The 70,826-nt window shown below is 43.9% G+C and overlaps 4 protein-coding genes across 20 annotated transcripts in view; 2 read left to right on the forward strand and 2 right to left on the reverse strand.

Annotated features, from left to right (window-relative positions):
* The first annotated feature begins 9,881 nt into the window (after positions 1–9,881).
* Positions 9,882–20,063, forward strand: fbxo11a (F-box protein 11a). Of its 4 annotated transcripts, XM_037465309.2 has the most exons (23): positions 9,882–10,124; positions 11,693–11,717; positions 12,080–12,204; positions 12,308–12,389; positions 13,114–13,258; positions 13,551–13,680; positions 14,416–14,499; positions 14,577–14,709; positions 14,802–14,908; positions 15,102–15,213; positions 15,577–15,683; positions 16,183–16,320; positions 16,554–16,771; positions 17,162–17,342; positions 17,475–17,597; positions 17,749–17,834; positions 18,008–18,084; positions 18,263–18,406; positions 18,646–18,756; positions 18,852–18,959; positions 19,044–19,152; positions 19,249–19,347; positions 19,459–20,063. In XM_037465309.2, exons 3-23 carry the CDS (start codon positions 12,100–12,102, stop codon positions 19,586–19,588), a joined length of 2,529 nt encoding a protein of 842 aa, XP_037321206.1. In that variant the 5' UTR covers positions 9,882–10,124; positions 11,693–11,717; positions 12,080–12,099; the 3' UTR covers positions 19,589–20,063. The 4 variants fall into 4 exon arrangements, 3 of the variants coding, with proteins under 3 accessions (XP_037321206.1, XP_037321204.1, XP_037321205.1); XR_005119927.2 differs by lacking the exon at positions 11,693–11,717 and having other exon boundaries at positions 19,044–19,094; XM_037465307.2 differs by lacking the exon at positions 11,693–11,717.
* Positions 20,064–20,721: 658 nt separating this feature from the next.
* On the reverse strand, positions 20,722–27,255 carry msh6 (mutS homolog 6 (E. coli)). Of its 5 annotated transcripts, none has more exons than XM_037465306.2 (10): positions 26,786–27,255; positions 25,925–26,127; positions 25,621–25,817; positions 22,914–25,476; positions 22,295–22,578; positions 22,097–22,214; positions 21,914–22,003; positions 21,676–21,830; positions 21,279–21,478; positions 20,722–21,201 (listed from the first exon to the last, which is right to left on the reverse strand). In XM_037465306.2, the coding sequence occupies exons 1-10, from the start codon at positions 27,055–27,057 to the stop codon at positions 21,120–21,122; spliced, it is 4,164 nt and encodes a 1,387-aa protein (XP_037321203.2). In that variant the 5' UTR covers positions 27,058–27,255; the 3' UTR covers positions 20,722–21,119. The 5 variants fall into 5 exon arrangements, with proteins under 5 accessions (XP_037321203.2, XP_037321202.2, XP_062422420.1 ...); XM_037465305.2 differs by having other exon boundaries at positions 25,925–26,130; XM_062566436.1 differs by having other exon boundaries at positions 25,925–26,133.
* A 10,835-nt stretch (positions 27,256–38,090) lies between these two features.
* On the reverse strand, positions 38,091–54,187 carry kcnk12 (potassium channel, subfamily K, member 12). Its single transcript, XM_037466404.2, has 2 exons — positions 53,124–54,187; positions 38,091–41,564 (listed from the first exon to the last, which is right to left on the reverse strand). Exons 1-2 carry the CDS (start codon positions 53,461–53,463, stop codon positions 40,681–40,683), a joined length of 1,224 nt encoding a protein of 407 aa, XP_037322301.1. The 5' UTR covers positions 53,464–54,187; the 3' UTR covers positions 38,091–40,680.
* Positions 54,188–64,567: 10,380 nt separating this feature from the next.
* The window catches only part of golga4 (golgin A4), a 20,777-nt gene continuing 14,518 nt past the window's right edge, over positions 64,568–70,826 (forward strand). For 3 of the 10 annotated variants that reach the window (XM_037464894.2, XM_037464897.2, XM_037464898.2), the window contains exons 1-8: positions 64,568–64,787; positions 65,944–66,021; positions 67,368–67,469; positions 69,764–69,832; positions 69,926–70,255; positions 70,385–70,432; positions 70,550–70,606; positions 70,699–70,797. In XM_037464894.2, the coding sequence (XP_037320791.2) occupies positions 64,710–64,787; positions 65,944–66,021; positions 67,368–67,469; positions 69,764–69,832; positions 69,926–70,255; positions 70,385–70,432; positions 70,550–70,606; positions 70,699–70,797 (861 nt within the window). In that variant the 5' untranslated portion in view covers positions 64,568–64,709. Of the gene's footprint in view, positions 64,788–65,943; positions 66,022–66,603; positions 67,470–69,763; positions 69,833–69,925; positions 70,256–70,384; positions 70,433–70,549; positions 70,607–70,698; positions 70,798–70,826 lie in introns of those variants that run through there. The other 7 variants (XM_037464896.2, XM_037464899.2, XM_037464900.2 and 4 more) reach the window with 7 other exon arrangements.

The raw sequence follows: 70,826 nt of genomic DNA on the forward strand, positions 1-70,826 counted from the left end.
GGCTCTTCATTCAATGTGTCCTCTTGTCTTTGTTGTTCGCGCTCCCTTTTTGTCTTTTTTCTCATTACAGCTCACTTTGGTATCGGGAGTGGGAACACAGATGTTGATACTTTGGTACACAACATGCAAAAAGGGGAAAACTGTGAAGATCAATCACATTTCGGAAGAAATTCTCTTTGGATCCAAAATAATCGCTTTTTTTTGTCACTCCATCACACACAAACACGTAAAATGAATTATACAATATGGCAGGTATCTCTGCTGCTATTCTTACTACTGCTTACTCTCTCACTCACATTTGCAAAAATGGATACGGCTGTGCAACGACATGCATTTCGGTCCTATGATGTCACACAAAATATTTAAAAATATGCACAACTGGCCATGCAGACTGAATCAAGTATTTTCTATGGATATTTCCAGGTGAGGACATGGAGTGTACCAAGTCGCTGACCCGATTGGACATACGAGAATAATCTCCTGCAGTTGATAAGGGACTGAGACCAGCAGACAACCAGCACTCTGAGCTAATTAGTTTGAACCCCCTTTGAAATGCAAAGTGAAACAGTCCTTGAGAGAATTGTGACGTAGATTACAGAGTGCTAACTCACATGTACAGAAATGCAAGCGGTGCACATGCATGCCAGTCAGTGGGGTTACTGGTTATAAAGCACAGCAGACATCTTATTTTTATCTATAAGTATTCCTAAAAGCTGTACATTCATTGTAACTTTCACACATCTCAAACTATGAGCAGATCAACCAGGCGTGGTCAACATGTTTCAGATTCAACACTTTCTTTGTTCTCCCGGTATGTTTTCCCCAGAGGTTCTGCCAGCTTTTGCCTCCAGTTATCCTCAACTGAAGAGCGTGTTTGCCTACAGAAGCCTTTGTTTGACAATCCTTTCTGCTAACCGGGTCTCATGAATTGTGTCAGCAGTGCGCTGATTACCTGTTATCTGTCAGCTGATAAGTGCCTCCTTTAATGCACATGCAATAAAATGCTCTACCTGTAGGGCAAAAGAATGATCCTTTCAACAGTCAAACAAATAACCTGTAATTCTGTATTGATTCAGTATATTTGTCCAGGTTGGCTTGGGCATACGCTTGTACAAACAGGCCCAAGTGTCAATTTGTTCCAGCGGAGGATTAAGCATGTCAGCATGAACCGAGGATAGTAAGTTAAATTGTACTAGGGCTTAATGAAAAAGTAAATAAGTGTTTAACGAGACAGAACGATTCAACTAGCTGCTTAGCAATGATATCTCTACCCGTTTTGACATGTTTATGTTTGTAAGCAGGGCTCAATACACAAAGAGGTTAACAGTGATCTACTTGTTATGAAGACTCACAATTCACAGAGCAACACAGACATAACCCCAAATCAAGTTCCCCATTACACCGTTACTGGTTATACTTTTAATCACACATTCATTCATTTATAAGGCATTTTACTTTTTATATGGCAGCAATTAAACAACTATGACTGTACTTAAGAAACCTGTGGGTGTGGAGAAGCAGACCATACGGAGCACTGACTCGTCTGCCCTCCACTATCCAACCCTTGCAAATCAAAAGACCTTGCATTTTTCAACAAGAATGCCAAGGACTTTGTAAAGAAATGGCAAACTGTCATATAACCATCACGCTTCAGTGAAAAAAGAAGAAGAAGAATGTATCAAGTGAAGGAAGCATTTCCCTCTCAACGGTCTGTGTTTACTCGACTCGTTGCCACCAAACACAAAGCACTGAACTTTGGTCCTATTTATGTTGTTCCCTTCAGGGCTGTGCTTTTCTCTCTTTATTGACCAATATCCATGCTATCTCTTTGCACTTTTAAGCACACTAAAGTTGCATGACTCCCTTATAAACTAACTTTAAATGGCCCTGCTATACAATACGCCACATGCAAAGTCAATTGAATTAACCCATTTATCCTCGCTGTTGTTCTATTGCCGAGCCGATTTTTGTTATTCACCCTTAACGACTGTTCCTTGCAGGCAAATGAACACTTGTAGTCAATTAATTGAGAAGCAGGAGAAGGGTACAAGGAAGACTACCCGAAATGCACCTTTAAACCTTGAAATCAGCAACTTGCAGTAACATTACACTGATTCTTCAACGTAAACAACAACACAACTACAAAAGCTTTCTTCGTTCCCCTATCATTTCACAGCATCTGGTCCTACGCGCATTGCCTCTGTGACAAACGCACTTTATCTTGTGAGACAATAGTGGTCTTGTGCCCCGGCAGTGTTGTCTGGCACTACCAGCTCCTTAGTGGGCTATGACACGTGTGAGAGATTCCTGATGCTCTTCAAGCAGTTTGAACAACACACATGTGCATACGCTCCAGTAATAAGTCTGCACGCTGTTTTGTACAATTGAACACAGATAAACGGTTACATCAACTGTCATCTATAGGTTTAGATGATAATCTGCCAGTACAGCTGTGAACTTCCATCAAACCGAGGACTCAAGGAATCACTGATTCTACTTGAACTGTTAGCTAACAGTTTATTGATGTTTGTTTGAAATTAAACAAAAATTCTGCTAAAAGTAATGGATTCAATAATAAAATGATGGATATAGAGCTCAACTTAAAGTGATCGAGGGATGAATAGCTGAAATACATACAATAAATGGTTGAAAGATTTAAGTAGCTTTTGCCGCTCTTGCTTCTAGTATGAATGCAAAAGCGCACAAACTGACCTAAACTTTGAGAACTGAATTGTATAAAACACGTATTTGCACATTCGCTGTCATGCCTACTTTAATGCCTACTTTTGTCTGGCAAATAAAGGTTTGTGTATGACACCAGTTTAGACCCCCCCCCCCCCCCCCCAATGTTGTCCCTGCAAGATGCATTTAAAATGAGTGTGACCCGAAGCCCGAGGGCCAGTTTATACCCGGCCTGTGTCTACGGGGAGCCTGGATGCGAGGCAGAGAGCGCGCACACGGCTGTAGTGTGGAGAAAGTGGTGCAGTGCCTCTCTGTGCCTGGCTGAACACTGTGTAATGAAGCGTGGCGGAGGAGAGAGGAAAGGAGCGTGTCTGCAGGGTAGGCATGGCCCCCGTGTTCCTATGCAACCAGGGCGCATGGCTAGGTGATGCAGGACCGCCTCTGTTCTGCTTACTTGTCATGCTGCTGCCACGCTTTCCTTCGCTTGTTCTGGTGAGTTGTCCTTTTCTCCCATCCCTCCTCCCTCCCAACACATACATGTGATGCCGTCAAGCAGCCTCCCCAACTCCCAACGGACAATATGCAAAATGTCCTCAACCTAATCTACCAACATTAATTATCACGGCAAATGACAAGGAATTAGCCTGATTTGTGTGTGTAATCTCCAATAAAACTATGGCAAAACAACCACTCGATGCCTCTTTGGTATTTCTATGAATATCTTACTTAGAATACTCCCTTGTTTTATCAATTGATTTAGCTCCTTCCTGTCCATGAAACAGTTGGCTGCTCTTGCCCTTTAAGCCAGAAGTCTGTTGAGAGCAGATGTGCTATCTGTCACGATCGGCTGGTGCAGGTTGAAGGCAGGCAGGCAGGCAGGACTCAGACGCAGGGTCTTCCGACAAAGTGCTATTTATTCAACAAAAACTCAAGCAGAACGTGCACCAACGAGGACTGACATGGACAATGACGCGACAAAGGACAACTGGCACACAGGGCTTAAATACACAAGGGAGGTGCAGGTGATTGGACACAGGTGGAATCAATCACGCAATCACAAGACAAGGCAGGAAGTGAAGTTAACCCAGGACCACAAGAGACATGAAACTTCAAACTAAAACCGGAAGCGAAGCCAAACCGTGACAGAACCCCCCCCTCAAGGACCGAATTCCAGACGGTCCTAAAGGGGAGCAGAACCGGAAAAAATCAGACAAGGGGAGGGAGGGTGGGGACCCGACAGCTAAGGTCCGGCGGCCTGCCGGGGCGGCGGCCAGGCGTGGGGTGCTCAGGGGGTCTGCCGGGTCGGCGACCGGGCCTCGGGGTCTCGGGGGGTCTGCCGGGTCGGCGACCGGGCCTCGGGGTCTCGGGGGTTCTGCCGGGTCGGCGGCCGGGCCTCAGGGTCTCGGGGGGTCTGCCGGGTTGGCGGCCGGGCCTCCGGGTCTCGGGGGGTCTGCCGGGTCGGCGGCCGGGCCTCAGGGTCTCGGGGGGTCTGCCGGGCCGGCGGCCGTGCGTCGTGGCGGGGGGCGCCGAGCAGTGCGGCTCCGGCGTCGTCGTGGCTTGGGGCGCCGAGCTGTGCGGCTCCGGCGTCGTCGTGGCGTGGGGCGCCGAGCTGTGCGGCTCCGGCGTCGTCGTGGCGGGGGGCGCCGAGCAGTGCGGCTCCGGCGTCGTCGTGGCGGGGGGCGCCGAGCAGTGCGGCTGCGGCGTCGTCGTGGAGGGGGGCGCCGAGCAGTGCGGCTCCGGCGTCGTCGTGGCGGGGGGCGCCGAGCAGTGCGGCTCCGGCGTCGTCGTGGCGGGGGGCGCCGAGCTGTGCGGCTGCGGCGTCGTCGTGGAGGGGGGCGCCGAGCAGTGCGGCTCCGGCGTCGTCGTGGCGGGGGGCGCCGAGCAGTGCGGCTCCGGCGTCGTCGTGGCGGGGGGCGCCGAGCAGTGCGGCTGCGGCGTCGTCGTGGCGGGGGGCGCCGAGCTGTGCGGCTGCGGCGTCGTCGTGGAGGGGGGCGCCGAGCAGTGCGGCTCCGGCGTCGTCGTGGCGGGGGGCGCCGAGCAGTGCGGCTCCGGCGTCGTCGTGGCGGGGGGCGCCGAGCAGTGCGGCGGCCCAACCCCTGACCCCACCCCCCCCTCAAGGGCCGGATCCCAGACGGCCCCCAGGGGTGGGGGGGAGAGGACCAAGGGATGGGAGGGAGGGGGCACGATCAGGGGCCGGGGGGACGGGCCAGGAGACTGGACTCTGGGGGCCGGAACGGGCGGAGACTGGACTCTGGGGGCCGGAACGGGCGGAGACTGGACTCTGGGGGCCGGAACGGGCGGAGACTGGACTCTGGGGGCCGGAACGGGCGGAGACTGGACTCTGGGGGCCGGAACGGGCGGAGACTGGACTCTGGGGGCCGGAACGGGCGGAGACTGGACTCTGGGGGCCGGAACGGGCGGAGACTGGACTCTGGGGGCCGGAACGGGCGGAGACTGGACTCTGGGGGCCGGAACGGGCGGAGACTGGACTCTGGGGGCCGGAACGGGCGGAGACTGGACTCTGGGGGCCGGAACGGGCGGAGACTGGACTCTGGGGGCCGGAACGGGCGCTGACGGGCGTCTCGGCGCAGGAAAGGGCGCTGACGGGCGTCTCGGCGCCCCCTCGGGCGGAGACGGGCGTCTTGGGGCCCACTCGGGCGGAGACGGGCGTCTTGGGGCCCACTCGGGCGGAGACGGGCGTCTTGGGGCCCACTCGGGCGGAGACGGGCGTCTTGGGGCCCACTCGGGCGGAGACGGGCGTCTTGGGGCACACTCGGGCTGAAACGGGCCTCTTGGGGCCCACTCGGGCTGAAACGGGGGTCTTGGAACCAGGACGGGCGGAGACGGACGGTTTGGACGGCGCCGCCGCTGTCGGGTCTCAAGGTCCGGGAACCAGGGCTCGTGAGTGGCTGGGGGGCAAGCGCCCCGCCGAACCACCCTTGGATTCCTGCGGGAACCCGCAAAGGTGACTCGGGCTCCCAATATTGGGTGTACCCAATCGAACCCTGCTGAGTCCTTCCATGGTCGCGTCATTCTGTCACGATCGGCTGGTGCAGGTTGAAGGCAGGCAGGCAGGCAGGACTCAGACGCAGGGTCTTCCGACAAAGTGCTATTTATTCAACAAAAACTCAAGCAGAACGTGCACCAACGAGGACTGACATGGACAATGACGCGACAAAGGACAACTGGCACACAGGGCTTAAATACACAAGGGAGGTGCAGGTGATTGGACACAGGTGGAATCAATCACGCAATCACAAGACAAGGCAGGAAGTGAAGTTAACCCAGGACCACAAGAGACATGAAACTTCAAACTAAAACCGGAAGCGAAGCCAAACCGTGACACTATCGTTTCAGAGTTGGTGTCTTGACTGATATACTTTCCCAGTGCCTCACCTCATCTATACTCTACTCTATGTTGTTGCCCTTATCAAATTTCCCTACGGATGGATATATTTAAAACCTGGGCAATGACTCGATGAAGGGAGATTAAGAATAACAGAGGCGTGGTTGTGTGCGTATCATTTTAGAACTTTCCTATCTGAGGATTGGCCAAATCGGTTCCATTAATTGCTGAGAAGTTCAAACAATCAGCAGAGAAGCAAGATAAAACCCTTGGTTACACTTGGTGAATTATTTTTATCTTGGGCAGAGCATTACACTACTACAAAGACAAATTTCCTCACACATTAAAATCTTTTGTGCAGCCGCACATTTCCTGTGGGCAACAAGTGTGGATCTATTCTTAGCCGATGGCCAGGGCTTCAGCAATTTCTGCTCCGGCTCCTTATAGGTTGGACAGGATAAGGTGTGATTCAGTCCTGCCAGGCCTGACTGTGTTGTAGCTTGTGTCCAGCTGTAGAGACGGTGGGGCCCATCGACCATCTGTCCCCCACCAGCAGATTCAAGGCTCGGTCCCCAGAGCGGGGGGACGAGGGGAGGGGAGGGGGGGGGGGCGAGATGAAGTCGGATGGGGGAATCAGCTTTGTGTTACCATAAAGCTGTCTTTCCTCTCTCCTAGCAACGGCCTCCCATTTCCTTGGTTTTGGGCGGCATCGTCCTGTTGGTCGGTGTGCACGGCCCCCTCACTCACTCTCTCTCTGTGTCCTATTTATGGTAATGAGCCATCTGCCCTCTCTGTAACAGCCGCCCGAATGGAGGAGAGGTTGGGAGGGGGGGGGGGGGGGGTCTCTGACAGACAGGAGTCTCTGAGACAAAGACGCTTGTCCTGTTGTGTCTGCCTCTGCCCTAGTGGATGCCTTCAGATGTGCATTAAACTCAATGATGGCAAAGAACGGAGACAAACCTGAAACATGTTCTCATGTTCGTTAGAGGGGATTAAGTAAAGGGGAGGTGTTATTCGGAATTAGGACTTTAACATAAATTGTGTTTTTGTATTTGAATGCATCTGATAGAAAGACAGACAACAGAAACAGAGTGCTACCGCCTGCAGGTCAGTTGGCCTACATTAAGTGGTTGAGCACAAAGAGCATTTGTAACATCATTGCTTGTATGACCCCTTTACGATCACACACACACACACACACAGACACACACACACACACACACACACACACACACATATTATTGACTCCTTATCTGAATATTACACAACTCTACTATTATTCAGAACTGCTACATGTATGTGCCTCTGTCACTTGGTGACACAGGAGAGTGGTGGGCATACCAGCCAATACAGAGCCACCCGGCATTCAATAGACCTCTGTTGCCACTGGATACTAGATTGGTTACCAAGCCAACACATGTGCATCACTGTCATATCTCCACTAGATTAGTGTCGAAAACAACGGATATCTTGACAGTTAAGCTCCCCATGCACCAGGTTTAGGGCGAGTCTTAAGTAAAATAGAAGTAAAAAGATTTACCTGAATGAAGATTACATAAAACAGGGCAAAAATGGTTCCTTCTGGCCAAGGCAAAATTGAGTCAATCCATTTTATCATCAGAGAACAACAGCTAGTGTATTACAAACACAGAGGCTGTTGATTACTCACATTCACCCCCGACAACAAGTCTGTTTAGAAAAAGAGATCCACTGGATTAAGTATTGAAAAACCAAATTACTTCAGATATACAACTTAAAGACACAAGACTAAAGCCAGAACAAGAACTCCTTCAGTTGGTGAAAAAAGCGTGACTGGTGTTGGCTACAGATACTAAGGGTTTTGTTGATTTTAATATCTGACACAAGACTCTCAGCTGACTCCTTTCATGAGGTCAATCAACATTAACCTCATCAGGCAGACAGACGGGCAAAGTCACAGATGGGTCATTGACCACTGTGCAACAAATCACAGATGGTCCTGCTGATAGGCCTGGAGTGGATTGCCGGCATAAAACAAACCAATATGACAGCGAACAGATGCATGAACAGTTATTTATAAAAACTACAAATGTATATGAACAATGATTTGCATCAGTTGTGAGGATGCTGCCACCTAAAGGCAGCTTAGTGTGACTCATTTATTCTAGGATGATAATTAGTCAGTGGATCAGTATTCATTAAGATCGGCCCAAACATATGCAACTCAATGACCTTCAATGAAGTTGTGATCACAGGCAAATATTGGTATACTACGAGCAACTATTTACACAATCACAAGGTTCAGCAGTGCGAGACTGGATTACCAGAGTGGAGATTATCCCACTGTGCATTTGGCAGTTTGAAACTTTTAAGATATGACAACCAACATTTGTGTCATGGCAGCATCCTGGAGCAAGGATTGTGGGAAGGATTAATGTGAAGAAAAAGTAATATTTTAGCATAAAAACCTGGGAAAGGGGAAGCAATGTTCAGACAAGAGAGAAAAAAAGACCATTGAGGTAAAGCATCATGGGAAGCTCATATTCACACAGCATGCGGTGATAGTAGGTAGAGATGAGGAGACATCTAGTGGTCAACCAGGCTACCGTGTAAGAGTATGTTCATTTTGTGTAGACTTAGACCCACGATAAACCCAAATGTGTGATCAAAAATAGTAAAGGTGCCAAAATACTCTTACATACATACACATCGTATTTTCCCTTTTTCCTTATTAACCTTAGAGAAACAATTTCCACATAAGGCATTTGGATATGTCACAGCAGAAAAGGCACCAGTGGAAATTATAAATAGTAATTTCCACATTTCACCAATTTGCACACTGTGTATGGTGTTGTTTGTTGAAAAGTGCAGCCAAGGAGTCTGATAAGGTGTCAGTAGTAAATGAGGTGTAATGAGACTGTGTTGGTGAGGCTTTCTGACTTGTGAGGCCATGTGAGGTTTATTCCTCCGCACAAACTGAGTGAGGATTTTGTAAAAACTAAAAGACGAAGTATGTGACTCTTTACTCCATACTTAGATTAGAGAAGCATCCAGCTGTTAATTCCGATAAAATGTAAGCATCACTAGTGTATTCTTCTTTGCACTAAAGTAACCCCAAAACACAGAGTTTCTCATTTTGGCCAGTCCATTCTACAATCTCATTTCAGACATGATGCAATGTTAGATTACGTGATTGGCAGCTCTGCTTTCTAACTAAGCCCCCATTCTTATCACTTCAAACAAAGAATGCATGAATATAATCATGAGACACTTTATTGATCCCTTTTGAGAACTTATCTACTTAATTGCCTCTTCTCTGAGCTCAAGCAACTTTCAGTGGCCTAGATGTTTTTTAATTGCCAGTGACAGCTTTTTATCTCTGAGAAACCAATCTGTTCTCACAGATCAATCTTTGTATTTTAGCATATTATTCTGAACTGTATAATGGATAAAATGTGAATTTAGGTCAAGCATCACGTATATTCTTTAATAAAGTATACATTTTGTCAGATGTCTACTCCTTTATAGCATGAGGAAATGTGACTTACAGCAGTTATAAATAGATGGCAATTTGTTGAATAAAACAATACGAAAAAGATCTGCTGGAGATGAATTGGATACATTTTTCTCAAGACACCTAAATGCAGGGATTATTATAAGAATGATTCTGCTCAAACATGAAGGCCTAGATGTTAAGCGCCGCTGAGACAGACAGCTGCCGTGAAGGTCTCGACGGCGAGAGGTCCTCGCATGAGATGTGACCGAGAGGTCTGTGTTAAATGGCTCCTCCTGCTTCAGCAGAACGGGGCTCAACGTAACACCAGTGCAGAGGAACGGGAATACACACACAGCGATACGCCCCCCCCCACCCCCTCCTGCCCCTACCCCACCACCCATCCAGGTGCCACGGCATAAGATGGCAGATCGTGCAATGCTGAAGAAAAACACATAGACGATGTGCTCTGAGTCGCTGCTTCTGCTGTTGACGGCTTCGACGTCCCTTTAGGATTAACAACACCGCAAATGAACTCCGTCAGAGCAAGTAACGTTAGCAAAAGACCTAGGCGAGTGTCGAGGCCGCGCCCGGTACAGCCGGAGAGGAACCACCAGGAAAGAGGTGATGTTAGCTACGTTTGGCTAGCGTTAGCATTGCTTAACGGCTTGCCAAACTGCGAGCTTTTGGGTGAAAGCCATACTGCATATGCTTGAACGGTTTTACGTAATGGTATTCTTTATGTTTTATGTTGCGTGTGAACAAGGAAACCTTTATTTTTATTAATGAAATAATATGGAGCTGCCGTGAACAGGAGTCTGGACGGGTCTCTTTGCTGTCAGGAAACTCCGAGGCTTCTGTGTTGGTCCATAGCACTGAGGCCGCGCTTTGTTTTGCTTGTTTTTTGCCCCGAGACGGCTTTTGTTTCACTTGTCTGACCTCATATCTTTGATGCATTTTGTTATTGGCAGCTAATGTAACACTAGAGTTGACATTTGCATGATATATGAAAACGGTTAACTGGCTTCATGGGTGTCAAACGCGAGGAAGTGTACATAAAGTGGTTTCGCCAGTTGTCGTAGCATGCTAACTCGACCTAGCCTGTGCTAACATAGCTGTTATGATTAGCATGTTTGGCTAACTTTCAGCCGTCTGGCGTGTTTTCATGAAAAGCACCAGCCCCCAAGGTTTACTCTGGCACTGTTAACATGTAAATGCTTAACGGTAAATGTAACACTTGTTATTATTAATGTAACCACGTCAGTGTTCATTACGTTATGTAGCTCCCCCGTCCGCCAAGCAGACTGCAATGAAAGCCATTATTGACTGCAATTTTTCAAAGTAAACATTGGCTCAGGATGCTTTGCGAGCATTCTGAAGCACGTTAACGTGATTGGTAGCATTACTAGTTAGTTGCTGAATCCGATCAGTGTACATCTAACCTGTTGTGATGTTGGATATTACGTTTTGAATGACAATTGGCAGCAGAGGGTTGAGTATTGCTTTACCTTAAAAGGGATTGTCTACAAAACTAGGTAATTCGATTATGTTGTAAGAACAATATTGGAGAGTGAGCTGTCAGTTGTTGTTTGGGGCTTCTCTGTGCCTCATTTCATTTATCAGTCAAGAAATGCCATGGGACCTTCTCTTCTCCCCAGAAGTCCACAGTATAGCTGAGATGTTATTTTAAGGGGACATGAATAAATAATAAATAACCGATAGTGAGGATCAAAACACAATATATCTATTTTATTTATATTATCATATGTTGTAGATTAGCTGAGACTTTAATATACACATCTGTTATTAAATGAACAGGAGAACCAATTAAATATTTCAATTCACAGCAAAAGAGAAGTTGTTTAATGGTTTGTTAAACAGACAGTGTTTATAGTGGTTACTGACCTGATCAGCAGCGTGATTACTTGCAACTCGCGAGAGGATGGATTTTGCGTCTCCTATATGTGGTACCTATCAACTCTGTAATCCATGGCAAATAAGCTCAGAAATAGATGTATCCTGTAGTTCAGGGTTTATGTCATGGTTGTTTCTGCTGAGTGAATATCCTCTTGATTTGACCTGGCAATTTGTAGTATAAAGAGCAGTTAATAAAACTTAAAAATATAATTTAGGCATCTGGTAATGTGGTGTTATAATGTATTGCCTATTACTGACAAATTTGTCTTTGACAGATCTCTTCTTCACTTCTAATCAATGGTAAACACAATTGATGCTTTACAATGTCTGTCTTTTGTTCACTCAAAACCTACACATAAGTAAATTTACATTATTGCAAATCCAGTTATGCATAATGGACTCCACAGGAGTGATACTGTACACAGCACAGCAAGTGAAGGCACACAGTGTATTTAGCCATAATGCTTTCTTCTGATTGTTCGGGAATATCCTTTTGCTGTCAATATCCAAGTATATAGAAAATTCTACATCATGAACTTGTTGACACCACCTGAAAATCATATTTCTCTTCTTTCCTACTGTGGACTGGGATACAATATTTTAGATTGATTTAATTAAAAGAACCGGGAGTAATCTTTATAACCTTTTTACGTTATTTGCAGATGAGGACGTTCCTGCAGATATGGTCGCAGAAGAATCCGGTCCAGGAGCTCAGAACAGTCCCTACCAACTTAGAAGAAAGTCTCTACCCAAGAGAACAGTGTGTCCGACAAAGACTAACATGGAGGTACATACACCAGGATTCCTTAAAATATAGTGAAAAGTCTTCATACAATACAACTTAAAACAATAGTTCATGTTTAAATGTCTCCACTTTTTTTAATCTACAGGGTGCTTCCACTTCAACCACAGAAAACTTTGGACATCGACCTAAGCGCCCAAGAGTTTCCGGAAAGTGTCAAGACTTACCGGGTAATTAGGAACTCGTTATGTACGAGGTGTCTCTTCCTCAAAGCTGCATTCATTGTTGGGTTTTCCACAGGGTGTGAGGAGTAGGTTATGGATGAATTACCTTTCCTTTGTATAATAGTAGCAATATGGTGACCCATCAAATCAGTGAAAATGTTATTTAGTATTGGGTAGTGATGTATTATATTATACAAGTGTCTGTAAACATTTAGTGGTTAATTATTTTTTTTTTATAGCGCGATCGCTGTGTATAGCACCTACCTAGGAAAAGTAGATGTGTAAAGGTATCAACTTCTTGAGATGTGGAGATCTTCTCTTTGAAAAACTTTGGTAAAGACATAAAGTAGCACTATGCATTTAACAAAGTTTACTTATGGAGTAAATGCAAGAATTGTTGTAATTAAGCTTTGATTGACAGTTCAATTTTTGACTGTTCAATTTTAGCTTTTAGGCTGTTTTGAGGGTGTAATAGTGGATAAACTGGGAGATTGTACTTGTAGCCTTATTTATGAATCTTTTTCAAAAAATTGATTTAACAATGTATAAGGACATAGTTGATTCAATTGCGACTTTTGTGGGCAAACATAATTTGGATGGTTGGTTTTAGTTCCACACATGACCTTTCTAAAAACAGACTCCTATGGTTGTAGTCATCTAACCTCACCCAAAACCCTGTTTTTTCTTTTTTATATATTTTGTTGTAATTCGACGGTCCTTCTCTTCCCAGCAGCTCCAGCAGAGCAGTATTTGCAGGAAAAGCTTCCAGACGAGGTGGTGCTTAAGATCTTCTCGTACCTGTTGGAGCAGGACTTGTGCCGTGCAGCGTGTGTATGCAAGCGCTTCAGTGAGCTGGCCAATGACCCCATCCTCTGGTTAGTGTTTGGTGCCACATCTTTTACTGATGCCACTTATTTCTCATGCTGCTTTATGTTTTTGATACATAGTGTAGCAGAAGCTCCACAGTTTACATCTTTATATATATAATTCACTTGGTTCACATGTTCTGAGGAAACATATAATAACAACCCCATAGCCACAAGTTATTATTGATTTGATAGTGCCTTCTTTAAAATTTAAGTATAACTTTGTACTGTCATGCTTTTCTTAACGTAAACTGGGACCAGATGGTGTTAATTTTGTTTTGTCTTCCCTTCCATATATCAGGAAGAGGCTGTACATGGAAGTGTTTGAATACACACGCCCCATGATGCACCCCGAGGCGGGGAAGTTCTACCAGATAAACCCAGAAGAGTATGAGCAGCCAAACCCGTGGAAGGAAAGCTTTCAGCAGCTGGTATGAATCCTCCTGTGGACTCAATGATCCAACTGAAAGTTCAATATCTTACCTGTTGTTATGTTTGACAAACACCTCTGAACCATGTGATACTGGCTGCACAGTGCTGTCGTTGTGGCCTTTTTAAGTCAGATAGATGTAGTAATGCTAATTAAATACTAAAAGAGGCAAATGCTTCCCTGAATAAATGGTTCCATGAAAACAATATCTTAAATTGTAATTGGTTAAAACTAACTAAGCTTTCTAAAGTGCTTTAAATCCTAGTGATTAAAAAAAATCCCGAAGGTGAGATATGTGGAGTGCCATTAAGCAACGTTGCTTCTACACACAGCAAATTCCAAAAATGAGCAACTTTAATTGGCAGTATTTAGAAGACAAGCTCCACTTGTTTTCTTTTGATCTTTACATCTTTTTTTCTTTTTTTTTGTCCCAATAGTTCCCCCAGTTTGACGTTAAATCTTCCTGTGTACAGAGAGCTAATGTCATGTGAAAGGGCAACACCACAGGCCATAATAGTGACATTCAATAAGCAGGGGACAAAGGGGTACGATGTTTTTAAATTGTATTCCTTTGCGATATATTTGACCTTTTTTTGTATTGTTGCAAGCATTTCTCTAGTGGTGATTTTCCCATCTTGTCCAAAATTCCATGTCAGGGAAATGTCTTGGTCTTTGTCTCTCCAAAAGTTCATGATTTCAGTGTGTGAGTTATTGTGGCTATGTTTTTTTTTTATAGTATAAAGGTGCACATGTGAAGCCGGGCTTTGCAGAACACTTCTACAGTAATCCTGCCAGGTACAAGGGGAGAGACAATATGTTTGTAAGTAAACTCTTTCAATCATCCTTTTGTCATTTTGAATGATCCGGTCATTGACTTGCCTTTATGATTTACTCCAGTACTACGATACCATTGAGGATGCTCTCGGAGGGGGCCAGGAGCCTCACTTCGATGGCCTGATATTCGTCCACTCTGGTATTTACACGGACGAATGGATCTACATTGAGTCGCCTATAACGATGATTGGAGCCGGTATGTATTTTGTCTGTGTGGAGAGCAGTAAAGTCACAGAGCCACCGTGCATTTGTTTGGTCTCTCATTGAACCTTTCTGATTATTTTGCAGCTCCTGGTAAAGTAGCAGAGAAGGTCATCATTGAGAATACCAGAGACTCTACATTTGTATTCATGGAGGGCTCAGAAGATGCTTATGTTGGATACATGACAATCAGGGTGAGAGGACTTTTTTCTTTCTCTCTCGCTCTTTTTGTTCTTTCTTTCTTTCTGGGTTATACAGCTAACATGTCCGGCACTGTACAGCCACCCTTTTCTCCTCGCTCAGTATGGTTGAAAGGAATTGCCGTTCATCTTTGAGTTCTACTGACTATTGTCACTGTTGTTGAGACCTTCTTTTTTTCTACTGCAGTTCAACCCTGACGATAAATCGGCCCAGCATCACAACGCCCACCACTGCTTGGAGATCACAGTCAACTGCAGTCCCATCATTGACCACTGCATCATACGCAGCACATGCACCGGTAAGTCAGCGGCTCCTTTTGGCCCACTTGAGTTGTTCCCAACCTTCAAAGGGGTCGCAAGATAAATATGAGATGGAGCAAACAACAAAGTTTTGCTCCATACATTTCTAACATTTCCTCTCTTGGAACGTGTGACAATTAGTTTGTCACTAGACGCTCCTTCAATGTCCATGACTAGAAGGATTGGAATCGCTGGTACACTTAATGTTGGTAAAGATAGACTCCACCACTAAACCCTGAATATGTTTGAGCTGACATTGAGTTTTTGCTTGTGTGGATAAGATTGTGTTCTTTTTTTTTTTTTTGGATTGTTGTATATTTTGTGGTAGATATTGGTGCACCAACATGTCCTTCTTACTTCAGTGGGGTCAGCTGTCTGTGTCAGCGGCCAGGGGGCTTGTCCAACGATCAAGCACTGCAACATTAGTGACTGTGAAAACGTCGGTCTTTACATCACTGACCATGCGCAGGTAACGCACACATTCTTTACAAAGTATTGCACTAAGCATCCTTGTTATTAACCAGTAGGTCCTCATACTTGTTTCATGAGCAGTGAATAAGTATCGTCCCCGTCTAAGAGACCTGCTTTTTACTTGTGAGGTTAAAATGATCAGTGTTCTTCCGTAAGCAGTTGGTCTCAGGAACGGAGTCTTGAGTCACGCATTGCCCCAATACTCCATCCCAAAAACATTTTGCACAGTGGTTTTTCTCAACATGGGAACATATGGACATGCATGTGTTTTAACCTATTTATCTGTTCATATTGTTTTAATTTTTGCATCTTATTTTATTATTATATTGCATATAATTCATCAGGTCAAATTCCTCTATGTGTAACATATGGGGGAATAAATGGCTTCTCATTCTGATTTAAAAGAACTAAATTGTTAAAAAATAACATTGAAGCATGAATGTGGACATGAATGTTTCTCAACCTATTCAACAGTCGTTTATCTTTATTTTTTATAGGGAATATATGAAGACAATGAGATCTCGAACAACGCTCTGGCTGGTATCTGGGTTAAAAACCACGGCAACCCAATCATCAGACGGAATCACATCCACCACGGCAGAGACGTCGGCGTTTTTACCTTTGACCACGGCATGGTGAGTTACAAAATCCTCGGGTTGGGTGCGTGTTTATCGTCGCTGTAATGCCAGATCTGTACAATGCTCCCATGTGTATGTGTGCTGTCACTTAGGTACGATGATACGGTGCCACAAAGCTGCGGTGTAGTTATTGTGGAAGTGTAACGGGTTTCTTTTAGTTGCTGCCAACGGAGTAAAGGGGATTTTGATGGGACACACAGTCATGTTGTTTTCCCTCTGCCCACTTCCAGGGCTACTTTGAGAGCTGCAACATCCATAGGAACCGCATCGCCGGCTTCGAGGTGAAGGCGTACGCCAATCCAACTGTGGTCCGCTGTGAGATCCACCACGGGCAGACGGGGGGCATTTACGTGCACGAAAAGGGCCGTGGGCAGTTCATCGAGAACAAGATCTATGCAAATAACTTTGCTGGGGTGTGGATCACCTCCAACAGTGACCCCACCATAAGGTCAGTGTGGCCCGGCCGGTCAACCACGACATGGAGCTGGACCTTTTTTTAATAGTTTTCAAATTGCCTGTGGTCCTGGGCTGGGCGTTGTGGCCAAAAATTCTTATCACGGTATTTTGTATGATTCTGGAGGTATCAAGAAATTCTTTTCTTGTGTAACCACATTCATTCATGAAGCCGAAAGCCGAGCTGTACCCAACATGCAGTTGCGTGGTGTAATTTTTATGAATGAACAAATGTGTCACAAACCGTCTTGTCATGGTGTTTTACCCTGTTAAAGGGACTTGGGGGCGTACCGTAAGGACATTTGATACCGGTAATACCGCCCAGCCCTACTTGGGTCCTTCACAGTTGCATAGTGTCTCTAAGTGTTGTTTTGTTCTAATACAGGGGCAATGCCATTTTTAATGGCAACCAAGGTGGAGTTTATATTTTCGGGGATGGCCGAGGCCTCATCGAAGGAAACGACATCTACGGTAACGCCCTGGCAGGAATCCAGATCAGGACAAACAGCTGCCCCATCGTCCGACACAACAAGATCCACGATGGCCAGCATGGCGGCATCTATGTGGTAAATATAAACCCACAGAGGCACAATGGTGTTTTGCTTCTTTCACCCTGGATCGTTTTCACTACTTCTGCGCGTCTCCTGCCGCCTGTTTGGAAACATCGAAGTGACGTTGGGCCACTTTGTGTCACACAGCATGAAAAGGGACAAGGTGTCATAGAGGAGAACGAGGTGTACAGCAACACGCTGGCAGGAGTGTGGGTGACCACGGGAAGCACGCCAGTCCTGAGGAGGAACCGTATACACAGCGGGAAGCAGGTAGGACGGCGATAAAAGAACATGCACCTCCATCCCGTGTAGTCCGCTACACGTAGATGCGTCTCACCTCTGATAAACCGCCAATCCTGCAAAGCACTTTGGTGCCATGAATACATTACCTCTAAATCATAATTTCACTGTTGTTTAACAGGTTGGAGTCTACTTCTATGACAATGGCCACGGCGTGCTTGAAGACAATGATATCTATAATCACATGTACTCTGGAGTTCAGATCAGGTTTGTGAAATGCTACAGTACAAAAGTAAATGGAAAAACACATCAATAACACAGAATTAGCCTCATGTGTTCGGCCCGGAGTTTGGATAAATAATCTGAGTCGTGCCACTGTTGGCTTTAGCACTGAATCCAAGGATCAACCCTTTTTGCCCTTTTTTGTTTTGTTTTTTTAGGACCGGCAGCAATCCCAAGATCAGGCGGAACAAGATCTGGGGAGGCCAGAATGGAGGCATTTTGGTCTACAACTCAGGTGAGACTTGGACACCCCCCCCCCCCCACACACACACACCCACACACACAGTGGTTTTGTCCTGAGATTGACTTACCTGAGAGTCAGTGGTCTCTGATGGGTAATATTTAGTTTGACCAAAGTGATAAAGGCTCTTCCCTGCTGCCCCAATAATGACACACCAATGTGTGTTTTTCAGGCTTGGGCTTCATTGAGGACAACGAGATCTTTGACAACGCCATGGCTGGTGTTTGGATCAAGACAGACAGCAACCCCACTCTACGGAGGAACAAGATCCATGACGGGCGAGACGGCGGGATCTGTATATTCAACGGAGGACGAGGTAATTCACTTTATTTTCAGCGCTGCTAAAAGTGTGAAACTTCTTGAAGCGATGAAAAGGCAGATTTCTGGAGTTCAGTGTGCAAAAGAGTCACTTCATGTGTATCACCCACTCAAATAAAGCCATGAATTGTTCAATAGATTTTCATAATCCCTATAGATAACGTCAGTTACGCACGCGGTATCTCAGACATTCACACGTCTGTGGTTCATGGCTCTGACCGTGTGTTTGCCATTCAGGCTTGTTGGAGGAAAACGACATCTTCCGAAATGCCCAAGCAGGTGTCCTAATTAGCACCAACAGCCACCCCGTTCTGCGGAAAAACCGGATATTCGACGGCTTCGCGGCAGGTGAGAAACACCTGCACCCAGTCTGTAATCTGTCATTAATGAGGTACTGTATGACTAGAGGCTCTGTGATATCCACTGTTTCTTTTCTTTATTAGGTATTGAGATCACCAATCATGCCACAGCAACTCTAGAAGGCAATCAGATCTTCAACAACCGCTTTGGCGGATTGTTCCTGGCATCGGGTGTCAACGTCACAATGAAAGGTACTCTATTGGTCGCTCAAGCCGCGACGCTCCTGTACATCCACCGCAGCCTACCAACGTCCCCTCTGCTTTCTTTTCTTCCAGATAATAAAATAATGAACAATCAGGATGCCATTGAAAAGGCTGTGAGCAGAGGTCAGTGCCTGTACAAGATTTCAAGTTACACCAGCTACCCAATGCACGATTTTTACAGGTAATTTATGTTCATGCTCGCAATCAAGGTGACTCCCGGTCAACCGTTTGCCTGTTTTGTGATCGTTAACAAACACCGTGTCCGTTTCCCCCACAGGTGTCACACCTGTAACACAACAGACCGCAACGCCATCTGTGTGAACTGCATCAAGAAGTGTCACCAAGGACACGACGTGGAGTTCATCAGACACGACCGGTCAGTCACGCTTTGATCCGTGTCACAGCATCCACAAGTAAATGGATGGTGTGATGGTCGCCTTTTTTTAAGCTTAAGAGTTTAACTGACATCCTTTTTGTCTCCTCGTAGGTTCTTCTGTGACTGCGGTGCGGGCACACTGTCCAACCCCTGCACGTTAGCTGGAGAGCCGACCCACGACACAGACACACTATACGACTCGGCTCCTCCTATAGAGTCCAACACACTGCAGCACAACTGAGCCCGAGCTCCTCTTACGCTACATCGGACACTTTGGGTTGTGTGTGGAGTATGAGATCCAAAATACACAGCGATTAAAGTGACTTTAACAAAAAAAAAATGGATATGAAGATGCTCGATGGAGACATTTAAGAAAAAAAGTCTTGATTATGGATGCCTCGCTTTTTCTTCAATTATATGACTTCAAAAAAAGAAAAGGAAAAAAAAGAACCATCGGTGGGAGAGCAGATGAGCCGCTGACTCAGGGTTTGTGAGAGTGTTGGTTTGGTAAAGTGAAGCTGGTAAGAGATGGACGAAGAGGTTCACCGGCTTTTAGGAATCTGAAGAACCAAATACTTGTACAGACCCATCGAACAGAGACCGTCACAACTTTTCTCATGAGACAAAAGACCCCCACATACAATGCTTCCATCACTCGGCAACCGACGTGCTCGTACGATATGTACGGGGAAAATGAAATAGCACTTCAGCTTTTTGTTTTTTCTCAAGACGACTGTTTTGATTTTAATGCTTTTCGTGTAGTTTTGTATTTTCATGGAAAATTCTAACTGTACTTGAATGTCCTTATTTTATTAAGTGTTCATATTTTTTTTTGGTTATATACCCTAGAATAGCTGTAATTATACATGTCGCAGTATCTAACTTCTTTCTGTGAAAGAGATAAGAGGAAAACACTAAACATTTTCTCCAGCAATGTTGACTTGAGATTTGCAATACTGAACAATAGATGCGGAAATGTGCTTTCACCAGACTTGTATATATATTTTTCTGTTTGGAAGCTTTTTTTATTACATAATCTATGCATATTTTATGTTCTGTTTGTATTGGCCTGTCATGCTAAACCCTGTTCAGAGAGCTGGGCTGAATGAAGTATTTTGGTCCAAGACTGCAGTTAAACCATTTAGGGTCGTGCTGTGTTTAGCCAGCTGACCCAATGGTTTCTTTAACTCTTTTCTGTCTTCAAATAAGAAAAAGCATTACAATACACCAGTTAAACATTTTGTACTACGTTTACTTTTGTGATACAAACTGGTAATGTCTTCAGTCAAGTAGATTATAAAACATCTGAACCCATTTAAGAATCAATGGTTTTATTTTCCTCTTTAATAAAGGCACACCGGTTCTGTAAGGATACTTTTCAGATAACAAGTCCTGTGAAAGCATAGCTTTACTTTCCATGTGTTTACCAATGTTGCTGGAGATTTTCCAAAGCGTTGACTCTGCTGAAGCTGAGACAAGTGTATATATATACAGAGCTATACAGGTTCATCACCCCCCTCCCCTCTGTACTGGTGATTGTGGGTTCTCATACAGACTGAAATGTATGCATGTATAATAACATCTAGACTTAATATATTGTGAAGTATTCAATAACCGTTATGTAGGCTTTAGCGTGAATTAAAAGGGTTTAATTTCCTAGATGAAACATTGTCATTTTTAAAAAATAAACTTTATTAGATCATTACAGTAGTGTTTTTTTAAGCGCTGACCAAAAAAAAAATCGGAACAAAGTACTTTTTTTTTTTTATTAACTACAAGTTGTTGAGCATCTCAACCAGTGAAGAGAAGTGGCTTCCTCCCAGCGAGGCGTCTTCAGCAAACCGGCACAGCTTCCTGGAGGAGGAGGGAGGTCACACATGAGCTTCAAGTTCAAAATTTGCTTAATATTTTGACTCCACCCGAACACCTACTTAAAAAGTCGGAGGCTGGTGGTGCTCTTCTCAAACTCCCTGGCCTTCCTGTGTCCCGATTGGATGACAACCTCTGGCAGGCTGGCGAGTCGAGCGGCGTTGAACCCGTAACTCTTGGGACAGGCGCCAGCAATGAACTTGTAGAGGAACGTGATGGTCTCCTGACTCGGGTCCTCACATTCGTTCTCCACCATGCACGCCTGAAGAGGAGCAGTAGGCTCATCATTCATGGCCTGATCTGCTAAAACGCTGAGTAAGATTTCCCCTCTGCTCTCGATAAAAAGGAAATTACTTATGGGGAGCGAATCCTTTTTTTCCTGTTTTAACTCATGTTATGGAACTAAGTCTTCCATTAAAAATGTTATGTTTCATACGCATTGGCCCTTGCTGTACTCACCATGTGGCCGAGGCGCACGGCGGGGTTGTTGGCGTAGTCCTCCACCAGCGAGTGGTAGTGTGTCGAGAAGAGGGTGCGACAGCAGATCTTCTCGGCGAGCTCCTTCACGACGGCACTGGCGATGGCTGTGCCGTCGTACGTGGCCGTGCCCCTCCCTGCAAACAGTTCACAGCTGAGCGGCCGCACTCCGACGACGGCGCGGGACACAACTTACTGCGAATAAGCAACCGGCACCGACCCAACTCATCCAGAAGCACGAGCGAGTGCTTGGTGGCGTGGTGCAGGATGCTGGCCGTCTCACTCAGCTCCACAAAGAAGGTACTCTCTCCTGAAGCGGGACAGAGAGAGAGAGAAGACGAGCTCAGACCGCGAGGCGGACGCTTTGGACGTGTGTGTGTGTGTGTGCGCGCCGCGGCGTTACCGGCCATGATGCGGTCGGAGGCTCCCAGCCGAGTGAAGACCCGCTCGACGGGCGTGAAGCGCAGGCTCTCGGCGGGAACGTGGCAACCCAGCTGAGCCAGGATGACGACGAGTCCGCACTGCACACAGAGGGGCGGCAGGGCGTCAGCATCGCGAGGAGCGCACGCTGCGGTCGGCCCGCGCTGCAGAATTCACCCACCTGTCGCATGAGAGTCGACTTGCCGCCCATGTTTGGCCCCGTGACGAGGACACAGGAGGCTCGCTCTTTCCCCGCATCGGCTTCACCGCCACCGGGGCAGCCAATGACCACGTCGTTGGGGATGAAGTCGTCCCCGAAAAAGGTCTTGGTGACGCAGGGGTGGCGGGATCCCACGAGCTCGAGGAAGGTCGACACCTGGTCACCGCTGTCAGGGAGCACCACCTGTGGCCTGGACATCGGCCCGTCTCCACCCTGACTGTAGCGGGACAGGGCCAGCAGCACGTCTGAGGAGCAAGCCGCAGTTCGTTAGTAAGAGAAGGAAAACAGATGTTGATTGGCTTCCTGCTTTATTTTTTAAAACATGAGCTCCAGCGCGAGGAAAAGAAAACTCGAGCTCATTATCTTGCTGGAAAACAAAACTAATTGCTGTTAAAAATGGATTAGTAACTCAACGGTTTCTAATGAGCACTCCAACTGGTGCAACAGCAGCTTTAATGACTGAGGCACATCGGTAACATCTGCACAAAACTCTGTATTCAGAGCAGACAACATTTCACCCTATTCTACATCCATTACTTTGGACATTGAGGCCTGCTAAAGAAAAGAAGAACGCTGTTACCGATCACTGCCATGCACTCCACAGCGGTCTTCCAGTCTTTGTAGTTCTTGTCAAAGTTGTAGAAGAGCCTCCTCATGCAGTCCCTCAGGGCGGCGTCTCTCTTCTCCTCGAAGCCCTGCAGCTCGGAGAAGAGGCGCTCCGTCTCCTTGGTCACGTAGCGCTTCCAGCCTTTCTTTGTGGACTTGACGTCGTACTCCGCGGGGACGCTGACGCCGCTGTCAGGCACCTCCATCTGGTAGCGGTTCCGCCCGGTTCCCCAGTACGACATGCTCCTGCAGCCGAGTCTCTTCTTCTGCCGGTCGAGGTATTCCTGCAGCTCTCGCTCACAGCTCTGGATGGAGGCCCGGGCCTGGTCGAACTCCGGGTCGAAGCCGGCCTTGGGGGTGATTACGCCGGTGGTTCGGGCTTTCTGGTGGTCGAAGGCCGTCTCCCAGCGCCGCAGTTCGGCCGAGAGGTCGGGGAAGAGGCCGCCCTCCTCTCCTTTCAGCGTGCCCACCTGCCGGAGCAACGGCGATTGGGACTCGCTCGACACCGGGCCGAGGACGGCGACCACCTCTTGCATGGTCTTGAAGCCTTCCAGGGCTGAGAGGAAGTCGGCTATCTTGCGCTTGCTGTAGGTGACCTCCTCGTAGAGCACCGCTCGGCCGTCCGGGTGATCCTGGCCCTTCAGCGGCGTGCCGATGCTGTGGATTTTGCTCAGGAGACGCTCCAGGTCCGGGAGCTTCTTCAGCAGCTCCGAGACCTCGCTGGCCGGAGCCGCGGCGCCCATCAGGTCCTCCACCGCCTGCAGTCGGTCCTCGATGGAGGTGGGGTTGCACAGGGGAGCGCAGAGCCACTGCTTCAGGAGCCTCTTGCCGAACGGGGTCGAGCACGTGTCCAGGCGCTCCAGGAGTGTCCCTTCGGTTCCCCCCGTGCCGTTCTGGAAGATTTCCAAGTTGGCCAGGGTCACTCCGTCGAGGACCAGCCGCTGGCGGGTCTTGGCGAAGAAGCCGGCCGGTCCGGCAGCTCTCTCCAGCTCCACGTCGGCGGGGACGTATTCTTCGAAGTTGGCCAGCGAGAGCAGCTCCTGGTCCACCAGGCATTTCTTCAGATAGAACATGCAGCCGCCCAGTGCCGACAGCGCCAGCTCGGCGCCCTCTTTGGGCGTGAGGCACAGCGAGTCGCTGCCGGACGTCATCGACTTCAGGAGAGCGGGAAGAAAGACGGCCCCCGCCCCGCGGCCCTCGCCGGCGGCCTCCCTGAAGTAATCTTCCTCCGAAAGACGTTTCAGAGTCTTCTGAGCGTCCCAGAACTGGGTGCCCGCGCTGAGTCCTTCCTGCAGGGCGGAGGACAGCAAGGCCTTGAGGATTTTGCGCGTCTCCGCCGAGGGGTTTCCCTTTTCAAAGAGCACCTCGGCCGGGGCGTAGTGCGCGACCAGGGTGCGCAGGCGCGAGCAGTGGCGGTCGTCCGGGAACTGGCCCACGTGGAAACAACCCACGGAGGTGTCCACGAAGCAGACGCCGTAGCTGCGGCAGCAACCGGAGCCGTCCTCCTCCGCCTTCTCCTTCAAACTCAGCAGGAACTTGCTCTGGCTCTCGGACGGCGCGCCATCCAGCACGCTGTAAGTCTGGGTGCCGCGGGTGATGATGCGGCACACCTCCCGCCTCACCACGCGGTCAAACTTTGTGGCCTTGGCCATGCTCTTGCAGCGGGCCTCCATCATCTCCGGGGTCTCCGTCTGCTCCACGCGGGCCACCTTGTAGCCCTTCTGCACCAGGCCGTCTGAGAAGCGGCCGAAGCCGATTTCGGGGAAGCCCGAGTGCGCCCAGGTGCCCTTCATGAAGGTCAGGCCGAGCTCGTTGACGCCGATCACGGCGTCCATGTGGTAGAGTTCGTAAAACTTCCCCACCTTGTAGAAAACGACCGTGTCGAACATCTGGGACTTGATCTGCCACCACCGCCGCATGCCGGGGCTGGCTCGGTTCAGGAAGTCCTCCGGCACGTGGAGGGTGGTGGGATCGTAGTCGTCATCCGACTGTCGCCGCCGCCGGGCGTCTTTTCTGCGGCCGTCCTGACACCACTCCAGCTTCTCGTGGTCCCAAGTTGTGGCGCCTCCGGTGGCTCCGTTCGACGGGCCCTCAAAGCTGTCGGGAGCAGAAAAGGCCGAGAGGCGAGACTTTGTGTCAACGCCGATGGCCGCCGGCGCCCGCTTCGCTGCGACCGACGCGATTGTGGGCGTCTTAGCTTTTGAAGGAGCGGGCTTTTCTGCCGGGCGTTTGCGCTTCACAGGCTTGACGGGGCTTTCCAAGTCGGACTCCTGTGTGCTCTCTTCCTCGCTGCTCAGCGGCGCTGCTGCGGCTTCTTCTTCCTCCTCCTCCTCACTGCTGGAGGCTGCCTTTCGTGGGTTGAATTCCTCATCTGATCCATCACTGTCAGAAGCTACAATTATGCGGCGGCGCTTGGCCTTGTTTCCTGTTTCTGTTGAAGCACGGGATGAACGCAGGCCGAGCTTGGAGGACTTCACTTTCTCATCCGTCTGTTCTTCCTCATCACTGCACTCATCGGTCAACGCTGACGCGTCGAGCTGAAAACAAAAAGGAGGTTTACTGTTTTACTGACCTTTTACTAGGGATGAAAAAGAGGCATTGCACTCTACATTGTTATTACATATTGTAAATACTGATTTTTATATCCATTTTAGAGTCGTAAATTATTATCAGAAAGTCACCTCCATTTCTTCCTCCTCCTCCTCATCATCATCATCGTTGTCGTCGTCATCATCAGACGGATCCATGCAGAGAGGAATCTTTATTCTTTTTTCGGGGCTGTCAAACAAAAGTCCATCCGCGAGCTCCATCGCACGACGGATTGTAGGTTTACCGCTGAAGAAAATCCCTCCCGTTTTAGCATCACTGCTGTCAGACCCTGCAAAATCACAAATGATTAAAACTATAGAAGGACCTGCCGTGTAGCTTAATGGAAAAAGCACATCTAAAGTTACAGCATTAACATCAAGGGAGATTATGGCGAACCTTGGTACTCTCTGATATACTTGGTGCTGACCCATCCTCTTGTGGCGGGTTCATCGAAGAAGTGGACGTGTACGCGCTGGCTCCGACCGCGGCCCCTCATCTGCTGTCCGCTCAGCGGCTGGGGAACCACCATGCATGGCCACCAGGGGTGACCCTCCAGTTTTGCCCACACAAGGGCACCAGCACTGAATGGGCATGTGCTGCTGCTGCTGCTGCTGATGATAGAAGGAACAGATTGGATCAATAGAGGAATATCACATTCAACCAACTAATGGTGTCAACCCGTGTGTAGGATAGTTAACAGCTTATTACTGGCGGCCACCGACATGATCCTCTTAACTAGCCATTGACATCTACGGGAAGATGGAGTCCCGAAAAGCCAATTGTCTGGAAAACATCTGCACATCTACTAGTGAAAGTTAAACTGTCCCTGGTGTGAATATTTAGGATACAGAAAGTATTGACTATGCAACAGCCATTTGGTTTCAGAGCTTATGCCAATTTTAACTTAAAAGAATCAAATGGTGGGAAATGGGGAAACTTCCTGCTGTGAGAAGTGTTCAATAAGAAAGCTACTTATTCGAATGCATTTTTTTAATCATGCAATGCTTTTTGGCGAAATTATTAACTTGGGAGTTATTTTTTTTACTATTGATCGATTCGGCCGAAATTATTCTGTTTCAAAAAGGAGTCTTACGTGCAAAGGAGAACATGATCACCTTTACCTACCGAATCCTAAAGATCAAACAGACGCGTGTTTCGGGGCCCTTATAGGGGCTGCAGGCTGCAGACTTTAGCAGGAAGGGGAAACACGTGTCTCCAGCAACTACTCCGCTCCCGGCGCGTTTGCGGTTAACTCACCTCTGTTTAACTGCCGCGGCCTTGTCGCCAAAAAGTTTGTTAAATCCCCCTTTGGAAGACTTGTCGCTGCTTTTGGGTTTCGCTCTGCCGGCCTTGGCCGCTTGTTGCGGTGCCTCCTTAGCCTGCTCCTTCGGAGAGGAGCTGGACCTCTCTACGGAGGAGGGCAGGTCCGCTTCGGTCGGCGAGGGACTCGGCTTCGGCTTCGGCTTCGGCTTGGAGACCGGCGGCGGAGACTTGGTGAAGAAATTGAACAGGGAGCTTTGCTTCGCCATGGTGTTCGAGTTTAACGCCTGCCGTCGGGTTGTTGTTGTTGCTAAAATCCGCACGACGGCACGAGCGCGCGTCTCAGACAAGCGACGAGGCGCGCGACGGCGTCTGCTTCGCGGGAAAAATACACGGGCTTCGTGGGAGTGTACGGGAGCCTCCTCCAATGAAAACCGAATTTAGGTCACGTGGTGTCAACATGACTTCCTTGGGTGACCGGAAGCTGCGGTCGAATAAGCCTGCACTTCCGTTCTAGTAAACGTGATAGGACATGTCCCAATAATTTATTAATCAGTCAATACGTCTGCACACTATAGATACGTGTAAATTAATGTAACTAAATGAATAGATCAATTTCAGAAAGTACAACGTTACACAAAGTGATTAGTTGCACTTTTGATTGATGGATTGGATTGATCACGGACCCCTTTAGACATTCTTCAGAAGAATTTCAGGATAAAAGTCCTTAAACGGGAAAGATCTAATTTGAAATTGACTCCTGAATGTGGTTTGAAGTTAGTTTGATAGAAACAAGGCTCTTATTTTGCGTACTTATTGATACCTGTTACCCTGCCTGTTAAGGTATCAATAAGTACCTGTTAATGTATCAATACATCATGCTTGACAGATTTTTTTGAAATGGTATTACTACACAGAAAAAAGACTCCCTTTTAGCTCAACTTTATTTACAATACGGAGGATACATTTCAGTGTCTTGTTTGATAAATAAATAAATAAATAAATGATAACACAACAGTTTGACTGATGAATTACAAACAGCACATAGCTTCAACATTTAGCTCATTTATCGTTGTGTCCACACAATTTGACTCGGGTTGTACACAGTCATCATGTCCAGACAAATAACGGTGAAAATATACAGAGGCTGGATTTTTTTCACCCTTCTCAAACCATGTCTTTAGGCGACCTACAAAAGCCAAAGAGAAAACGAGCAGCGTTGGACGGGTCCTCGCTACCCCTTGCACGTCGGGGCACTGGCCGAACAGTTACAAATGCGTCCGAGGAACCCTGCGGCCGTCGGACGACCACGGTTTTTTCTTCAGATAGGTGCGCCGTCGGATGGCCGCGCTACCCTCGTCTACGGGACCATCCACATGGTCCGATCGACGGGGTGGGAAACGGCCGCGGTGCGCGGTACCCCGGTTCTACAACAAGAGCTAATTCATATGGACTTGCCATCTTGGCTTGCTGAATGAATTACCTGTATTGTAATTGTCAGTCGTCATGTCTGACATTTAAACTCAACATTTAGATTTACTTTTAGATTTACATTTAGATTTAACATTTATATTTAACATTTACATTTAGATTTAACATTTACATTTACATATAACATTTAACGTTTACATTTAACATTTATTATTTAACAACTTTGTGTTACTGCCAAACATTGTACTTGGAAAAGTTGTTGCACGTATTTACTGTATATGATTTTGTCTCTAAATGTTTGAAAAAGTGACATGTGAATATTGTCCTGTTTTTTTTAATCATATGATAACGCTAAATGAAAACTGCGCAGGATTTTAGAACGCGCAACATTTTACAAACGGCGCCCCATAATAAATGAGCTAAATCGTATCCTTTAAAATCTTTCACAACACTACTTTTGGTCAATTTAAGGTTATAAATAAACGGTAACTAAAAATAGTTACACAGTAATTCCACTTCAAGCAGAGTAAGTCACACCCTGGTGATGTGTACCTACTCTCTGCCTGAAGTGGATTGGTCATAAAAGTATTGATTGTTTCCTTTTAAATCTAATCTGAAAATGACAAAATGTAGTCTGGTTATGGATTTTGAAGGAAATTGGCTCATGTATGGTATTCTGAGAGGCACATCGGAAGCACCTGATTATATGTTGACATAAAAGTTCTTAGACCATAATAATGTCAAAGATAAAGTTTGAAAAGCGTTGCTCCACGCGGTGAGCGACCACTGACTTGCGAACGCTTCGTCCGACGGCCGCAGGGTTCCTCGGACGCAGTTGTAACCGTCTGTCCAGTTCCCCGACGTGCAAGGGGTAGCCAGGACCCGTCCAACGCTGCTTGCAGCTTTCATTTGTGCTGATGTTTTACCACCAGCAGAGTGCAGCAGAAGCTTCATTAAAATACATTCAACGTTGAGATGGTGGGACAAATATTCCAGTGCTCCAACACTAATTAATTTACCACTCATATGAGCCACAATCTTTCTCTGTTTATTCTCTGTATACTATCTTATCAATAGCTAGTACATGTGGATTAGGCTATTTTGTTTATTATCTCCTTTCTCTCACAGCTTAGTCAATGGGAAATGAAATAAGCAGTATTCAAGCATCAGAGCATACATCAGTATTAAATATAGTGATATTGTTTCAACTAAAATCTTCAGCTAAAAAAATGAATCGTACCAAGTGATGTTCTGCAGTTGTGCTGGACTTAAAAATGTAACATGGCTAATTTATGTTACTAGTGTAAATAAATCCGGAAAACAGTGGCGTTACATATTCAAAACCTCCACCCACATATAGTAGCACTTTTTGACATATGGTGTGTGGGTGATAGAAAGCATCTAATTAAGACAGCTTCATGAAACCGTACGAAGCAGTTGTAGGAGATATCTTCTTTTAATTTGAATCTTTCAGAATAAATTCACAAATCCACTAATAATCATCAAGTAAAGATGTGCTAAGTTATTATGGCCTCATTAACAACCTTGGGTGGAGATTTGGATGGTGTCAAATGCATGTACATGTTGAGTATAAATATCTATGTACCATAAACAGCTTATCTCTCAGAATCAGTTCAGTTAGAAACGTCTGGCGTAAATATGAGCTCTCAAGAAAGCAGCAGTCTAGAGCAGCTAATTTAGAACCTCGCAACCCACCAACAATCATCTTTATTCTGGACCCCTTGTCTCTGCAAACTGCATTTTCCCTTTTCCGCTCTGCATGTGAAATGGTCCAACAGTGGTTAGTCCAGCAGGTGCACTAATAAGGTTCCCGCAGCAGTGCAGGCCTGACAATCCCATAGTCACCATTAAACTAGGTGGAATCAAGACAGGGAGCAATAGACTATAAATTGCATAAAGTGCATATATACCAATGACATAATTACTCCTTCTCATTGACAGAACCTTTACAGATATGGTCCTCACCACTGTTGAAGCTGCTCCAGGTAAGATTTACATGTCTGAATATGCCCACCAGTTTACTTGTTTGTTAAGGAGGAATATATACATCAATACAATACAGTAACTGACAGTGTTTGAGTGGCATCCTTTTAGTTAGCCGTTATTGCATCATGTTCATTTGGTGCAGGGGGTTGTGAGGAATGTATCATACACAATAATGATAGTATTATAGTTAACAACCTTCTCCTTTGGGGAACAGAGCAAAAGCAGCAAAGCTGATGAGTGAACAGAGACTCTCTTTACATCCCTTTCCTCTTTATTCCCATTTTCCCTTGATGGCCTGCTTAAACCTGTTATTTGTTCTGTTTGTATCTCCTGGGTGTCTTTACCCCTCTGCAACCGTTACCGAAGCAGAGCTATTCAAAGCAAGTGCTATAGGACTTCTCTTAGTACAATGAGGAGGGAGGATGATTCCCTAAGCGCACCAGGGACTGTATGGAGAGAGACAACATGAAGCACCAGCTCAGCCCTTCTGCTCCTCCTGCCTTTCTCTCTGTGATACTTTGTGCCTGTGCTCTGGTGCTACTAATAGGGGAAACATTTCTCTCTTTGGTCATACTTTTAGAACCATAAGACGGCGACTTCATGATCGGTTTATTTTTCCTTTTTTTTTCCTCCATAGACCAGACCAATTAAAAGCTCTCCTGAAAATGAACATTGCCTCTTGGCAGGTCGCAGCCTTATGTTCGGTGTGTGTGTGTCCCTCCAATGCTGTATTCTGCCGCTGAGCCTTGAAATCCCATCAATGTGCACGGTTCAGTCACATTCATTCAGCTGCCTCTGGGGGAGCTGCCATGAGGGCAGTCACTGATGGTGGAGTGATAGTGTAGTCAGCAGAATAAAATCAAACTGCAGAACTGCAGTATTTTTTTTTTCTCTAGATAGATGGAGACGGGAGGATCTGTGTCGATGTGAAGGGGCAAACGAGACAGAAGAGAGATTGAGAAAGATATTGTAATGCGCAGTATATTGTCCTCCCAATGGTGCAGTATGAACAATTCTGTCTATATTTAGATGCATTTAGCCGATGATCCTCTGCAAACAAAATTATTTTGGAGCACCCACACAAATATAGTATACAAAATGTGAGCATAAAAGATCAAGAAGAAAATATCTGGTGTTATCTAGTTTTCCATCATCTAGAATTTCTGCTCTTTGTGAAAAGCACCAAAGCTATGCATGCTGATTTGCAATTCAAAAGCAATTTAACCACCCTCTATTTAAATCCAGTTTATTTTTTTCACTAAAGGGATTTAGAAATACTTTACCTTTCTTCAAAGCAATGGAGTTTCTTTCTTTGCATCTCAAATAAGTAGAAATCTCACAATACAACAAGGGGGACTTTGGATGTATCCTTATCCTTATCCATATTTTGAACTTTAGTGTTCTCCCAAATTCCTACATTAGTGTTGTTAATTTGTAGTTGTGATATTGCTTCTGATGTGCTTTTGCAAATAAATGATTGCTTGCTGTCAGTTCAAACAGTTCAGACATAAATTTCATCTTAACTATCCAAACTCTTAATCATTGTTGTCTCAGGTCGTCAGGCCGGATCGGGAGGCAGGAGGTAAGTTGGAAGGCAGTTTAATAAACAGGGTAACAACTGAGGACGCCCCAAAAGGGAGGAAAAAGGCAAACGTAAGGTACGAAAACCAAAAACAACAACTCTCAAAACTACAACAAAAAACCACTCGAAACGAGAACAAGACAAGAACTAAGACATCAAGGGCAAGACAAACTGTGGCTGTGGCTCCTGGTCACGTGGCTGGTGGGACGACGTAGGACGACACACTGGCACAAGACACAGGGGGACGCAGACTATATGAACACATGGGGGGAAGAGGGAACAGGTGGACACAATCAGGAATCTGGGAAGACGGCTGGTGACACATCAGAAAGGGCAAGGGACCTGAAACGAGAGGGGAGTAAACCTTCAAAGTAGAACAGGAAGTCACGCAAAACAAACGTGGAGACAGGACACAAAACCAACTTGACATATGGGTGTGACACAGGTAATGTATGCGATTGTGTGTGTCTGTGTTTTTTTTAATAGAGAACCTCCTGTGGCATGGTGTGTAAAATGTATCTGCTTTAACATATTTGGAGGAACAACAGAAAAGAAGTATGTATGAATTTTTTAGCGACATAAATGCTGGGGTAATGACAAAATCAGGTTTGCGAGACAATTCAATGAGCAGAGCAACGTGTGTGTGTCTTTGTTTGTTTGCATGCATGCATATCAATGAATGGAGTAGGGTAAATGACACATTCAAATTCTTGCTTTCTGCTTCCTGAAGCATGCCAGACTTTTGACAGTGAGACCCAGACGAGGAAAATGAAGATGTTAATGTTCCACGAGAAACCAGCCCTCACTCCGTGTGTGTGAACCACTCAGTGACCCCTTTGAGTGATTTCCACCCAGTCACCAGGCTGAAGATCACCAAAGATCCCGGCACTGCTGAGGGGAAAGAATACTTCAAGAATATGGATGGTGTGTGGATTTGCTGGACTCGCTGATTGCACTATACTGGAACAAAATCCAGCGGTACCAGCAGCAGGTGTTTTAGCAGGTGATATCATCAACGTGGCTGAATGGCTTCTCTGCCAAGGAGATGGAGGAGGCGCTGCTACGGGAGAGAAGGAACAAATGAAACGGTAAACCTTCAATTCATACGTGGCTGAAGGTCTGTGCAAAGGTGGGACGAATGAAGCTCAAAAGGTATGAGGACGAGGCCGGAGGAAAGTCACGTGAACACATAAAGGCCGTCCTTATGATGCAGATGTACTGTGAGAAACATTATGTCCCAGTACGGCTTCACTCCCCCCTTGTGTCATGTCTGGTTTCCCTTCCACACCTTTGTGTGTTGTCCCGCCTTTGTTGATTTTCTGGCCTTCCCTGATTGGTTTCACTTGTCCTTCGTCAGGCCTGCGGTCACCAGAGCTGCTGCTCACCTGTTCTCCATCTGTCCTTCACTCCCTGTACATGTCCGTTTGTTCCGTTTCGGTTTGGAGCTCTGTTCCAGTTTGCCTCGGGTGTGGCCTGATGTTTTCATGCTTGTTTTGTTGGTCTCCAGCCTAAATGATGGCAGTTTCTGCTGCCTCCTCATATCTTTCTGCATTTGGGTCCATCCCCTGTTGCCATGTTGTGCAGCCGTGACGATACAGGAGGAGTCGGTTGTATTTATTAGCAGTTTGTTTGTGTGGTTGTTTGACGTTCAGCCTTTTAGAGCTTCTTACCGGGATAGTTGGAACCATTTGTGGTAGTTTCTTGATGTTTTCAAACTACATTTACTGCTTGATTTTCCCACTTACTATAGAAAACCTTATTGTTTCATTAAAACCCATTCAACCAGCCGTTATCTTATATTAGGGACACTGACACTCCCAAAAGAATGAGGCAGAAGATATTCCCTTTCTCCTACAAAATGAACATTTTTCCCATCTAACTTATGTGCCAAAGTACTAAACTTGGATATCACTTGCTTTATAGAGGAAAGCACTAAAATCACACAGATGGAGGAGGATCTGTCATTGCATACGGACCAATTCTTTACCACTAGCGCCACTTGATCTGAGTCACCGCCGAAACACGTTATTCTCACCCTCCCAGCCTGATTAGTATTTATCTAACTTTATCTGCTGGGAATGATGTTGTTTCTTGCATTTAAGCAAACCGACAATGAAGAATATCTGTAAGCACCACTGTATTGTAATCCGAGGAAGCGATCATATTGAACTTCATTAGCGAAAGCAGTGAGTTTCCCTTATCTATTAACGCCTGCGACTCTCCAGCTCTCCTCCCATGGTAATGGATGGAGCAGATGTTACAAGGTAATTGCCTAATCACTCAGGCGGCTCAGCCCCTCTACATGTAAATGTCACATTTCCAGAATGACTTTTGAATCTCACACTCAGCTTTTAATTCAGATACGCTCATTGTCTCTTTAGATAATATCAGAGCACTGCAGGCTATTTCAGCAGGCCTCCCCATGTGCATTCTGAATAGATGATGATACAGCAGCCACTCAGCATGAAAGGCTTGTATGAGAAATGTTTGCTGGGTTGAAAGGGATTCTTAATGCCACTAAATGTATTACTTCTCCAGGTTAAGAGATTAAGGAGTCAAGAGTGGGAGGTTATTAGAGGGAACTGAAGCAATTAACTTTCAGTGGTTTTTCAAACGTCTAAATGTATTATGAAAAGGGTTTATTACTTACAGGTCAGTTCAATTATATGAATGTTTCATGTGTCCTTTGTTTAACACTCAGTTTATTTAAACAGTCAACCCCCGTAAAGAGTAATTTAAGACAGCTACATTTATGCTGTTTTTTTCTTTTATAAATTTTTTTTCTTCATCCAAATTTCTGAATCTATATGTAAATTCAGAGAAATCATCTTAATGACTTAAGTTGAGCGTCAACTAAAATGAAAATAGTCTTCGATTTTTTTCTGCTTATTTCTGAATAAAAGACCAGGCTTATGAAAATGTGTTATTCTGTTCCCTGTCTGTTCCTGTAAGACCCAATTAAATCAATGTATTCCCACCGATAAATATATTAAAGCAAGTGTTATTTGACACCGTCATACAGCCAATTCATTTGGAAATAAAGGCTAGATATTTTGTCAAACAGCTGGGCACTGTATGTGTTTAGAATGACCTGAAGGGGAGCGGTGTGCATCTTTGTTGACGTATGCGTATGCGTAAGTGTTTACGGTCTGCTGGCGCAGGATATGAGGGATTGGCGACACTGGCCATGTTTCTCGTAATGGAGGAACAGGTTTGCCAGAGCAACAGAGTGGCTCACTAATGTGTTTTTTATTAGTTTTTCGAAAACAGTGGAGATCTATCACTGAGGAATAATGTATTACATAAGCAACGTGGGGTAATATTATTTATCCTTTTGTTCTAATATCATGAGAAACAGACAATGGGTTTCATGACGGCAAAGAAAATATTATGTGTCAGACTTATCCTTCACAGTAGTATTTACGTTGTATTGAACAACGTATTCATCTTTCAGGTAGAGCATATTTTCAACTGCTTGCTGCTGACCAGCTTAAAAATTAAGATAATTACATTTTAACAGTGTGTGTGTTGGGATTTGTTGAAATCCAATGTTTCACTCTATTCATCTATATCCAATCCAAAAATAAATGTATCTGATTGCAGTTGAGCATGGAGTGATAGTGAAGTGAAAACTAAATTAAAAAAAGGAGGGGAAGGTGTAGAAGGAGACAGTGAAAAACAGTCTGTCACAACAATCAGAGGTTTCTGCCGCAGTGGAGGAATTGAGTCACATGTCTCTGGCCCTGAGGTAACACTTCAGCCTGCTGCTCGAGGTTGAACTGCAGTCCTGTCTCCCTGTGGGATAAGCATGCTGCTCCCACCGTATCAGTGTAACAGAGAGGTTTATTTTAAATGCCTAGCAAGGGGGGAAGAAGAGAGGATAATTATGTGGGAAACAAGAGATAGATTGATGTATTTTATACAAGCCTGGTTACATGGCGATATTCCAGCAAGTGATCAAATGTAGTCCAGCAGAAGGAGAGGACAGACATTCAGGTGGGTGTTAGTTCCCCCAACAGCAATATTGGACTGTCAATGTCCCTAATGATAGCATGATGCCGGCTTCTTGCTTAACAGAGAATTACTGATGAGCACAGACTTTGTGGTACATTTCCTCAACGCAGACTCTCTCCTAACCCCTGTGCAGTGAGATAATATATGTGGTTTTTCAGAATAATTTGCTGGGTTCAGACTCATCTCAATAATGAATGCAATTACAGGTCCATCGTTATGACTAACATCCTGATTGACCCATTACTGAGGAGCCTCGCTGTTTCAAGATCCTTTCAGAAAGCTGCATGTGTTCTGGTGGAATAATCTGGAGAAAATACATAATTCAATTTGTCATACATATGAGGACCAGCGTTTATGAACACACAACTGAGAACATAAAAGTCACCTTTTATGGAGGGCTTAACAGTTATTGAACTGGTGATCAAACAGAACTATTTGGGGCTGCCAGGTTGTGGAAAAAAACGAGTGAGTCACCCAACAAACATCCCAGCGTTTTGGAATGTACACTTATTTGCTTGTTTTTGGAAAGAGGTAGATGATTCATAAGGCAACACTCAGTCTATATTCTAAACGTGAAGCTACAGAAAGAAGACAATTAGGGATATTTTTGCCCTGTCCAAAGGTAATAAATGACCAGCACCTATAAAGCTCACTAATTAACATGTTATTTCTTCTTTCATAAATCATTATGAATATAAGAACATTTCAATTATGATTCATTCCTGAGAATAGCAATAAAGAAAAGCAAAGAAACATCAGTAAATATCAGTGTTTAATGTTACCCTTATTTCATTAATGTTTTACTTTTAATTAAATAAATATAAAAGTACAATCATTTGTATAAATGTGCAACTTGCAAACACAATATATTTGCAAACATTAACTGCAGGTTACAAGCAAATTGACACACATCAAGGTGTATAATTAAGATGATGTTGATGGAACCAAAGGTCAATATATAACTGTGGATCACAGGCACCTAAAGTAACTTCTAAATTGAAATCTGAATTAGTTTGTTTTTAACAGTCTTTAAGAAACCATCAATCTCACATCCTGCAGATTTGTAAAACCAAACTCCAGATCAAAGCCAACAACGTGACTCTTGTTAAAGATCAAATGCAGCCAAGCAGTGAAGTAATACATGATTCTCTTACCAAACCACTCAGCTTTTCACCGCTTGGGCTCCAACCAAATGGGTGGAAATACATTTTGTTCCTGAAACCAGTGGCTTTAACAGCCTGCAAATGCAAAAGCAATCATGCAATCTTCATCGGATGAATTCAGAGCAACCACAGTATCACAGTTATGTATCTGTGATCCCAAAGAAATAACACCACCGACCGCCTCAGAGAAGAACAACAACATCTCCGCTCTCTGATTATTTCAAACAGTTTCATTATGGGCCTTGTAATGGCTATGGACCATGACATTTTAATGGGGCGATTTGACAGTCACAGTGTGCTTGACTACAGGGCAGATTTTCCAGTGTGAATGCGTTACATTATGTGTTGACTGGAATAAACGGTGGTCGGTGAAATGAATCAAACAATTCAAGATTAAATGAACAAAAATGACTAAACTGACAACCATGCAGGGCTGTGATCCAAGTCCGCTGTGGTCACCAACATCATGTGCTAAAATAGTGGGCTAGAAAATGTTGTATTATTTCAAATGAATTTTTTTGTTTGACGAGAACGTAACAAGAATTCATTACACTGAAAGAAAAGTCCGTGGCATGACATTTGAGGGGCGTACTGCGAGTCCTAAGACCTCCTTTCTCCTCTCACAGAAGATCCAGAAGACAACAGAAACGTTAAATCCATTGCAATCAATGGAGATATATTTTGCATTAAGCAAAAGGATTGTAATGTACTGCACACAGACTTTGTATACTAAATAATAAGGAACCTTTTTGTAATATGCAAGTACTAAAGTAAGACAATGAATTTTTAAGCCACACATGCATTTTAGATGAGCAAACATTACTCTACATATTATAATATTCAGTGTCTTATAAGCTTTATGTATTTCAGGGAAATACATTTGAATGGATATTGTATATTGACACACTTCTGGTGGACTTATGTTTAAGGAAGCATTTAAGATGACGTCACAGTCCTTTAATTCTCATTTTCAGTCCTTTATACACCTGTTTAAACACACAAATGCAAAAATACACACATGCTCCTTGCTAAGGATATGGTTAAGGATACAATGCGGCCAGCTAGAGCCCCAAAGGCTACTGGGGTATTAAATGATCAGTCAACAATCATGAAAACTCTTTTATTGTAACCTTGGGCCTCAGAAGGAAAATGAAGGCTTAAATAGAGCATTATGACAGTAAAACACCTCTCCAATATGTTGATCCAGCGGGTTATCATTGAATTTTACTCGATTAGGTGTAATTTGCCTATACTAATGCCCAAACGTCCTGGGGTTTGCCACTGCTATGACCCCCCTCCCCATCCCCTGACACTGCTAGCTCAAACATATAATCTTAAAGCGTATTTCTTGTTGTGTTAAGTATGAAGATTCAAACAGCATCGGGTTGTCTTAGCTTTGCATAAACACGGCTAGCCACTCATAAAACTATTTGTTTTACCTCTTGGAAATCTGTTTCCTCCCTCCCAACCTTCAGAGGACATGACACAAAACATGTTGCATGGAGCTTCCTTGTAAGAGTGGCAGCAATCTTCCCATTCAGCTTTCCGCAAGAAATTATATCACTATGTGTATTTTCCAAAGCAGCAAACTTTTTAAACATCTGGAAAACCTATTTTCTCATTAACCCGTTGTACCCATGTTTTGTGAGGGTATTTAAGTTCTGTATGGTGGTCATCTGCAGACATTAGACAATGACTTATTCAATTACCCACATGTACAAGCTATATGTAGAAAAATAGACTTTAAAGAGTCCTCTGTTTTATATACAGCTATCTCGTATGGCTTTAGCACAACAACATGCAGGAAAAACTAAGACAAGCCTGAAAATTTAACTACCTGAGTCATTTTCTCTATTCCTCTTGATGAGGCTGGGGAGTAAAAGAAATTATTCAAATCTATGTACGAACAGGATGAAAATCAATAAAGAATAGATTCAAATCCAATTCTTGCCTTATTGTAAAAGCGCATTTTAAGACATTCCAATACTACATATGTATATATATCTACATTTATGGCATGTCTCATCATATTCACAGTGTAAGGGTGATGAGCATGAGGAGAGAGCCAAGATCTGCGGGAAATAGGAGGCTGGAGGGATCTGTTAAGTGAATCCATAGATGACAGAGAAAAAGAAGTGAAAGGCCAGGATTTTACATGTTGAAGATGGATGCCAAGAATAGTTGAGTACTCGGCTGAAATAAGCCATTTTTTTTATTGGCCATGGATTTGACACCACCTTCTCTACCTCTAGGCATCTCTACTGTGTTCTCCTCCTTCATCTCTTAGCTTAACTATCAACGACTCCTTCTATGTTGGCAGTTTGACAAAAAGAATACACACATCACACGGCTATGACTCACACATGCCCCGGAAGAGATTAGCAACTAGAAGATTTATCTTGTGGTCTGGTAGCACTGCATCCTAAGGAAACACCAGCCATCCAAACTTTGGCTACACGTTTACACCAAAACCGAGGGTAATTGACTTGTGCAGGCCTTTAGGTCCCGCCCTGTTTCCCAGAGGAAACCACGTCAGTGAAGGAGTATGAAAATAAATCAGAGCATCCATTCAGGGTTTTGTTTTCAACTCGAGCATCTGACCTGCCTTCTTCCATTCTGTATTATTTAAAATACTGTACCTCCTGGAAAAAACCATCCATTATTTGTGTCTTCTGCCTCATATTTCACTTCAAACAAACATAAACCCTCTCCTCATGTATTCAGTTTCTACGAATACATTGGTCTACATTCTGCAGTCAAAGAGTAAATCATGCATTGCAAGCTGTTTTCGTTTTTTTTATTTTTTTTTAAAGAGTGGGAGTTGGGTGGTGCTTTCTTTTACCCTCCAAGTCAAAGTCTTTGGCCGCAGAAGCATTTTCTGGACTGATAAGAAGGCCAATTTCTCTCTCACAAAAAATGGATTACCATTTTGTACTCTCTTCTTTATCTTTGAGCAATTGAGAATGACTCATCGTGGCCCATTAGTGTAGAATCACCTGTCACTACTGCCCTGTTGAAATCAGCTACATCGCAGCCATGCTTAGCTAAACCTGCGCTGCCCCTCAGGAAGGAAATCAATCACCCGAGGGTAAAACTTGCCTCATGTAAAGATGGAAATGGAGTTTGCACATTCAATGGAAGGTTTAGAAATGGTGCAAAAAATGCATGAGATGTATAATGCATAGATCAGTATGTGCCATGTCATTCAGTGAATACATATGTCTCATTTATATCAGCATTCAATATGTACATTTAGATAAACTGTCCGAAAACAATGACGATTGCATTGTATGCCGACCGTGGCTCCTTTTGTAGCACATTTAAGTCGTACATGTCTGATATATTGAGCATATGTAACAGACCTCAAAATAACACTGACATATCAGTGATTTGTTCTGGGTTTGGTTTGAGGTGAGTGCAATGAGGGATGGAGGGTCCCCAGGTTTTGTTGACTTTGACGTGGTTCTCTCTTCATGCCATCATCATCATCATCATCATCATCATCATCATCAAATCATCACTGAAGCCATCACGACCTCGTGGAATTCCAGCCAAAAGCATCCAAAAGAGATCCCATGTTTCAAGTATAATAAGTTACATCTATCTCAGAAGCCTCGTCAATGGTAATCGACCTCAGTGTTTGTTTCGCTGTGTCAGTATCGAGAGATTCCACACTTCCTGTTTCACTGCGTCCTCTACCTAGAGTTACTCGTCTCTGCCAGCCTGTTGTTCATGATGCCGAGTGCCCCCACCCCTCCAGAGAAACCATTATGGCGGGAGCTGCCACAGACCGTCCTCGGATACCCATTGGCCGACTCGGACAGCTGCTTTTGCATGATGGCCAGCGACACCTTGTTAGAGGCTGCCAGATCTTTCATAGAGATCATCTCCCCCGACAATCGGCGCCCCTCCGTATCACTATCGCAGGGCCCGTCTGAGTCATGTGGCCGACCATGGCGCCCCTTGGAGCCAGGGCGGATGGCGTTGCGTCTGCCCAGGAGGAGGTTGGCTTTATTGCAGCGCTGGCAAAACAAGCAGCTCATTTTCTCCAGAATCCAGTTGAGCACCTGCTTGATGACAATAGAGATGACGTTAAAGAGTGAGTAGATGCAGCACACACCCATCAGCATGAAGAAGAAGTTGGCCACCCTGTAAAGGCTCTGGTGTCCGTAAGCCGCGCCCTGGCTGCTGACAAAATCCCCAAATCCGATGGTGCTGAAGGTGACAAAGCAGAAGTAGAGCGAGTCTAAGTAAGCCCAGCCCTCTACGGGGGTGTACATAGCTGATGCACAGCACGAGATGGTGATGGCTGACAGGCCCAGAATCAGCATAACGTGGTAGACGGACGGCTTCCAGCCGGGGAGGGAGTATGCCGAGAAGTCATGGCGGATCCCTGGCGGCAGTAGGCCACTGTTCCTGATTCGCCGCTCCCGCACAGCCTTCATCACCACGGCCAGCAGCGTGATGATGCGCTCAAGGAAGAGGTTAAAGAAGAGGATGGTGGCGGCGCAGCCCAGAAGCCCGTAAAAGATCAGGAACACTTTGCCGGCCACCGTCACGGGCGTTGTCATCCCAAAACCTGGAGAGACAGAGGAAGATATCAGACACCAGGGTCCCCAAACTGAGGGAACATGTTCACCTACAAGACAACTTCAGTTTACACAACAAATGCTTTTATCTAAATACTCTGGTGGCATGCTCCATGTGAAGTGGAGAGATAATAAGTTGATTATGCTATTTCATTTTGCAATAGTTAGCTATCCTAAAGGCTTTCTTCTAGGGAGAAGATTACAGAAGAGTAGTTAAACTAGTATTAAGTAGTCTTATTATTAGGTAAAGAGTAACAAAGTGTGTTTAGGGAAACGGTTGTGGAAAATAACTATTAAGCAGGAAAGTGGGGTTTGAAACCTGCCAAAAGCCTACTTGAAAAATAATTGTTTTTGGAGAATACAACAAGAGGGTTGAGTTTAGGAAAAATTTACAAAGCCTACAGTACGTTACATTAACACAAACAGTATCAATGTGCAAATTGCATTGTTGGCTACAAACACGCAGGTGCTTTCTTCAGCTATTCTATATACACCCTGGTGTGAAAAGCAAAAAGAAATTCCTACTCTGCTTGGGTACAAATAGTTTAGTGTTGTTGACTTCTGACACCATGGTGCCATTTGCCCAAAAACATCATATTTTGATAAACATGGATTTAACTGTGTTATCATTATTTATTCATGAAATAAATGAAAAAACAAGGACAGGAGAATGCCAGGAATATGCCTAGCTAATCCTTCTGAATATTCTCTGCCTCTCTGCTGTGTTGTTTGGCTTCCTGCTATCTTCCAATTTCTTAGTCAATTAGACTGAGTGTTCCAGCGGAGGAAGGGGTTACCAGAGGAGAGGCTCTTACTGGATTCTGCCTCACGTTGAAGGGGCACTTGTGAATCTCCAGGAGCATCTCAGGTGCATCTTTGACTTTGCAGCCACACCGATGTCTGACATTAATATTAGCTGATGAGTGTACCGTTATTTGAGTAAAATATTGTTTTTACTCATGAAGATTGAATTGTGAAACAGTTCTTTTAGCACTACAATCGGTTACTTCTAAGGTTTTGTAAGGGGCATTACTTGGATTAAACCATATCCCACCCCATACCCTATAATTAACCTTGACCGTAACCTTAAATGTACCCTATAAACCATGTCTTCATCCTAAAATGTAATTATTTCCACTACATTTAAGCACACACTCTTGAACGCACGTACAAACGCACAGACACAGTGTCCTTCTCCTCCTCCACACGACAGCAGATGGTATATTTGTCAACAAATGAAATCGTGCTGAAATATCAACCAGTTCACTCCCAGGCCAAGGTTAATTGATTGTTTCATCATGGCTATCGTCCATTTCAGGGCATTAGGGCAGAGTTTTCCCCCTTTTTTTCACCAACTCCTTCATAACCATCCATGTCAGGTAATAAATTACATCAATATCTGGACAATACTTCCTTTATGATACCCAAAATGGCTTTTCTGACCTTATCTCTCGCCATGAAAACCACTCTCCTGTGGGTTTGCTGTTGACACGCCAGGTCATTTAGATCAACGCTGATTGATACAGATTGTTTTATAGAGACGATTGGGAAGGGCCTTACACACACAGACATACACGTGTGTAGGCTTCATACGGTACACCGGACGCTAAATGACCTGGTTTTGTCCAAGATAGGGACAAAGTTCAGTAACAAACAATGAGGGACAGTTAGGTGACTGGAAGGTGATGTGATTATCCTAAATAAACCCCTTCAGTGAAATCCTATTTTAGTGTTTCATGGATAATTAATTAGCGGACCAAGTCTTTTTAACCCAACTGAACAAGTGGGAAACTAGATTAGATCTTCTGAAGGCGCACAGAGACAGTCTTCTGCACCGACTCTCATTACCAAGTAAATTACCTAAGAGGGGGGAAAGTCACCAGGCATTGATTCGGTGTAGCATTTCAGAGCCATTACTCACGATGCATTAGTGAAAACAGAGCAATACTAGAAAGCAACGGATGGGCAAGCTAAAACCAAACACTGTGTGATTTTACACAGAAAGACGAGAATTTAACTCTTAATAGGTACTAATTTTCCAATCCACACCAGTGATCCCGCTGCTGACCTCAGTTTAATCTTTCCACTGTGTCCGGGCCAAGATGAGTCATTTAATCCAGCAGGATTTGATAATGCAGGAAATCTTATGTGTGCTAATCCAATTAAATGTCACGCTCTAATGATGCTTACAAACATCATCTTACAATTCAGTTTCAACCAGAAGAAACGTTATGGAAATGGTGCCATTTGTATCTATTAATTTACCACCTGACAGTTTTAAGAGAAGAAGGAGAAGAAGGAGAAAAAGACATTGCTATAATCCGTTATCACACATGGGAAGATGAGTATACATTGTTAGTGGCCTGGAGTGATTTGAAGGTTAAAGTGAGCTTTTATCTCCAGTGGTTTAAATCACATGTACTCAGCAGTAATCATAGAGTCGACACTAAATAGACTGAATAGCTCCCATTACAGTCCAATGGCAAATTACTTTGGTCCATTAAGTTGTGTAGTAAAGTCAGGAAACATCCAAAGAGTACAAATTACTTAGAATGTTACTAATAGAAGTACTGATGTTCTCTGCATTTTATTTGCTACACTCGGTGAACCACTCGCCTCCTAAAAGTCAATCAATCATCAGATTTTTATACCATAGAGAAAGACACCCGTCTTTCAGAAGGTCCCTCTTTATCTCAACAATATGAAACACAAAGGAGCTAAAGCAGCGATTAAATTGAATCTTATAAAAATGCAATAAAGATTAAAAAAAAGACAACTCCAATTGAGTCATCATAATGCTCTGTGTCAGCTAGATAGGTAAAAAAGTATCTTAAACAAACAAGCCACAATATGTCGGTGTTCATGGTTTGTTTCTGCCGCCTCCGAGTGGCCCAAACGATCGGTCACAACAAAAAATATTAATATGCGCTTGTAAAAAAGGAAAACTAATCACCTTAATTGTCTGTTGGTCCATGTGGGATTGATTCAAAATGAACAACATTTGCCATTCTACTCGTAATTAGGTGCAACCGTTGTGTCTCATTTGAAGGTGCTATAAACGTTATTTGATTGTCTGCACACGGCTCTCACTTGTTTTGTCGCAGGCAAACATGGAGGTGACTGAGCTAGAATGGTGGAGGCAAGCAGTGCGAATGTTACTAACACTAACTAACACAATAACACTACGACAGAGAGAGTGTGTCATCACTCCGCAACATTTTACAGCACACAGTTGTTCGCTGCATATTTAGGTACGAATGTCGTACCTTTAATAGATTTGGGACAGCGCTGGAGCTTGCACACTGGAATGTGAATCTGGACATCAAGCCGTGGCTACACAGAAAAGGCATTTCAGTGTGACCTTTGCACGGCCTTTTCTGATCAATTTATCAGACAAATTGATTATAATATTCAACCCTATATTTGATTACAAAGATGAATCTTTTTTATCATTTGTGGCATGTGCAGCAGAGTCATTGCTGTCACAGCTCATCTATGCGCTGTTGGCAAAGACCAATTGACTTCTTTGAGCAAAACAAAGTGTCCCAAAAAAGACGTATTGATTCACTTTCCTGGAAAATGGCCTCACAAGGCCAACTATTATTAGGAGAGCACATTTCCATCATGTTGGAAATGTGAGATCAGCTGATAATTGATGCAAAATAAGGACCTTCTGAACTAATCTGAAAAAACTAGAGGAATATACAGTAGATGGGGCCAAAGCCTTTAATGGATACACGCATGAGAATAAAGGGTTTCTGAATGAAGGACGTAGGCTGTACATTCAGCAGCCTTCCAGTATTGAATCTGAAGGTCACCGTGTGCCATTAAGGACGACAGCCCCCCACTTACAACTCCCAGAGGGCTTGAAAATGGACCCAAAGATTAATTTAGGCACTGTTATGCAAACCAAAACTCAAATCTCGGCTTCCTCCTTCCTTCCCATGTCCCCAATTATGAAAGCTTAAACGCAAGCCCCAAGTCAAACTCACTGCATCCCAGTAGTGGGAATACACTTAAATTGGCCTGATAGGAGCAGCAGCAGAAAACGCCACGTTCCTCTGATGGCTGTGTTTCTGTGACAAACAGGAAATTATTTGTCATGGGGGGCCGAGCGGGGGTCTGCGGAGAGGAGGCAGCAACACGGCCAGACCTAAGACATCATCACAACATTTACTGAGAAGCTGCCAGGGTTACTGGCGGACTGGATAATAATAGAAACACTGGCCCGATCCTGCCAGTTTTACAGAAACCAGAGGATAGAAAAGGTCACATACATCATTGATATGCAGCTATATTGTTGTATCTGTGCACAATGTAAACAAAGGGCCTAGGTGATATTCATCAAACACCCAAAGATCAATATATCTATGTGCCCCCGAGGCAAGAGAGTGTGGCTTCGAATTCAACACCACTCACAGTATAGGCGGAAGGTTGCTGCTGTTCTGCATGTCAAGGCCTACTTAATAAGGGTTTTGTGTTGATTGTGTTCTGCATGGCTGTGCAATGATTAGAAATAAGGGACTGAGGTGACGTTTAAAACTTCGGAACAGATATCAATTACGAGAGAACGAGTAACAGGATAACCTCTGCAGTAAAACACAATTTACAATGCCTTCTTCTACAGATTTTGTCATTTGTTTGCCTCACCCATAACTGAATTGAGTCTGGTTTTTTAAATTGTATCTCAGTCGTTAATTCACTGGCAAGAGAGCGAGTATTGATTTATTGCAACAACAAAAAAAAGAATTATGCAGTGTCTTTGGATCTGTTCCAACATTTATTATTTTTCTCTTCATTCTTTCGATCTATTCAAAAAAAAAATCTTTTCAGGGTTTAAAAAGAACCCGAAAGAGTCCCGTACTGTGCACTTTATAGGGGTCAGGGCTTCAATAAGCAAAATGACATTGTCGTCGCCCACCGGTAAAAGGTAACGAAGATTTTGTCCTTTCATGTGACTGAGGAGTCATGCTCTCATCAGATTAATAGCTTCTCCATGAATGATCTAAAGGCTGAATGTCCTTGTGTTTCCTAGTGTCTTGCTCTGAATGCAGAGTCAATGTTTGAGTTAATGCTTAGCCACATAAAGCCCTCTTGTATGATTCCAAAAAGTAAACACAGCTGTCCAGGTGGGGCTTCGGAAACACTATAACCCTCAGATCGGAGCGATAAGCCATGTTCAACATAATAGATAATACAGATTTGGTGCACATGTAGTGTAGCATGGTGTCGCTACATTAAGTGCACCGTACGTCTTCGGATGATGTGCTTTCATTACAGGAAAACAGGAAAATCAGATGCCAGCTGGACATTAATGCTTGAGGCTCAGAAGATATTCAATTTAATGTTTTTTCATCACTGATAATGTAAAAGCACAATAATTTAAGGCCAATGAAAGTGCTAAAACCAGACTGCTAAGTAAGTGGAAGATGCAATAAAGATCATGGAGAGGGCATGGACCAAATCACAGCAAGCTGTCTCAGAGAAACACTCTAAATTATGCTTTACTTTCTACTAACCAAATGTATCTGAGACTCCAGACATCAACCCGGAGGTAGCTGCATTGTTCATGTTGGTATGATGACATAAAACATGCCAGTTTAAATTATGGATGACCGTTATTTGATGATTGAAATTTGTGCCAAATGAAAGTGTCCAAGTAAGCAAGAGGCTGATTGTTTGAGAAGAAGATCTGTTTTGTGAACGATTTAACGTCTTCTGCTTCTTGGCAGCTGATCTTCACAGCGTGAGTTTACTGAGAATCTTAGAGCTCTTTCCTCTAATCCAAACAGATTGTGTGAGAAATCCAACATGATTGGAACGGCATGTGGTCCTATTCTAGACGGGCACTGGTGTTTGAATTTGAATTTCTCTCGAAGGCAGATGTGTAATACACAATCCCCTCTGCTACAACTAGTATCTGGCCTGGGATGTCAAGCTCCACGGACGACGCCATCTTGTAATCCAATCGTCTTTATGATTCACGGTCAAGCTCAAGAATCACTCACAAGTAACGCTGTTATTGAGTTTGCTTTGTTTTGACCGAAAGGAATTAGGTAGGTGTGAGAGGACGTTGTGTTGTCCCAAATTTGAAATTGCAATGAATATTATATCCGAATGCTGCTTACATGTAAGCAGTTAAAGGACGCTATCATTTTGCATGTCTTTGTGTGTCTCTCCCCTTCGCACAATGAAGGGTGGACGGCGGCCAAATCGCTGTTTGCTGACTTGCTGATAGCTTATTACTATTTAAAACTATCAAACATGAACCGAGATGCAGATAAATGTTCTGCAGGTGCAGAAGTAGAATCTAATATGCAATATATGGCATCCTTTTTACTGGGGTTTCATTGCATCAACCAACACAAAAGTTTCAAGAGTGGGACTTTTCTGCTTATGGGATAAGTTCAAACTGTGAGTCAGCATTGACTTTGTCAGAGAAACTGATGAGAGTCAAATATTAATACCAGAATAGGATTTACAATGTCTGTTGAAGTTAGCCCTGATAGGAAGCAGTGCTGAGCACTGCAGGGTGTAAAGAGCACACAGAGTTTATGGTCTCTTTACGTTGGCCAGTGCAAAGAGCAGAATCAGTGAAATTCTAATCAGTTTGGAGGAGAAAGCCCAGCTATTCTGCTGTGCCCTCTAAATTGATCTCGGTATCACCATGATCGTTTGAGTTTGTGAGTTACTGTACGTAGGCGAATGTACGCCTTAGCACGTCAGGGCAGATTTATGACCCGCTGTGACAGAGTGCAGAGGTGTGTACAGCCGTGCTGTACGGCTGCAGTTAAGTAAGATGGGGATTTATTGAAGTCAATCCCTCACGGCAATGAAGCTCTACGCACACACACACACACACACACACACACACCGCTCCACATCAGAAAGCACGCAGTGAGGCAAGAAACTTGGCGAGGGGCAGAATCAGTAGGATGAAATGTATTTCAAGCAGCTATGTCATCTGGAGAATAATATTCTTATTTTTCCACTGAAGTCAAGCAATCTGAGTGGTTGATTGTCAATTTAAAAGTTACAAAAAATTGTAAATTTTGAGTTATGGGCCAAATCATTTTCGAGTCTTCTTTGAGACAGTGTGGTTTCTTTTGGTTGCACAACCAAGATGGCAACTCATGAAATGTGAACTCAAGGCTTCCGAAAAGCAGTCCACTAACCAATTAGAGATGTCACGGTCCACTATTACGTCATAGACCAGTGGTCTTCAACGTTTTTCAAGCCAAGGTCCCCCAAACTGATGGCGAGATGGAGCAGGGATGCCGTACTATATGAATTGCATAACATTGTGTTTATATTATACTGGGCCTAGTGGCATGTATAAACATAGCTACCCTGTGATTGTGCATTCAATACTAAGCTATTGAAATAATGCACAGGTTCATATATTCGTTGAACCGGTGCCCAGTGTGAGAGAGCTCCTGTGGGGAGCTGAAGGTGTGCACATTGCAGACTGATAGCGACCCCCCTGCAGTACCTCCGTGGACCCCCTGTTAAAGACCTCTGTCATAGACCATCTATGGTTGTGGGCCCTAAACCTAAACAATGATTCAGAATCTCGACCAGTGACACCTTTTGCTATAAAAATAGTCCATTATAGCAATGTTAATCCAACGCGGTTATATTACACGAACAGATTTATGCAGCAGCGGTGCAGTTTGGCTGCTCCACTTCCTCTTTGGGGACACAATTTTTTGTGCTGAGCATCCGGACTGCACACAGTCCAAAGAGACATCCAGTGCCTTTCATGTCACTGAAGCTCCTGTGTTTTCCATTTTTTACAGTGACATTTCCTCTGAGTCTGTGATTTCACAGAGCAGCCTGGAGATCTAAAGAGAAGAGAGGGGAGGTAAGGCACAGAGAGTCATACTGACCAGCTTCAAATGGCTCCGTAAAACAAACCGCAGTGATCTTCACCTCATTATGTAATGGGCTGCTTGTATGATGTGTGCACACTATTTTGTAACACAACTGCAATGTTGTGCTGCAGTAACTCACTGTAAAAAGAGATCAAAATGATTGACTGAATGGATCCAAGTCAGTGAGTGCGTTGCAATGAGTCAGATGTGAGAAGGATGTTAGACAGGTGAACCAGTGCTAAACCGAGAGACAGACAGACAAGAATAAACATCGCTGTGCATCGAAGAATACGATTACACAGATTTCAAACCTCTCCCACCCACCTCCCGAAGCACACTCATAACATACAGCAACAGTAGCAACAACACAGATGTTTGTTTTTTCTTCTCCCAGCGAGCGGTTCCTCCAAATACAAGCATGACATCAAAGCCAGAACACCGCCAGGAATTCCGTCCGTCATGTGACATTTCAAATGCCAAATGCACGCTTTGCCAGTCTGAGGTGATATTGTCTTGGAACCTCGGAGACTCAATATTTGATTTGAAGCGTCATCCAGATACATTGGCCCTGGTCATACAAGCGTGTAATAGTCCTCAGCGACATTGTGCCGTAAAATCTGCCTGTTTTTAAATTGGCACGAGAACACAAGGAAGGCAACGCTAAACTAAAGCATTTGGGCTGTTTACAATCCTAATGAGGGAGAGGACAGGGGCAATTAACATTTTTCGAAAGCATTTTGTCTGATAATGACACAACGAGATTTCTTAATCCCAACATATTCACTTTAGGGACCAGAAATAGTGTCACTTAATATTCTAGACCTAACTGGGTAAAGTCTGCAAAGTTTTTGTGTCTTGGCTTTCACAGTAATATGTTAACTGTCTATTGTATTTAAATCTCAAAAGTGCTCTTTTACACTATTTACCCAGATTTGGCTCCATCTGAGATGTTTCACCTTATTGGGACTATAAAAAACGTACATATAGCAGACTGATAATGTTGCTTCGGTCAGACGTCAAACTAGACTACTGTTTGACAGCATTACTTTAACTAGTTTTGTCTCTTGGTGCCAATATAAACCTCCATTAGCCTAATGGGGCCACTTTGATTAATATATTGAATAGAGCGCCGTATCATCTTGCTGTAGCAAGAGATGTTTATCTTCCCTCAACTCCACTGACATATAACCTAATTTTCTTAGCTGTGGACTACATGGAGGTTAAATCAGTCCTCATTTGCATGAACGTCTGTATTGTGCAGTTTTTTCAACTCCTCCTATCTGCATTGTTTGCCTTTGTGACTTCTCCGAGTGGGTGGTTGTAAGTGTGATGGAGCTGGAAGCCACTGTGGCTGCCAGAGGCAAAGACAAGCAGGACAGAGTCCATACCCAGAAATAAATATCGCTGAATATTATAATCACAGAACAACAAACTGCTCTAAATGGCCCGTCCCGCTCAATCTCAACAAGTGCACTTGATCCACAGACAAGTATTACCCCTGTGAGCACTTCCAAGTTTCCAAAGTATTTCTCAAAAATCTCCCCCTAGCAACTTACGAGGAGACCTAAAGGCCCACTAACAGCTACAGAGAGCTGCCCTAATTGGCAGCTGGCAGCTATCAGTCAGCCTTGAGGTTTATGAATAGCTTTCCTATTGATAGAAATGCTGTTTGGAGAGCAGACTTGTGTGCCCTCTTCATTGAGCATGCAAACATTAAAGCTGCGTCTGAAAATGTAGGGCAGGACAAAAAAACAGAGTTGGATGAAAACAAATAGAAACTCCTCAAAGCCGGGAGTCCACGGCCATGCCAGCGGCTGTTAATGTTTACCCAGGGATGGACTATGCCGGACTGAAGATCATACCCGCTCACCCGCATGGAAATTGATCGGCAAGTGCGACTGCCAAAGACGTTGCCTATCGACATTAGATTGACATCAAGCAAAGAGCAATGGCTTTTTATTTTATATTAGCATTAATCAGAGTTCAACTAAGACTAATGGAATTGTAATTTGTTTTGTTGGTATTTGGTCAAGTGTTAAAGAACTGAAGTTCCCTTTCTAATTTCAAATGTCAAAAAGTTTGAGAAAACATAATTTGCTGAGGAAGATCCTCTGATATGAAGGAAATCTCAAGAGTAAATCTTATGATGAGGTCGCCTGAAAGCAGATGCATCATTTTGCAACAGAGGTTTACACTGCACGTTAGGGACAAATGGCTGGTGGATGTGGGCAAAACTTGACCAGAAGGGACCATGGCTTCAATTTTGTTCTTCAATTTATGAAAGTGATACTGTGGAGGCACATTGAGGGGAGCACAGCGATGATTTCAAGCCGCTGCCACAGCACGGCGGCTGGAAGTGTTAACGAGGAATGTCTGGAGTGCACAGGGTGATACCACTCTGAATTGTGTTTGGGAGGCCCCCAAATCCCTTTGTGGACTGGAGATCATAGCAAGATGGAAATCTAGACAGAAATCCATGCAAGCGCATGAAAACGACAAATACTGTAGAAAGCCTTTTCCCTTCCACCCCCCACCCCTCGTAATGAGCTGAGTCGGTTTAAATGATCTTGCTTGACACATGACCACTGGAGCACAAGAGGATTTCAACCTGCCACAGACATGTGCACAAACACGGCCGCTGCGGGTCCCTTCTGTGACTCGGTGAGCTGAGAGCGAGGGCTGCCTGGGAGCGCTGCATTTGTGTATCTAAGAGGAGGAGGTTGAGGAGACAGCAGCTCTCACGACAGGCTTTTACAATTTATAAACTTTTGGATCGTATTGATCCAATTCTCCCTTTGCACCCATGCACAGCCGCCAGCTTCCGATAGCGCTCTCCTCGCTCAAGTTTTCAATAATTAGGAGGCGCCGGAGGTATCACAGTGCACATATATGGTGAACTAAACTAGACGATAACAATACCTATACCTATATACAGTCAAGCCAGAGTTTGCTTGTTCACTCGCTCGCGCTCACTCTCTCACCCTGTTCCTGTGGCTCCTTTCTAACCACCAGGGTGGAAGAGGCAGAGGAGTTGGAGTCATCAGGCATGCAGTGCACCCCGCCGTTGGCCCTCGGGGTGCCCTGCGAGGGACACTTGCTCTTTTCTGACCTATCGCATGAGTAAATGTTAAATGAGGGGGAGCAGACGGGGCTTCTCATTGACATTCCTGCATGTTTGACTGGCCGTTCGGCAACGAAAAAAAGAAGAACCCATGGGTGCTGTCCTATAACAAGGGATGAGTGTGCCATTCCTGGCAGGCAAGTCAGATGTCGCCCCTGTTGCCAAAGTCCCTCACAGCCAAAATGTAACACATGACTGGAAAATAACCCAAAATGTTAATCTGTTATTCTGTGTGTAAGCCAGTGGAAATATAGCAGCCTGCAGGGATGGCAGCTCCTTTTTGATTTCCAGACGGTCAGTAATGGTATTATTATTTAACAAGCAGAGGCCATATTAATAGTGCACATTATGCAACTTATTGGTCTTGAGCTTCATCAAGGCAATATGCCCCAAAAGTGTTCATTCCCTACATCGATCCAACAACTACTGACTTATGGTGTGAATTGATTTGCACTTATGTGCTGCTTTCCAGGCTCTACATGGGCCTGTCACATAGTTTCACATGACATAATGTATACTTCTCAACAACCAAAGCGAATATATAGATCACCCACCTATAGTCGACACAACAGTTCCAACAAAATAAAAAGCCCCAGTAAAATCCCATCGTGGCCTCAGGGCATCAGCCCGGATCCCGGCGGCGATGGCAGCCTCGTACTCCCGCAGGAAGGAGTTGAGGTCCCGCAGGCTGATGTTGAAGGTCTCGCTGAAGTTGAGGAGCGTCCCGTTCCAGCGGCCGTGAGCCCGCAGCTCCGACGGCCTCTCTATGGCCGAGAAGACCGCGGCGCCGCACAGCAAGTACAGTACGATGAGGACAGCGAGCAGCACGAAGCGGCCGTTGTCCTCGTTGAGGTGCAGGGAGCGGCAGCCTTGCAATCGCTGGCCAGGCATCATCCGAATTTCAGCACCACGCGCGTGTCGGACAGCGACAAGCTCCACATCGGAGACGGCATTCACTCGTCCGCAGGTGTCCTCTGGAAGTCGCTGCCTGGCACCCTCTCTGCACTTCTGTCTGCAACATCTCGTCCACTTAGCACGTTACCTTGTCCCATTGTAGTTGTGAAGTGGTTTGAAAAACGCTCCGCTTGGGGATGTAAGTGTGGAGAACCACGAAAGAGTTCATGAGAAAAGCTGCATTGAATCATGATGGATACATTCTCTCCTACAGTTGTGGCAATGCAGTTGACGTGAAGTAGACTGCAGCTGAACGCTTGTGTGTGCAAGCAGCACTATAGTAGTATCCTCTGGGTCCGCTGCACCAAATTGTTCTTACACGAGGAAAGAAAAAAAAAGAAAAATTCGGCAAGTTCCAACTGATTCGCGTCCCGAGGCAAAAGCCCGCTCTCAAATAAAGTCATCCATCATCCGGCTTGCTGGGACTGGAGCGGTGCGGAGCTGCTTCTACTTTCATGTGGACTCGTTACGGGCACGTTGCATGCATATATGCACCGCTGCATATGGCAAATCTTGGACTATTGCATCCCGCCGCAGCAGAAGAAGGACAGCAGATTGAAGGCGTGCAGGTTGCAGCCATTGGCTGAGGTAAATGAGTGTCCTCGTGCGCCCTTATTGAGTCAGAGGATTTACATTTTCACTTGAGTGCAGCGGTGATAACTCCTTCCAGGCGCACTGAGGATGCTGCGCTCACTCAACTCTTTCCCACTTTCTTCCACGCGGGAAATGGTTTAGAAAGAAAGGTACACTCCTGAAATAAGCTTCTTGAAAAGTTTATAAAAGCTTCAGCAGTGCCAAAATGTGTCAAAATGTGAAAAACATACACCTTCCAAGAAAAATAAATTTCACATTCACAATTGGGATATTTTAAATTATTAAAGTACTCCTCATGCAGCAGAACGATACCAGATAGAAATATATTTTGATTATAAATTGATTATAAATTAACTGTAGATGCAAACTTGCAAGAAATCACATATAAGCTTGCAGGTGAACTTTTATTGCATTGTGTTTGTGAAGCTACTATGATTAGATATTTTAAAATAAAATAAATATGGCAATTGATTTTCTTTCAATCCCCCATGATAAATGCACTGATCCATTTTTCACCAATCACACTTTTACAGTGTCTCAATCATTTTGCTGCATCATATCTTTAAAAAAACATTAAAGATGAATAATATCCAATAGCTGCATGCGGCAATATATACTAGAGCATAATCATAAGCCTTTATGTGTGCCTGCCTGTTGTATGATACTCAAGCTGCATTAAGAAAACAGTCGGAGACAGACATGATCTCACTGTGCTGTCATCGCTTGATTTAAACGAATAACGACCCACTCTGCATGCTTTTAAGAACCAACAGAGGACTACGAAGGACGATGGAGAAATGCAATGCATCAAAAAAGATACATCTCATTTCGGCTGGACGTTAAGAACAGCAACAGCTAAGCTCAAATATAGATGATCAAGAGCTCTTTCTCCATAAAAAATACCTTTTAAAACGGACTGGTGCTTTAAAAATCCAACTAATGAGCAGTGATTCAATAAACTGTGACGGTAGAGTGCTTATGATTAGGCTTCAAACCTCTCCCTACTCCACAAATGCCTGAACATATAGTGGGTCTTAAGAATATGATACGTACTATGGTTGGAATCCGCATTGCAGAGACAGGACATAAATATATTTTTTCCAATGAGCAGGCAGTAGTTGGGCTTCACAAAGTAGTTTATTGATTATGCCGGGGTTATTGGCTCGAAAACATCAAGTCAGGCAGCTCAACACAGTCCTCTTCGCTAATTAGCTCGGATGTAAGAAAGCACGGAACGATGATGTAATAGGAGAAAACATCAATGAAAAGTTATGTCTGAGGCACTGGCTGGCTGCATATTAATTTAGTAAATATGCGCATGCACAGTGCCTGAATGCCCAAAAGGAGATACATGAGCAGAATTCAACTAGAGGAAACAAACGCAGCATCAGTGATGGTGATGAGCAGCAAAACGAGGCAAACACTGATCAGTGGAAATTAAGTTATTTGATTATGTGTATTCTACCACTTTCAGTCATCTATGTTTCAGCGTGCGGGGGGAGGGAGGGGGGGGGGGCATGGAACACAGTGCCATTTTCTTGTATTTTTGGCTTCAAATCCTGCATAACTCATTCATACTATTTGCCTATGAATAAGCCATATGAAGAGTTTAACAATGTTCGATGATTGATTGATTGATGATTGACTACAACCAATCTGTATATATATATATATATATATATACATATTGCTACTCAGTGTAAATCAACACAGACATTGTGGCCAAAAGAGATTGTTTCTTGGTGATGGTTTGTGCATTGTTGCTCATGAGGTAACCTTCCTAATTGTAACATTCCTATGAAGCTATATGGTTTAACGTTAAAGCACTAAACATTAGAATAATTAAATAATAATAAGAATTCCCCTTTAAGCTGCAGTTGCAGTAAGTGTTGAATGGAATAAATCACCTCTGGCCTGTTACAGTGGAGATAAAGGATGTTTGGGCATGATAGAGGGGAGACAACCCTTGCACCGCCCTCCTGCTGTGAATAAAGATGAGGAGACCAAGGAGGGCACACACACGCTTACAGTGGGAAATGGATTGGCCAGGGAAGCGAAGGAGGTCTTTCGTTGAGGGCTGATCCCATTGATTGAGAACGTATGGTGAAATCAATCCTTTTGTCATTTTACAAAAAGCACTTTGCAAACAGCCTTTCAATGGTTAAATGTGACCTGAAGAATCCAACAAGTTCTTGTGCATGATGGTGAATGGTGATTTGAGAGTTGAACGCCATAGTGTTGCAAGCAGTCAGGGGTGTATTGATTAACATCTGGCTTGAAAAGGCCAATTAAGCCATCGCAGGCCTCTGAGATAACGGAGGATCCGTACTGAAAACAATGTGTTGTGAAAGGGTCTAGAGTGACTAAATCCAAATGTCCCCCATAAACCCCAAGCCTTGAACCCTTGGGGACTAAATTGATGTCACCTGGTAAGTGGTTGTGTGAGAGTCTGGAAGGGCTTGAAATTGTCTAAATACGAACGGCCCTTTGCTGCAACACATCACGTCACCATGACAACGTCAAGATGTATGTTAATATGATGCACAATTGAGTTTAAAAAAAAGAAGCTACTTTTCACTCCCTGATTTGAATGTCTTCCAGAATCTTTCCTCACAAGATAAGGGCTCATTTTAAATATCTGTGAGGGGGAAGACCGGCCATCAATGCAACCGCTGGACACTGTTTCAAAGATCAGCGCTGTTCTGACCATGTTCTTAAGTATTTCTGCAGCTTTTCAAGTAAAACTTTTAATTAGAAGTTTGAATTGATCTTTATAACAGAAACGTTGTGTTAGCTAGCTTGGTGTTAGTTAATTAGCATTATGAATCCAAATCTAAGCTGCATACAGCTTTACTCTTTTATTTCAAACCCCAGGATTTTCTTTTTAAATTAAACCTAGTTGCAATCTCTACATGAGCACTGGCAAGAGTGCAATCCACTTTTTTGGTTGCATATGTGATTTTTTGTGTGCGTGCATTTGCTTTGAATGAAAACCATTTCCCCACTCTTATCGCCGAGGAGGACTAGCCATCAAGAATCCAATTAGATTTACAGTCCAACAACAATAGTCCCAGAAAATCCTGGAAGGTACATTATCTAGGGGAAAGTAGAGTAGGTTTAAGCCCGTTCATTCTGTTGTGGAACCTGCATTTTATTTGCCAAAAAACAGATCCACTTGAGTGAGTGATAGAGGTGAACCTTTTTCAACAATATTGGATTCTCCGATACATCTTCCTTACTTCCCACTCTTATTTCTGAAAATGTTATTGTTGTGACTCATATCCAAATGTTATCTTATTACATCACAATAAAAGTCTTGTGTTCTATCTGTATACCTTTTTTTTACTGCGGTAGATATTCTTTTATTCATAATGATACTATTGTTCTACCTTAATGCAACACAATGATTTGATTCTGCAGAGCGAAACTCTCAATATGCCCTCTAACTGGCAGCCTTTTGAGAGGATCCTCTAGTTTAGAATGTATTACCCTCCTCGATGAAAACAGTTCAGGCAAAACCTGGAGGAGGCCCACATAAGAGCTCCAGGTGGTTGTAGTTTAGAGCGCTTATTGTACTTTTCAAATCCACACTCTTTTTCAATAGCGTGCAGATCTCAAGGGCAGCCAGAGGAGTGGAAGTAAAAACTACAATATCATAACTATCTGGAGTACAGCGAGGAGGGAAGTAGACCTTAAAGCGTCCCAGGGAAATTTCATTGCCAGTTGTTGTACTGTCGTACTCTTCTTATCAAACACCACTTCAGAATGTAAAGCTGATATTCAGGGAATAATGCCTACAGTGGTTAAGCCTGCTTTGGATGCTTATCTCTCTAAAACACGCTCTTGCTGTAACCACTGTCAACTGCACTGTAGTGCAGACGCACTCTCGACTTTCAATATCCAACACATGAACCGCCGTGTTTAACTTGTGTGTGAACTGCAGCCAACACCATAAAACATGTGCATCGCTTTTTTTTGTCTTTTTTTTAATTGTCTCTATTCTCTAAAGAACACAAAATACAGAAGTCAAACCAGCAAAAAGCGACAGCAGTGTAGCGAGTGGTCTGTTAATGAGTGTTTTATAGGCTGATTGGACAGCTTCACGTCCCAACGGGATGCGTCTCTGCTTGCTCCAGATCCCTCGGAACTGCGAATGTCACAGACCAGCAGTTTTCTCCAAGTAAAGCTTGGCCCTTTTTTACCCACAACAACAACAACAAAAAAAGAATAATCAATTGATCCCAGGATAATATATATTCCTCTTCCTCTTAAACATGAATCCCTTTTGGTCCTTTGAGATGTTAAGCTGCACAGTAAAGAATCTGTGGCTCTCTGCGACTCATCCATCACGGTGACAGGTGCCTATATGTTCTCTCAGTCTCTCTCTACAGGCTCTGTCTCTGTTGGAACATTCCTCCAACTTCGTCATCTTAGATGTGCGGCCATGATAGCGTTGCGGCGGGACACACGTGACATACATCAGGTTGCATGCTTGCATATGAAAAGACATGCTGTAAGACGTTTATTTTGCATTGGAGACATTTTACCATAATGCCTAAACCATGCTTACCTTAACAATAAAAGCAAAATGTGTCGATGACTGTTCTTTTGACATTTCACAAAATGAGTCACAGTGACTCATGCTGACAGCTTGCAAACAACACACACCGGATGTTCAGCAGGTTCAAGGAGGCGATGGGGAGTTTTACAGCAGGTTGAATTGTTGTGGATGAGAGAGCAGGAATAGGAAAAGTCTTGTCACAGTGTATTAACGGGATTAGATAAGGTTTGCTTCATTGTTAGCAAGCATCTTAGTCAGCAGATTGTGTAAGCTGGTGCAGGCTCACAATGCTGTTTATAGGAATAGGTTTTAAAACCTCTCATTCAGACAGTAAGATGTTTTTATTACACGGATGTTGATGTTATGGAAACAGCCTCCTATAGGTCATGGCCTGGCCATGTGTGAACAGCTCACACCCACACACAAAAAAATATATATATATATATGGGTCTGTCCGCAGTTTATAACAAGGAGACCGGAAAAAAACATTATTTTTGCAATAACTAAATGTAAGGGCATGAACCAAGTCAACAAGCAACCAGAATATAATGATTGAGTTATTTTGCAATTCTGAGATGAAGTTGAGATGCTGTTAAAATAGTACTTAAATGCCTAAAAGCGTCACTAGAAATTAAAGATAAAGCTCACTGATGCTCCTCTGGGCAGCTTTTATATCCTCATCCTTTATGGATTTTTGCAAGAATAAAAAAAATGCATAAGTATCATGTGTTATAAACACAGAACAGACAGGAAATGTATGTTTGCTCCGAGGCAGGTGGACTTAATGGCACATTCAACTGATGTCGCATCTGTGCCTAAAGGACATGATCAGATTACTGTGTCTTTCTTCTCTAATGGCTTCTCTGTCTCAGCCCCACCTCCAGCGGGCTTATGTGGGGTGGGGGGGGGGGAATCAGAGTTATCAGCAGGGTAGCTTTTATTGCCTGCCACAAAGCAGCATTTTATTACCACTGGCATTGTGATGAGGGGCAGACAGATAACCCTTTCTGCCATTACCAAAAAGAAGCTTCCCCCGCCTTAGCATTGTGAGACTTGACCTGCCGCCGTCCCTCCTTCTCTCTTTTATTTATCAAACACTATCACAGTTGTGCCGTTACAATGGTGTCCACAGTAATGACACACTGGAGACATTTTAATTGGCTAGAGATATGTCTGTCAGCAACAGATGAGCTTCTATCGGTGGCGCCAGATGCCTTGTAGTATTACAAAAACATAAAAGTGAATCTAATTGGACACAAAGTCATATCAGCAGAGAGGCTAATTGGAATTCACTTGATGGGATTCACAGAGATACGTTTCAGCTCACCGGTTATTATGCAATGCTGATTCCTCCCCTCTGACATGTATACACACTGGTGCCCATTATATCTCCATAATACATTTTCAATAGTACGGGACCATATTTTATATTTTGGTAACTTAGTGTGTGTCTGCGACAACAACTACTGTCTTGTATAAGGATTAGGTTAAATGTTAATGGAATGTACGGCGTCGAAAAACATCCTTCAGTCAAATGCAAACGCAAGTGGTGATGTACCAGTCCATCGGCTCACATTGGTTGAATAAGACACGTCATGCAGTCTTGCCATGTGGTACAACAATCAATGTATTTGTACTGTTAGAGCTTTCAGAAATTCACAAAACACACAAACAATAGGTGAGCCATGAATGGAAGAGCTGTGGATTTAGACATAGGTGCACACATACTCACTGATGCACACATGATCGCATGAACCTCTTGGTGGAGATAAACTGAATAAATGTAGAATATTAACTCCACCTGGGTTGCCTAAAACTCTAAAGTGCAGATGAGGACAGCATTGTCTGGCCACAAAATATAATATGAAATTGAATGATGAACTTTTCAGTATTTCTACCCTTCTATCCAAAAGTAAATAGAAGTAAATAGAAGTAAGCATCAAATCAAATCAAAATCAAATTTATTCATATAGCGCTTTACAAAAACCAGCAGGTATCCAAAGTGCTTCACATCAGGAACTAAGAATACCACAACATATCACAGGAATAAGAAATTGTCACACCACTACTGAGTATTAAAAGCCATTCTAAACAGGTAGGTTTTGAGTTTAGACCTGAAACGAGCAACATCTGTAATTGTGCGAATATCAAGGGGCAACTTATTCCAAAGTCTCAGGGCAGCAACCCCAAATGCCTGATCACCCCATCGTTTGTCACTTGACTTTGGTACTTCTAAGACCAATTGATTAGAAGACCTCAAGGAGCGACTGTGCTCACGAAGGGTTAAAATCTTGGATAAGTACTCCGGGGCCAGGCCATTAAGGGCCTTAAAAACAAACAATGAAATCTTAAACTGTATTCTAAAACGCACAGGGAGCCAATGTAGGGTATAAAGAACGGGAGTGATGTGGGCGCATCCAGAGTATTTGTTAAAAACCGAGCAGCAGCATTTTGCACCAGTTGAAGGCGTGATACGGAGGTCTGATTCAAACCAATATAGAGAGCATTGCAATAATCCAACCTTGAACTAATAAAAGCATGGATTGCCTTTTCTAGATCATGCCTGTTGAGAAATGGCTTGACTTTAGCTAGGAGACGGAGTTGAAAAAGGCTAATTCTAACAACATTGCTGATTTGTTTATCAAATTTCATGTTGCAATCGAAAGTAAACCCCTAATTTCATTAGATGTGATCAGACTGAATATTCAGTTTAATGCACCAGGGTGTTCATGCCATCTGGAATTACCAATGGCTCCAACCACAGAGATGGATGGAAATCCAACTGCTCGAGAGATAATAATACCAGGACCAGCGCAGCCTTCTGGAAAGATATTCTTGTTGCATAAAACATGTTCATCCAGGTGTAACCTGAACACAGGGGGCTCTCTCATCTGAAAACACAGATCCAACCAGTCTCCGGGTGAAGTACCACAGAAGCCTAAACCATTAGCAGTACATCTTTCATCGTCACTCTATTTCAAACTCTGCTGTTCAATTTTGTTTGTTTGCTCTTTATTTGTGTCAAACTGGTATGAAAGCAGGACATATTGCAGGAGAGGAGTCAATGCCCAACTTTTTCTTGCTGAAACACTTCGAGTTTAATCCAGAGTGTGTTTTTCTCCCAAATCCCTAATTAGTATCACAGCATGCAGTATACTGCATACCTTCCCTTTAGCCCCAGTAGCCCTCCACAAACTGGCCTCCTACCGATGCCCCTTTTGGAAGTGACAGCTTGCTTTGACTGACTGCCTTGGTCATCAAATCATCAGAGGTTTTGACCTTTTGACCTTGTTTATACAGGGAAATAAACTGAAGAGTTGCAATTATTTTTGACACCAGGTGATCAGTTTCCAGGGTTTTGGTATATATCACATTAGGAAGCAGATTCAAATGGTGGTAATGAGCATCATAGCTCAGTGTCACACTCTTATACCGGAGCATCCCCATCACTTGTGTTATTGGTTCCAGCTGTGCTATTCCTACAACGACACGTCAACATGTCATATGTGGAAATCTGTACAGCTTCTCTCACCGTCTAATTGACCACATGTCTCCTCCTTAGCCTGCCCAGTAAGGTGGGCGTGTTGCAACGCAGGGGTAGCTCCATCTAGTGGATCCACACTACATGAAACCACAGCAACGATATGCAGCAACACTCTAAGGATCCCACATCAAGATCGAGGTTACGCAGAATTACCATCATGGAATAGAATGTAATAACGGCAACTGATACTTGTACAGACCGTAAAGCCCTCTGAGGCAAATTTGTAATTTGCGATTTTAGGCTATGCCAAATAAAAATAATTGTATTGAAATTGAGGTTGCAAATCATCATTTACTGATGTTTTGTACAGGGAATGAATGAGAGATGATGGTTGTGCAGTGCTTTCCCCCATGCCAGTAATAAAGCACATGGGGCTGTTTCTCAGGGAATTTGGCATTACCTCAGTCCGACAGGAGGCACGGCACAAAACAACCAGACGATAACACCATGGGAGGTGGGAAAAAGACAGAGAATGGTCAAAGCGCAAAAGGCTTAATCATCAATCAGTGTCTTAAACCGTTGTTACATCAACCTCGGTCCAAGGCCGACACTATTTAAACATACAAAAGGGAATATAAAGTGGTAAACGTGGCGACCGTTATAAACATATCGTGTAAGAAGTAGCTGCTTAGCATTATTAACTAAAACCAAATACAATAAATCTTTGCATATTCAACCTTTCTCACTCAGCATGCTAAATCTAGAAGGGGAACCAGATTTTTAATAGTGTGAGGGACATCTAATTCATTTGAAATGGAAATGTCCAACAGGCCAAGTCAGCAAGTTTGTTGTGGTAAGGACACTGAACTATTCAATTGGTCTTGACTGAAATTGAAAAAATCCTCGAATTCTGGTGGGAATTAGACCACAAGTAACCCCCCAATGGTTTAGCTTGACTCCTTTGTAGAGAAAGGCCTTGCTTTACTATAATTCACTATCTCAAAATTTTAAGGAAGCACATAGTGATCTGAGGCTACCTCAGGTGACCATCCTTCAGGCAGGGTGAAGAGGTGCAGATAGAATCTGGTAGATTTTGGAATGAAAGGAGGTGAGCAAGAGGAGTAAAGAACGATTCAGGAAGTGCATTAATATTTAATCAGTTTGGCCAGTTTTGTCAGGAGAGACATCTCTAGGGAGACAATTATGTGTAAAGTTGGAACTCCAAGAGATACTGCATGAGGCAGAGTTTGGCCATATATGTACAATTAAGCACATATTGTATCGGCTTCTCACAGCGCTGACTGCTGGTTGGAAAAAAATACAAGCTCGAAAACATTTGCTTTATTTTCAGGTCCCCCCATCACATATATTTTTAAATGGCCACTAATCAACTAATCTTCTACTAATCTTCTCTGGCTTATGGGGGACTGCCTCATGGAATAGGATGGAATCACCTTGCCGTTAAGCACCCATTGTTCACACTTACTTACTCCAGGCACCCATCAAAGATGAAAAACCCAAGAAATAGAGTCAGAATTGTAACATCAATGTAAATCACATCATGCAGTTTAAGGCTTTTTTACACTGCCAGATCCCAAAGGAAGCAAAATGCAACATATCTGTACCATGACTTTCCCCCACAATGTGATTTTTTCCATCAACCTGCAACAGTAGCGGAGTCCAGGGACTTCTAGACGGTTGATCACATAATAACAAGAGCATATTGATCTGTTTAATATACAAAAATGTATCTATGGGCTCAAACAAATGTTTCCCAAAGAGAAAATGTGTTGAACTACGTAATGGGTTATTCACACCCTTTACAGCAGAAAATAAATCCAATTAAATATTTTCTATTGAGACTATATTTCACGTGAAGCAGCACCAACACATCAATTACTCGATCACAAAATGAAAACTGGATAGCACGTACAGTGTGATACTATTCAAGTCTCACTAGTCTTTCATTGAACTGGCCTCTTATAAATCTTATTACAACTGATTGAAACAGTGTCCACTTATGTTTAAGTAAGGATCACGCAGTTCTTATTACTTTGTTTTTAATCATTGGTGATGCGCCTATGTTTTTTTTTAAATAGTTTACTTCATAGTTCGGTCCTAAAACAAATTAGATGATGATGTTGGAAGGGAACAATATAATAATAATAATATGTTTCAAGAGTTGCTTTGCCGTGTGTTAATATCGTTCCACTCTTGACACTAATGGACAACAAAAAATAACCTTTAACTTTAACCTTTAACTGTCTGTTAGGCTAACCTACGAGTATGTTTCAAAAATACCGGAGAGTTTGTCCTCTCCACTTGTGGCGCTAAAGCTAATTTAGCACGGACTGGCCCTTTAACTGACGTTTCAGGTTTGTTCCACGTTGCCGCACATGCGCAGATGGCTCGGTCACCTGCTGGACGTTTGTAGCGAACAAGGAAGTCCTACCACCGAGGGCTTGATGTCAGCCTAAAATTATACTCTAGATATCTCCGCCGGATAGAAGTTATCGGCTCAGCTGTCAGCTACATCGGCGAGACAAGATGTTTAAAAAACTCAAACAGAAGATAAACGAGGAGCAGTCCCCGCAGAGGAATGCGCTGTCACCTCAGCAGGCCCAGGTTAGTTGTTGTGTTGGTGGGAGCTTACAAGCTAAGCTAGCATCTGTTTACATTGCTCAGGCACTAGCGGAGGAAGCTAGCTGTGATTTCGCAGACGTTATAATCCGCACTGCGAAATTGATTCTTTGTAATATTTCATAAACATATCTCTTAGCTATCAGCAATTGTTTAACGGTTTACTTGTATTCTCAGTGGCAACATTGCTCTCTTCTAAACGTTAGTGCCACGCTAAGTACTTTAGCTGCCTAACGTTAACTTAGCTTTCGTCATCAGCTGCTGCTAGTGAGGTGCGTTCAAGAAAACGTGTAACTTTACCACGTCATCTCAAGTACAAAAAAACCCCAGAGCGTGATCTTTGTTAGCCTAAACTTAAGTCATGGATCCTATAATATACGCAGACAGCATGGGCGTGTCTGTTTTATGTTGCTTTCATTGGCTAAAAGGGAACGTCCGCTTGCAGCTGTAATTGACATATGCAAATCCAGCAAATGCAAGAGCCAGCCAGCTGACATCAGATAAACTACAGTGAATAGGTGGAAACACTGCTGCAACTGGCAACTACTATGGGTACACCATCACTAGGTTAGTCAGGTTCACCTTGAGCTTGCAGCGTATCAGTGTTTTCAATTCGATTACTTATCCTCTGTGGCTTAAACAACGATTATTTAACCTGATTGAAGATGAATCATTTTCCTTTTAAAATACAAAACCCACATGTCAGTGTTGTTTTTAACCTCCTTTGCTTAAGTGATTAAAGGCCACTGATTACATCCTCTATCGATCCATCTATTGCAAGTTGATTCGGTTGGAAATGCCCCTTTTCAGTGGCATTGTTTTGTCTACTCGCTTGTTTGGATTGCCCTTAATGCACCTGTGGATTTCAGTTTTTTACTTGTTTGTGACTTCATTTCATGACACTCATTGTTTCGCCAAAAAAAACCCAGAAAGCCTATTAGGTAAAAATGTGAAGGTTAATCATGAGTAGGATACACTGACAAGAAAAGTGAAATTATCCATATTGCAAAAATTCAAATAATTATTTGTCAGGGAGTCGAAAAGGTCACTAGGACAGGGAAGAAGTATAGTTGTGAGTGTAGTTTGGAGAGATGGATGCTGTATTTTTTTTAACGCGATACTATTCAATTCCTATGAGCAGATGGGCAGTGGAGACCGGCGCAGCAGTCAAACCCCCCCCTTTCATTATGAAGGCTCACCCTCTAGCAGCGACAGAGAGGTGAGAATGGCGTCAGCTTCTTATAGAAATGTTGAATATCAATGAGCTCAAACTGTATCCCGCACATATGTTGTGTTATACCCCGAGCTTATGTTTTAATGTTTCTGTCATGCGTTTGTTACGCTCAGTGTCGTTTTTACAAATCGGTCACCAGTGAGCACTTTCAGTGTACACTACAGGAGTGTAGGCTACTTTTTTCTTCATCTACTTTCAAACAAAATACTCTCAACTCTCTTTCCCAGATTGAAAATACGTTGGCAATATGATATAATGTGCATATTAGTCAATGCTCTAATTCCCTAAACGTATTTGAATTGATTACTTCAGGCAGCAAATAACAATCTGCCAATACAGGTTCCTGAGCCAGAATAACATTGTGATAACACGTGTGTGTGTGTGTGTGTGTATGTGTGTATATATATATATATATATATAAATATATAATAAAACGCAAAAAGAGATTCCCTGTTACATGCATTGGGGTCAGAATTTGTTTGGTGGGGAAGGCCATAATACGGCATGTGTGTGAGTAATGGATGTCTTTTTTTTCTTCTTTTGATTCTTTTGCAAAATGTTTACCAGTAGATCTGGGCGAGTCAATGCAATACGTCTTTGATTGATTACGTGGAGGCACACCGGGAATGAGTTACCAACCGTTACTGTGAGATTGATGATGCAACAACTGTAGATCCATTTTAGAGCCGGTATGTGAATGTTTATAGTTAAGCCTGTATGATCTTCCGATATAATAAAATGGGCATAATTACTCATTCATGACAAGTTCTTACATTTCAACACTGCCAGACTCCAAGTTGGAATAGTGACGGTGCCCCTTTTGCTCAGGTTTTTATCCTCTACTTTCTTTCTTATCCTTTGGAGGCACACATGTGTTGTTGTGCCCTCAACTTCTAATCATTACAGCGTATTTTTTCCACCGCACAAACCTTTCACTCTTTGGCTTCTCTGAAAGGGTCTATTTGCTTATTGAAGGCAAATTATGCTCTCTTTTTGGCGGCATAATAACTTAATAAAGACTCCATGCAGAGATGTCAAACGGTTCTTCATAACATTAATGTTGATCCAGTGTTTTTTCTTTCCTGCTTTTCATAATTTCTTCCTATCCCATGTAGTCTTTCTCTCTCTCTCTCCCTCCCTCTCTCTGGCTCTCTCTCTTGCACTGTTTTTCCATGTCCATGCACCCATCCATCGGCCAGCCTCGTCTGGGCAGTCTGGCTAGACACTCCCTTCAGCGCTATTTCACACTCATGGTGTTGTTTTTCTCATTGCTCTCTGTGTTCCTCTCCTTTTCCCCACCTTTCATCCCGTTACTGCACTGACGGGGTCAGATGCTGGCCGGGATGATAGCAGAGCCCGCTTTTCTCTCAGAGTATACTATCTTTGCTCTGGACCATTCAAAACAACCCCAAACGGCCCAGGTAGCCAGTGTGGTGAGTTTGGCCTCACTTCCTGTCTCTTCCTCCTCCCTTTTCTCCTCCTCCCTCTCCTCCTCTCGCCCTGTTCCTTCCTCCCGTCTCCATGCCTTTGGGGAATCGGTAGAGGACCGGGGCCCAGGTCGGGACTGCTTGTTCCCTGCTCTCTGTCTCCTGTTTCCTTTGGATGTAGCAACAAGAAGGCATCTCATATCGAGGCTAACCCTGCATCCGATGGGAGTTATGGTTTACATTGTGGGATAGAAGCTTGTGTGCTTTCTGCTGTATGTCGGTGTATCGCCCCACCTTTCAGTTCTTGTAGTCTGTTACTGAAGAAACGATTTTCCCTTTGTATTTAGGTGTCCTTAGTTGCTTGCCCTTATAGACCCCAACCCTCTCTGATGTTGCCTGGCCCGTGTCCCCCCCCCCCCCCCCCCTTACCCACAAATATGTTTATTTGGAGAGTTGCCGTTTTGATTTTACAGGCCCTAGCTAAGCAGTCGAAATGTTGAATAGTTTGTAACTTTTCCAAATAAACACATCGACCAGCGCCTATTTGTAGATGTACTTGTGGAGCTCAAAATCTAGATGTGTTTTCATATGTGGAGGCAGTTAGAAGACTCGAAGACAACCACTCATCAAATTCTAAATGCCAACACTTAAATCATTTCGCTAACATTTAACACATCTAAGATATGTCTGATAACCTCTAATATAAAATAGATTAACAAATAAGATATTTGTGTTTCAACTACTAATGAACTACTCTGTGTAAAGGTAGTCTGGATAGCTTTATACATCCTCTAAGGTTTATTTTGATACAATAATTTCAGTGTTGCATAGTAGTACAGGGACATGATAAGCATACATTGGTAAACATTTAAGTTATGTCAGAGTCAAGGGTACTGACCATGTCAGTGTTTTAAGAGCACCCCGTTGAAGTGGGTACATTAATATTTGAGTCTGTATCCATACAGTTGTTCCTCTGTTTCACTTGGTTACGTTATTTGACTTTAGAGCAGATGAGTCATTGCAGTTTATTAATGTGCTGCAGCTACAAAGACCACCGGTTTTATTATCAACTTAACCACAAATATCCTAAATATATCCATGTCTTTGTTGTGTTCCATCTAGGTATCATTCTAAACATGTCCTCACAAAATGGTCATTACTTCAATCACAGTAATCCCATTCAACTATCTCATCCATTTACTCATTTTGTTGGGTTTTACATTTTATTTTGGCGTTCCAAACTTTTTTTCCAGCTTTGTCTTTTCACTTGACAAGCTTAATTTAAGGAGTCGCTCCGTTTTTTTCTGTGTTGCTGGTGATTCACGGTTGTCTTAGTCGTAGACACAATTGCGAGTAACATGATTTTGGATTCAAAACCGCTTTGTCGTTTTAGGGAGTGGTGCGCTTGGACTATAGGTCGTAGAGACATTCACGCGTAGTGAAGTAGTGAAGTAATTCTGCAAGTCTTGTATGCATTCTAGTGGTCCTTTTATTTCCATTAATTTACATAAACCTGTGAGAAGGAAGTAAGTGAGAACTTTTGAATGAGGAGATATCCGCTTTGAGTAAGAACCTTCTTACAAACCTCATCGGTATTTGCCCTTCTGGAACCGTAAAATCAGTGTTCATTTAGCTTTTATGACGAACACATTTGCAGTCCTTAAAACAAGCAGCAGAATGAAAATAAATTAAATAATTTGGTTGTAAACCTCACTCATCCCTGACAAAAGAAATACTCCAACCATCATTGCAGTGGTATTCTAAGCCAAACATATCCTGGAAGTGACTTTCATCAAGAACTTTTGAATCAGTACAGTAATGTTGAATGTTTTGCACTGTAATGCAAAGGAAGGCAGTAACTTGGAGCTGGACAAGGGAGGAGAAGACTTGCTTATCCTGCTTCTAACAAGTCAACTAAACCAACTAGGCTGCTAAATGTCCACTTAAATCAGGTTTCTCTTAATACAGCTGCACACTGCACTGCCAAGCATCTTTAATTCAAATACTAGCTGCCCTTCTTGACTTTTAACTGTCTTGTTTGTTCTGACCTCATGGCCGTTATGTAGTCTAGTCTTAACCCTTTATGTTTGGTAGAGATGCCTTCTTTTATGTATTTAACCCCTCTGTTTTTTCCAAGTTGCATGAGGGTACCCATTGCCCCTGCATTGCTCCCAGCAATTCTAATATTGCTCCCTCCAGAGTAATCAGGGAGAGCCATGCTGGGTGTGGATGACTAACGGGCCCAGGACAAGCCCTCTGGCACAGTTTGCCTTTCCTCTCATAATGTATTTTATCTGCAGAGTACGCCTACAGGTGCAGCAAGATCTCCCAGAGGTAGCATCAACGGGGATGGAGGTGCTTCTCCTCATGTACGTTTTTGTCGCTTAACTGATCCACGGAAATCTCTGCCAGGCTCTGGCTCATTTTTTGTAACTTTGTATGCAATGTTGTGACCCTCCCAGCAGAGAGAGGAGACGCAGTCGTTTGCCCAGAAACTGCAGTTGAGAGTTCCCTCAATGGAGTCGTTGATTCGTGGTGGTGCCAGTCGGGCAGAAAACCTCTTCCGCTCCCCCTCGAAAGAAAGCCTGGTGCGAAGCTCATCGCGGGACTCCCTGACAACTTTGGGGGAAAGCGAGTCCCCGGGCGCTCCCTCGTACGACCCCCCCTCAGATATTGAGAGTGAGGCTGAGGAGCCACCAGGAAGCGTGGAGGGTCTTTCCAAAGAGCAGTTGTTGCACCGCCTGCTGAGAGTGGAGAGCAGCCTTGGGAAGTACAGAGGGAAGTACTCTGAGGTATGTTGGTAGGCTGCCATAGAAGCACAGAACCACAGTTACTTTGATTCATCGTCATTTGTGATTTTTTTTTCTCTCTGATTCTTTCCCCCTTTTACCTCCACTGACATCCACTTCTTAACCAATCAGCTGGTTACTACGTACCGCACGGTTCAACGAGAAAAAGAAAAAACGCAGGTAATTTCTTCTCTAGTAACTACCATGTTGGCTACATTTGAAAACAAAAAACAAGATGTTTTCCCATCAGACTGAAGATATGTGGCATCCTGTTTCCATTCTGCTTTCTCCCCTCAGATCATCTTGAGTCAGAGTCAAGATAAAGCTCTCCGCAGGATAGGAGAGCTGCGGGAGGTACGGCCATATGTTCTGAATGTTGTCATGTATTCATCTTCTTTTTTTGATGAATCATTTACGTGTTATTGACCATTCTGAATGACCTCTAGGAGCTACAAATGGACCAGCAGGCCAAGAAACACCTACAAGATGAGTTTGATGCTGCGCTGGAGGAGAAGGATCAGATGATCACTGTCCTCCAAACACAGGTGAGTGTTGGTTCGAGGGTGGGGACGTG

This window comes from Pungitius pungitius, chromosome 13, assembly GCF_949316345.1.
Source record: "Pungitius pungitius chromosome 13, fPunPun2.1, whole genome shotgun sequence".
NCBI classification, from domain to species: Eukaryota; Metazoa; Chordata; class Actinopteri; order Perciformes; family Gasterosteidae; genus Pungitius; species Pungitius pungitius.

What these genes read in the sequence shown, in the direction of transcription:
- kcnk12 (XM_037466404.2), bottom strand. Translation starts at nt 53,463, where the DNA reads ATGATGCCTGGCCAGCGATTGCAAGGCTGCCGCTCCCTGCACCTCAAC. An exon ending in AACTGTTGTGTCGACTATAG is followed by an intron (nt 41,565 to 53,123) that starts GTGGGTGATCTA and finishes CTGTCTCTCCAG; the next exon opens with GTTTTGGGATGACAACGCCC.
- fbxo11a (XM_037465307.2), top strand. Translation starts at nt 10,031, where the DNA reads ATGAACTCCGTCAGAGCAAGTAACGTTAGCAAAAGACCTAGGCGAGTG. An exon ending in CATACGCAGCACATGCACCG is followed by an intron (nt 15,214 to 15,576) that starts GTAAGTCAGCGG and finishes TTCTTACTTCAG; the next exon opens with TGGGGTCAGCTGTCTGTGTC. An exon ending in ACATCACTGACCATGCGCAG is followed by an intron (nt 15,684 to 16,182) that starts GTAACGCACACA and finishes TATTTTTTATAG; the next exon opens with GGAATATATGAAGACAATGA.
- msh6 (XM_062566434.1), bottom strand. Translation starts at nt 27,057, where the DNA reads ATGGCGAAGCAAAGCTCCCTGTTCAATTTCTTCACCAAGTCTCCGCCG. An exon ending in GCCGCGGCAGTTAAACAGAG is followed by an intron (nt 26,140 to 26,785) that starts GTGAGTTAACCG and finishes TTCTATCATCAG; the next exon opens with CAGCAGCAGCAGCAGCACAT. An exon ending in AGTCGACTCTCATGCGACAG is followed by an intron (nt 22,215 to 22,294) that starts GTGGGTGAATTC and finishes CTCTGTGTGCAG; the next exon opens with TGCGGACTCGTCGTCATCCT.